This window comes from Arachis stenosperma, chromosome 2 (assembly GCF_014773155.1).
Source record: "Arachis stenosperma cultivar V10309 chromosome 2, arast.V10309.gnm1.PFL2, whole genome shotgun sequence".
Classification (NCBI taxonomy): Eukaryota; Viridiplantae; Streptophyta; class Magnoliopsida; order Fabales; family Fabaceae; genus Arachis; species Arachis stenosperma.
Genome location: NC_080378.1, coordinates 47,221,481 through 47,293,569, shown reverse-complemented (window position 1 = coordinate 47,293,569; position 72,089 = coordinate 47,221,481). Strand labels below are relative to the sequence as shown.

Below are 72,089 nucleotides of genomic sequence, written 5' to 3'. Positions count from 1 at the left end.
ACTTTCCCAAGTCTCATTACCAAATAACTTGGCATTCAGCTTCATGATAGCTCCTAAATATTGAGCAACTTACTCTCCAGTCACATCTTCATCCTCTTCAGAGGAAGAATAGTCTTCAGAGCTCATGAATGGCAGAAGGAGATTTAATGGAATCTCTATGGTCTCTATATAAGCCTCAGATTCCTTTGGATCCTTAATAGGAAACTCCTTCTTGCTCGAGGGACGTCCCAGAAGGTCTTTCTCACTAGGATTTTCGTCCTCCTCCTCCCTTGTGCATTCGGCCATATTGATTATATCAATGGCCTTGCACTCTCCTTTTGGATTCTCTTCTGTATTGCTTGGGAGAATACTGGGAGGAGTTTCAATGACTTTCTTACTCAGCTGGCCCACTTGTGCCTCCAGATTTCTGATGGAGGATCTTGTTTCACTCATGAAACTGAAAGTGGCCTTTGACAGTTCAGAGACTAGATTGGCTAAATTAGAGGTGTTTTATTCAGAATTCTCTGTCTGTTGCTGAGAAGATGATGGAAAAGGCTTGCCATTGCTCAGCCTATTGCGTCCACTCTTGTTAAAGCCTTGTTGAGGCTTTTGTTGATCCTTCCATGAGAAATTTGGATGATTTCTCCATGATGAGTTATAGGTGTTTCCATAAGGGTCACCCATGTAATTAACCTCTGCCATGGCAGGGTTCTCAGGATCATAATCTTCTTCAGAAGCTGCCTCTTTAGTACTGTTGGATGCATGTTGCCATCCATTCAGATTTTGAGAAATCATGTTGACCTGTTGAGTCAACACTTTGTTTTGAGCCAATATGGCATTCAGAGCATCAATTTCAAGAACTCCTTTCTTCTGAGGTATCCCATTATTCACGGAATTTCTCTCAGAAGTGTACATGAATTGGTTGTTTGCAACCATATCAATGAGTTCTTGAGCCTCTTCAGGCGTTTTCTTTAGGTGAATAGATCCACCTGCAGAATGGTCCACTGACATTTTCGAAAATTCAGAGAGACCATAATAGAATATATCTAATATGGTCCATTCTGAAAACATGTCAGATGGACATCTTTTGGTCAGCTGCTTGTATCTTTCCCAAGCTTCATAGAGGGATTCACCATCTTTTTGTTTGAAGGTTTGAACATCCACTCTCAGCTTGCTCAGCTTTTGAGGAGGAAAGAATTTATCCAAGAAGGCTGTGACCAGCTTATCCCAGGAGTCCAGGCTATCCTTAGGTTGTGAATCCAACCATATTCTAGCTCTGTCTCTTACAGCAAAAGGGAAAAGCATGAGTCTGTAGACTTCAGGATCAACTCCATTCGTCTTTACAGTCTCACAGATCTGCAAGAACTCAGTTAAAAACTGATAAGGATCTTCAGATGGAAGTCCATAAAACTTGCAGTTTTGTTGCATTAAAGCAACTAGTTGAGGCTTAAGCTCAAAATTATTGGCTCCAATGGCAGGAATGGAGATGCTTCTTCCATCAAATTTGGACGTTGGCTTTGTGAAGTCACCAAGCATTCTCCTTGCATTATTATTATTTTTGGCTGCCATCTCCTTCTCTTGTTCAAAAATTTCTGAAAGGTTGTTTCTGGATTGTTGTAATTTAGTTTTTCTTAGTTTCCTTTTCAGAGTCCTTTCAGGTTCAGGATCAATTTCAACAAGAGTGCCTTTTTTCCTGTTCCTGCTCATATGAAAGAGAAGAAAACAAGAAAAGAAGAGGAATCCTCTATGTCACAGTATAGAGATTCCTTTATGTTAGTAGAAAAAGAAAGGGGATAAGAATGCAGAATAGTGGGTTCGGATATTTAGATGGAGAGAGGTGAAGAGAAGTGTTAGTAATTAAATAATTAAATAGAATAAGAAAAGAGAGGGGAAATTTCGAAAATAATTTTGAAAAAAAGGGATTAGTATTTTCGAAAGTTAGAGATAAAATGTAATTAAAATTAAAACATGAAACAATTAGTTAATTAAAAAGGATTTTTGAAAAAGGGGTGAGATATTTTCGAAAATTAGAGAGAAAAGAGTAGTTAGGTGGTTTTGAAAAAGATAAGAAACAAACAAAAAGTTAATTAGTTAGTTGAAAAAGATTTTAAAATTAAATTTTAAAAAGATAAGAAGATAAGAAGTTAGATAAGATATAAAAGATAAGATAAAAATTTTAAGAAAAAGATATTTTGAAAAAGATTTAATTTTTTAAAATGACTTAACTAACAAGATAAGATTCTAGAATTTAAAGATTGAACCTTTCTTAACAAGAAAGTAACAAACTTCAAATTTTTGAATCAATCACATTAATTGTTAGCATATTTTCGAAAATATGATATAAAAGATAAGAAAAATATTTTGAAAAATAATTTTTAAAATTTTCGAAAATAAGAAAAAAAATGGAAAAGATATGATTTTTGAAAAAGATTTTGAAAATATAAGATTTTTAAAATTGAAATTTTGACTTGACTTGTAAGAAACAACTAATTTTGAAAATTTTTGACTAAGTCAACCCAAAATTTCGAAAATTTGGAGAGAAATAAGGAAAAGATATGTTTTTGATTTTTGAATTTTTCAATTATGAGAGAGAAAAACACAAACATGACCCAAAACATAAAAATTTTGGATCAAACACAATGCATGCAAGAACACTATGAATGTTAAGATGAACACCAAGAACACTTTGAAGATCATGATGAACATCAAGAACATAATTTTGAAAAATTTTTTGATGCAAAGAAAACATGCAAGACACCAAACTTAGAAATCTTTAATGCATGGACTCTAACAAACGAAAAATGCATATGAAAAACAACAAACAACACAAAACAAGAAAACATCAAGATCAGACAAGAGGACTTATCAAGAACAACTTGAAGATCATGAAGAACACTATAAATGCATGGAATTTTAGAAAAATGCAAGAAAAATTTTTAAAGCATGCAATTGACACCAAACTTAAAAATTGATTCAAGACTCAAACAAGAAACACAAAATATTTTTGGTTTTTATGATTTTATTAATTTTTTTTTCGAAAATATTTTTGGAAAAACGAAAAAGAAAAGAAAAATTTTGAAAAAGTTTTTGAAAAGAAAATTACCTAATCTGAGCAACAAGATGAACCGTTAGTTGTCCATACTTGAACAATCCCCAGCAACGGCGCCAAAAACTTGGTGGACGAAATTGTGATCACATCAATGTAGTATTCTTTGTTGTTGTATGGAATCATTATTATGGCACTTATGTGTGGACACAACTCCGTTCAACTAACCAGCAAGTGTACTGGGTCGTCCAAGTAATACCTTACGTGAGTAAGGGTCGATCCCACAGAGATTGTTGGTATGAAGCAAGCTATGGTCATCTTGTAAATCCCAGTCAGGAGGATAAAATTATGGAATTTAGAAAATCAAATATGATTAATAAAAATAAAAAGGGATAGAAATACTTATGTAAATCAATAGTGGAAATTTCAGATAGGCGTGTGGAGATGCTAGAATCCTTTCGAATCTCTACTTTCTTATTGCTTTCATCCAATCCTTCTTACTCCTTTCCATGGCAAGCTGTATGTAGGGCATCACCATCATCAATGGCTACTTTTAATCCTCTCGGGAAAATGGTCCTATGCGTTGTCACTGCACAGCTAATCGTCTGGAGGCATCACCCTTGTTGATAGCTACATCCCATCCTCTCAGTGAAAATGGTCCAAACGCTCTGTCACAGCACGGCTAATCATCTGTCGGTTCTCAATCAGGTTGGAATAGAATCCCTTGATTCTTTTGCGTTTGTCATCACGCCCAGCCTTCAAGAGTTTAAAGCTCGTCACAGTCATTCAATACCGGAATCCTACTCGGAATACCACAGACAAGGTTAGACTTTCCAGATCCCCATGAATGCCGCCATCTATCTAGCTTATACCACGAAGATTCTATTGGGGAATCTAAGAGATATGCACCCAGCCTAAGGTAGAACGGAAGTGGTTGTCAGTCACGCACGTTCATAGGTGAGAATGATGATGAGTGTCACGGATCATCACATTCATCAAAGTGTTGTGCAACGTATATCTTGGAATAAGAATAAAAGAGAATTGAATAGAAAGTAATAGTAATTGTATTGAAACTTGAGGTACAGCAGAGCTCCACACCCTTAATCTATGGTGTGCAGAAACTCCACCATTGAAAATACATAAGTGAAAGGTTCAGGCATGGCCGAATGGCCAGCCCCCTGAATGATCAAAAGAACGAATGATCAAAGACTAAACAGTCAAAAGATTAAACTATCAAAGGATTAAACTGTCAAAAGATGTCTAATACAATAGTAAATTATCCTATTTATACTAGACTAGCTACTAGGGTTTACATGAGTAAGTAATTGATGCATAAATCCACTTCTGGGGCCGACTTGGTGTATGCTTGGGCTGAGCTTGATCTATCCACGAGCTGAGGCTTCTCTTGGAGTTGAACTCCAAGTTATAACATGTTTTGGGCGTTCAACTCCGGATCATGACGTGTTTCTGGCGTTTAACTCCAGACAGCAGCATGTACTTGGCGTTCAACGCCAAGTTACGTCGTCAATTTCCGAATAAAGTATGGACTATTATATATTGATGGAAAGCTCTGGATGTCTACTTTCCAACGCCGTTGAGAGCGCGCTATTTGGAGTTCTGTAGCTCCAGAAAATTCATTTCGAGTGCAGGGAGGTCAGATTCCAACAACATCAGCAGTCCTTTTGTAAGCCTTTTTCAGAGTTTTGCTCAAGTCCCTCAATTTCAGCCAGAAATTATCTGAAATCACAGAAAAACACACAAACTCATAGTAAAGTCCAGAAATGTGAATTTAACATAAAAACTAATGAAAACATCCCTAAAAGTAGCTTGAACTTACTAAAAACTACCTAAAAACAATGCCAAAAAGCGTATAAATTATCCGCTCATCAATTATGAATCTCAAATTTTCTATCTCTAACTCCACTCTAACCATTGAACTTCATAAAACACTAATTCTACAAATCCGACTTTGGTTCCTTGAGTTACTCAAGGCTTAGCACTTCCTCAATTTCCAAATTGACACTCTAGGTCGATATTGACTTCCAGACTATAGGATTAATGAGACTCTTCTCCAAAATTTAATATTCCTTCAACTTCATGCAACATTATTCAATCATGGATTTCACTTTCTAAATCTCCAATATGACCAACCATTCGTATCATTATTCTCTTTGACCTCTTTTGTACATCAATAACCTCCGATCTTATTACTTAAGTAAAATTTTTTGTACTCTACCATTCTCAAGTAACTAGTTGTCATTGTCCATTTTTTTAGATCTAATATTAACCTCATCAGTAATCACAAAGGTTCTTACCCAACTTGACTTTATCCAAACCAAAATCATCAAGCAAACTAGCTATTTCGGGAAAAAAATCACACACAATCAAGCCATTCAATCGTTACAATCAATCATTCCAACCAACACAATAGCAATTTATCAATCAATTCCTAATCACATCCAAGTAACTTATCATTTACGTAGGTATAGTTTTCTAATTCTAACTTCCTTTTATCTCTAATGTCCTCAACATATCTTCACTAGCTTCTTAATATTTCTAAGTTGTCTTCGACAATATATTAGCGTCCACATATACGCAATTCAGTAATATTAAGTTTGCCAAACTTAATACCATGAATTATGCAAAGATAAACCAATAGCATTAATCAGAAGACGGTTATGCGCATAAAGCTCTAATTCCTACCTCTTTGATAAGACCAAATGCATGACAGGCTTACAGAGTATGTAATGAAGTATAGTCAATCCACTCTTCAGAGTCTACCCTAAAAAATGCCAGATACCATAATGTAATACCTTACTATCAAAATATCATGCGTAAGCCATGATATTGCTAATGGTAAAAGTATTACGTGAATTTTTTGTAGTATCTATTTACATATCTAAGAGCTTTCAGCAAAGCTGAAAACAAAGGCATATATATATATATATATATATATATATATATATATATATATATATATATTGAAAATACTTTATTTCCCAATATACGCACCGCTAGAAATGGTTATCGAAATGCGCATTGCCAATTCTGGGGTGGCACCCACAAATTGGATTTACACTCCAAATCAAGGGGGAGGCCACGAAATGGCACTGGCAGTAGCAAGTAAAAAAGCTGTACTCCCATTGTGCGACTGACATACGCGAAATGGAGCACATCACCTCTGACGCCCATGAGTTGGGAGAAATTAGAGCTTGCGGCAGTGAATTGGAGCCAATATGTGTTTTTCTCAAAGTGTGTTTTCCCCAAAGTGTGTTTTCCTCGTAGGTGCAACTTGCTAGAACTTTTGATTTTACTTCTAATTCATTCAAGTTTACTTCTATACAATTGTCTCTCTCACTCTTTAATAAGTCATTCTTGTATCCAACACTAAACTTCATTCCACATAAAGCATCCCTCCTATGAAAGCAGCATGTTCCAATGTACAAAGAGCCATCATAACCATCCGCACCATGTATCTCCACCTTCACATAATAATAGAAATAATAATCAATACAAGAAAAAAATGAATCATTTGAATGTTTTTCAATTTATTTATATTGGTGACGATGGAGTGACACGCATCAATTAGTGTTAATAGAATGCTGATGTATATGTCATGTTTAAGAATGTTGTCAAAAATCTGAGAAACTGCACAAAAGCAATTTTATGGCCTTTCTCTTCATCCATCAAAAAGCAAAGAGCATCCCTCGCTGATTCTGAACTGTTTGAGTACATGTCACAATCTACATTTAGAACGATCTTTGCATTGCTTATCATTGATAACACCCTTAGCTACAATTAATTAATTAGGTACAATAAAGAAGAATTAATATAATGTTTCATTAATGAAGTTGGTATCATTTGTACTAATGTAGCATATATATAGTTATGGATTAATAAAATTAGCACTTAATTTTTATGCAGATAGATAACTAATCATGTATTACTACATCAATAAAAATAACTAATTTTTAAAATTACTATTTAAAAATTTATCTAAACACATGAATTTTATTAGATGACTGTGAAATTATTATAAAAAATCTATACCAAGGAGTTCATGGCTCCAGCTTTGAAATTGTGATAGTGTTGGAGTCTCTTCTCACGAGCCAAATACATAAGATTTGGCAAATAATTCCCAGCTTCATCTTTAGAATTATGTGGCTCCTTTTTATACAGTATTATCTGTTAGCATAACAAGATCAAATCAATTAATTCATATAAATGATCACTTAATTAATTGATAGAAAAAGTTGTATCATAAATGTTACTATATTATTATACTTGAAGAATTGTGTCATGGTCACGTCGAGAAGAATATGAATCCCACTAGAAAAATCCTCTATGCTTCGAGCATTCTTCACTCGCTACTCTTCCCAACTTAGTTGCATCTTCAATTCTTTCTTTCAATTCTCCTCCTGCGCATTGGCTTCAATTCGCTACCGTCGGCCTTGATTTCTCCCAACTCGTGGGCGCCTGAGGTGATGTGCTCCATTTTGCGTATGTCAGTCGCGCAATAGAAGTGCAACTTTTTAAACTGCTGCTGCGCCATTTCGTGGCCTCCCTTCTTCATTTGAAGTGTAAACCCAATTCGTGGACGCCACCTCAAAATTGGCAATACGTATTTCAATAACCATTTCTAGCGGTACGTATATTGGAAAATAAAGTATTTTCAATATATATATATATATATATATATATATATATATATATATATATATATAAACATGCATACATCTTCCATATACCTCAATAAAAATCAATAATTACTACCATTCAATAGCTACATCGATTATCATGAATAAAATACATCAAATACACTTTTAAATATATATTAGTATACATATAACAAATAATTCCTATCTCTCTATACAAAATTTGTAATAATAATAATAAAGGCGAGAGGAAATTAATAACTAAATACAAATTTATTAATAAGACACAGTAATTCACGTTCGATGCTTAGTAGACTCTCTGCAGACTTTGTCATCTGATTCCCTAAAAATATTGGATGTAGGGGGTGAGAACCAAAATACACGGTCTCAGCAGATGGGTTTTAGAATTGCCATAGAAAGATATATAGAATAAGGTTTGTTTTAAGGTAGTGCTCAGTACTTGTCTTATGAATCCTTCCCTTGAAGATCTCTTATTCTCCAAACTTTTATAATTCACTGTTACTCTTTCATAACTCATCTCTCAATATTGCTTTCTTCTCTAAAATATTCTTTTATCATAATTAACCGATTTAATTCCACTATTGTTTATTTTTCTTATATCTAACCACAAGATATTTATTCAGTTTTTATTCTTTTTCAAATTTACCATTCAATCAATCTCTTTCTTCAAAGACCAATATCACTCACTATAATTCCAAACCAATAATTAAATCACAAGTAATCAAACAGTCAAATAAACAATCATACATAGAAAACAATTATGGCAAGTAGCATAAACAAACAAATAGACAAACAAATAAACAGACAAATAATTTCAAGCAATGTAAACACAAATGCAATATGATGCATGTTTGCCCTATATGCCATGAGCTCACATGTTGATTATACTACCAGACCCGACACAAATTCGGTTGGCAACTTCCAGATTGGTCTCTCGGTGCATATCTCCAGGAGGAATTAAATTATGGTACCATTATCTCAACAGAGAGTGCTGTCTCACCATCTCCTGGAGGTATAAACCGTGCCAAAAATAACGGAGAGTGCGTCTCACCTTGCAACCCCAGAGAATGTAGGTAAGACAAAACCACCATCCCCACATCATACTGCAATCACGAGCAAACAGGACAAAATCACCATCATTGCCTAGTGCAAGTGCCATATCAATACGCAAGCAAGATGTAATCCACGTCCTTGCCAATTCAGTGATCATATCTTAATCACAAACACGCAAGCCGGACAAAACCTCCATCCTTACCAAGATCAATCATAATCAAAATTAATCATAACCAAGATTATAATCAAAACCACAATTATATATAGTCATATTTCAATCAAACCTCATCATAATCATAATACATTATGTTCACATTTATCAGAAGGATAATTATCCTCAAATCATGAGCAGGACAAAACTACCATCCCTACAAAATAACAACGCACTGAGCAAGCGGGATGATACCACCGTCCTTGCAAGGCAAGTAATCAATATCACATAATTTCTTTAATCATATTTTGGTGTCTTTTCTTTTCAAAATCATAATCATTACTCATTTTATCTTTAAATTCACAAACGGGTTCATATACTCTTCAGAAAACTTGTAACACCCTACCATAAGAACAGAGAGTCAAGAGTACAAAATAACAAGCCCCTAACTTAGCCTGCGAAGCTAAGGCTGGCCGGCGAATATTTTCATACATATATACTTAACCTAAGACCCAAAATACATATATAATAAAGCCTGGTTCTCCGTAAACCTCTAGAAGATGCAAAATAACACAAGTTATCAGGAGAGTTCTATACATAGGATCGTATATAAACTAAACATCAAAATAAAGCCCCAAAATTCACTTCGCTGCAGAACTCCAAACGCCTAGCGAGGTGCCTCTCGACCTGCATCTGGAAAATAACAATATCGTATAGGATGAGAACCAGAAGTTTTTAGTATGGTAAAGGTTCCTACATATATAAGATATAAGGTCTTGGAAATGTCAGAGGCAATCCTAGAATGCCGACACTCTAATTATAAAACTTAAAGAACTAAAACAGAAATCATGAATCAGGGTATTTCTCTAAGGCTTTATAAACTTAACCAATTCCTTAAATCTAACTAAAACTTAACTAGAATCCTAAACCTTTTCGCCTTTCCTCCGTTCTCCCATCTCCGGTGAAATTACAAAGACAAACAAGCTGACAATGGCAAACACAGGTAGAATACAAGTAATACAGATAGCAAATATAACAAATAGCATATTATAATCACTTAGGCAATCCCAATTAATGCACAAGCAAGCAATTCAAACAATATGCATATGATGCATGCCTGTCCTATGGCTGATGAGTCTTATCTATCGATTATCAAGCCAACCTGACAAGTCCGGCTACTAAACCCTTGATTGTCCCCCGACGCGCATCCCCAAGAGTCTATGCATAACTTTTTCTCCTATATATAAAATTGCTCAATGGGGGTTAACCTTCCCGGGAATTTATATGTACCCGGTCACCCTTACGTCGTAGGGTCAACAGAGTATCGAGTCTCAACCTAGAACACGTGGTGGCAAGCCACGGTACTTTACCCAGGAAAACTCGCATCTCAGATAATCATTTCATATTCATTCATTATAGCCATAACATCACTTATACATCATATAATTGTACTTTTTTACACAACTCATCATAACCCGGAGCAAGTGGGGGCGAAACCACAACCCTTGTGTTTATCCGGGGAGCCTCTATACTAACCAACTTGGAGCAAGTGGGGGCAAAACCACAACCCTTGCGTCTACCCAGGGGGTACGTTCTCATATGCCCACGAAGAACAATGGAGGGGATCCTAACCTCCCACTCTCTCGCTGGGGGCGTTTTACAATACCAAGAGGAACAAAGAAGGGGTTCTTCACCTTCCACCATTTCCTACAATTGCACTTTCAAGAAAGAGTACTCAGATGTTACATTTATTCCTTTTTTTAGCTAGTTTCATAATTTAAGTGGTGTATATGTGTGTGTGTGTATATATATATATACACACACACACATACATATGCACCCTACTTCCTCATGCCTAAAATCATCACTTCTCAAACTTTCTTCTTCCCCAAATTACTAGCGTTTCCTAGCTTCTTCTCATTACTAGGCCTATTACTAAGATCTAGGGTTAAAAGAGTGAAAACAGAGGTTTAGAGGTTTAAAATCATGTTTAAAACAATAAAATTCCATTTGCTGAAAACAGGAGTTACGCATACGCGTGGATCATGCGTACGCATGGGCGTGCGCGAGATACCCAACCTGGGAAGGTTGGTCGCGTCACATACAGTGGTCGCATACGCAAGGTGTGCAGAACAGCAAAAATGCTGAATGCTGCAGAATTTTCAGTTTTGCACTCTAAACTTCCGATGCGCATAACTTTTTTGTTTCAAAACATTTTTCATCCGTTCTTCAGACGACATAAACTTCACGGACCCAATTTCCATATAAAATAAGTTTGAAACAATTTGGAGATCTGAAAGCCAATTTATGGCTCGCCAAAGTTCGGCCAAAAACTAAATTTTCACAAAATCTTCCAAACCTCTATTTTCACAAAACATAAGTCACTAGCCATATTCACTCAACAATACCGTGCACCAAATCATACCAAAATCATAACAACATAGCCCCCACACCCTACCATAACCAGTCATACCTCAATTGTACATAATTTTATACATAGATTCCCTCAATTAATCAACAAAATCATCATATATAACCACCTACTTATATATAGCCATATCAACATGTCAATCTTCATTAACTCATCACTTAGAATCCTGATTTCATCATAAACAATAATCACCCAACAATTACTCAATCCATATCAACAAATATCATCAAAGGTAGGTACTAAGCAATCAACACTCTCATACATTCACACCAATCCTAAGGTCATCTAACCTAAGTTTTCACAAGACATTATATATTAAATATGAAAAACCTAAGCCATACCTTGACCGATTTTCTCATATAACCCAAGGCAACATAAATAGGCAAGGTCTCAAACTTCACCACCAAATTCAGCAATCCAATGACCCAATCAAGTTTCCATCTGCCCAATGGTGCTCCAAAACACAATTACGCACTACCTATGCACATTACCACATCCATATACAAATTTTTAATACCTAACACACAATAATCCAAGAATCCACAAGGTTTAGAGAGTCCTTACCTTATCCGTGTCTCAAATAAGCAAAACTTGCTAATCTATCAAGTTTAATTTGAGCCTAGACATCAAGACATCAAGTTTAAACAACCAAATCCCGAAAAGTTCAAAAACCAAGGGAATTGAGAGGTTGAGATAAAAAATGGGGTTTCTTACCGAAATTGATTATTGGGCTTTTTAGAACTTGTTGCGCTGGATGCATGGCCGCAAACGGTATGGTGATCGGAGCTCGAAACGAGAAGATTTGGTGATTTGAATGGAAGGCAAGGGGTTTTGGAAACCTTCCTCCTCTCCCCTTGTGTGTTTCAGCGTGAAACAATAATGAGGGAGAAGGTAATGAGCTGAAGCTCATTTTATCCATAGGTTTGGTTGGGCTCTTGAGCCCATTTTGGGTTCGGTTCGATCGGTTCGGCCCAAATTCGGGCCAAATTATTTAAAATTAGTGTCAAAATTCTTATTTTAATTAGCTCTATTGATGAGCGGATAATTTATACGCTTTTTGGCATTGTTTTTAGGCAGTTTTTAGTAAGTTCAAGCTACTTTTAGGGATGTTTTCATTAGTTTTTATGTTAAATTCACATTTCTGGACTTTATTATGAGTTTGTGTGTTTTTCTGTGATTTTAGGTAAATTCTGACTGAAATTGAGGGATTTGAGCAAAACTCTGAAAAAGGCTGACAAAAGGACTGCTGATGCTGTTGGAATCTGACCTCCCTGCACTCGAAATAGATTTTCTGGAGCTACAGAACTCCCAATGGCGCGCTCTCAACGGCGTTGGAAAGTAGACATCCAGAGCTTTCCAGCAATATATAATAGTCCATACTTTATTCGGAATTTGATGACGTAACTTGGCGTTGAACGCCAAGTACATGCTGCTGTCTGGAGTTAAACGCCAGAAAAACGTCATGATCCGGAGTTGAACGCCCAAAACACGTCATAACTTGGAGTTAAACTCCAATAAAAGCCTCAGCTCGTGGATAGATCAAGCTCAGCCCAAACATACACCAAGTGGGCCCCGAAAGTGGATTTATGCATCAATTACTTACTCATGTAAACCCTAGGAGCTAGTTTATTATAAATAGAACTTTTTACTATCATAATTGCATCCTGGATTGTATTTTGAATCTTTGATCATTCGGTCTTGTGACCACATGGGGGCTGGCCATTCAGCCATGCCTGAACCTTTTACTTATGTATTTTCAACGGTGGAGTTTCTGCACACCATAGATTAAGGGTGTGGAGCTCTGCTGTACCTCAAGTATTAATGCAGTTCTATTTTCTTTTATTCAATTCTCTCTTATTCTTATTCCAAGATATTCATTCGCACCCAAGAACATGATGAATGTGATGATTAGATAACCCTCATTATTATTCTCACTTATGAACGCACGTGATTGACAACCACTTCCGTTCTACATGCAACAGAGCTTGAATGTGTATCTCTTAGATTCCCCAACAGAATCTTCGTGGTATAAGTTAGATAGATGGCGGCATTCATGAGAATCCGGAAAGTCTAAACCTTGTCTATGGTATTCCGAGTAGGATTCTAGGATTGAATGACGGTGACGAGCTTCAAACTCCTGAAGGCTGGGCGTGATGACAAGCGCAAAAGAATCAATGGATTCTATTCCAACCTGATTGAGAACCGACAGATGATTAGCCATGCGAGTGACAGCCGCAGAGGACCATTTTCACTGAGAGGATGGGATGTAGCCACTGACAACGGTGATGCCCTACATACAGCTTGCCATGGAAAGGAGTAAGAAGGATTGAGTTGAAGCAGTAGGAGAGCAGGCGTCCTTGAGCCATACAGTACCTCCATATGCTTATCTGAAATTTCCACCAATGAATCTGCATAAGTGTTCTATCCCTTTTATTATTTTATCTATTTTCTTCTTTATTAAATTTTTGAACCCATAAACAATTTAATCTGCCTAACTGAGATTTACAAGGTGACCATAGCTTGCTTCATACCAACAATCTCTGTGGGATCGACCCTTACTCACGTAAGGTTTATTACTTGGACGACCCAGTACACTTGCTGGTTAGTTGAACGGAGTTGTGAATTCAACTAGTGCCATAATAATGACTTCATACAAAATAGTTAGAACATTGATCACAATTTCGTCCACCAAGTTTTTGGCGTCGTTGCCGGGGATTGTTCGAGTATGGACAACTGACGGTTCATCTTGTTGCTCAGATTAGGTAATTTTCTTTTCAAAAATCTTTTTCAAAATTTTTCTTTTATTTTTCATTTTTCTAAACTTTATTTTCGAAAAAATTAATAAAAATTCAAAAAAAAAATTCATAAAATCATAAAAATAAAAAAATTATTTTGTGTTTCTTGTTTGAGTCTTGAGTCAATTTTTAAGTTTGGTGTCAATTGCATGCTTTAAAAATTTTTCTTGCATTTTTTTCGAAAATCCCATGCATTCATGGTGTTCTTCATGATCTTCAAGTTGTTCTTGACAAGTCTTCTTGTTTGATCTTGATGTTTTCTTACTTTGTGTTGTTTGTTGTTTTTCATATGCATTTTTCGTTTGTTAGAATCCATGCATTAAAGATTTCTAAGTTTGGTGTCTTGCATGTTTTCTTTGCATCAAAAATTTTTCAAAATTATGTTCTTGATGTTCATCATGATCTTCAAAGTGTTCTTGGTGTTCATCTTGACATTCATAGCATTCTTGCATGCATTCATTGTTTTGATCTAAAAATTTCATGCATTAAGTTTTTTTTAGTTGTTTTTCTCTCTCATAATTAAAAATTCAAAAAAAAAATATCTTTTCCTTATTTCCCTCCAAATTTTCGAAATTTTGGGTTGACTTGGTCAAAAATTTTCAAAATTTGTTGTTTCTTACAAGTCAAGTCAAAATTTCAATTTTAAATATCTTATCTTTTCAAAATCTTTTTCAAAAATCACATCTTTTTCAATTTTTTTTATAATTTTCGAAAATTTCAAAAATCTTTTTCAAAATATTTTCAAAATCTTTTTCTTATCTTTATATCATAGTTTCGAAAATTCACTAATAATTAATGTGATTGGTTCAAAAATTTGAAGTTTGTTACTTTCTTGTTAAGAAAGGTTCAATCTTTAAGTTCTAGAATCTTATCTTGTAGTTTCTTGTTAGTGAAGTAAACAATTTCAAAATTTTTGAATTAAATCTTTTTTTTTATCTTTTATTTTATCTTTTTCAAAAATTTTATCTTTTTCAAAATTTGATTTTAAAATATCTTATCTAACTTACTATCTTATCTTTTTCAATTTTGATTTCAAATCTTTTTCAATCAACTAACTAACTTCTTGTTTGTTTCTTATCTTTTTCAAAACCACCTAACTACTTCTCCCTCTTCTATTTTCGAAAATATCTCTCTCTTTTTCAAAAATTATTTTTAATTAACTAATTGTTTCATGTTTTAATTTTAATTACAACTTATCTCTAATTTTCGAAAATCACTAACCCTTTTTTTTAAAATTATTTTCGAAATTCTCCCTCTCTTTTCTTCTTCTATTTAATTATTTAATTACTAACACTTCTCTTCACCTCTCTTCATCCAAAAATCCGAACCTCCTTCTTTATTCTTCTACCCTCTTCTTTTTTCTACTAACATAGAGGAATCTCTATACTGTGACATAGAGGATTCCCCTTTCTTTTCTTGTTTTCTTCTCTTTCATATGAGCAGGAATAGGGATAAAGGCACTCTTGTTGAAATTGATCCAGAACCTGAAAGGACTCTGAAGAGAAAATTAAGAGAAGCTAAATTACAACAATCCAGAAGTAACCTTTTAGAAATTTTCGAACAAGAGAAGGAGATGGCAGCCGAAAATAATAATAATGCAAGGAGAATGCTTGGTGACTTCACAAAACCAACGTCCAAGTTTGATGGAAGAAGCATCTCCATTCCTGCCATTGGAGCCAATAACTTTGAGCTGAAACCTCAGCTAGTTGCATTAATGCAACAAAACTGCAAGTTTTATGGACTTCCATCTGAAGATCCTTATCAATTTTTAACTGAGTTCTTGCAGATCTGTGAGACTGTAAAGACGAATGGAGTTGATCCTGAAGTCTACAGACTCATGCTTTTCCCTTTTGCTGTAAGAGACAGAGCCAGAATATGGCTGAATTCACAACCTAAGGATAGCCTGGACTCATGGGATAAGCTGGTCATTGCCTTCTTGGATAAATTTTTTCCTCCTCAAAAGCTGAGCAAGCTGAGAGTGGATGTTCAAACCTTCAAACAAAAAGATGGTGAATCCCTCTATGAAGCTTGGGAAAGATACAAGCAGCTGACCAAAAGATGTCCATCTGACATGTTTTCAGAATGGACTATATTGGATATATTCTATTATGGCCTCTTTGAATTTTCGAAAATGTCATTGGACCATTCTGCAGGTGGATCTATTCACCTGAAGAAAACGCCTGAAGAGGCTCAAGAACTCATTGACATGGTTGCAAACAACCAATTCATGTACACTTCTGAGAGGAATTCCGTGAACAATGGGATACCTCAGAAGAAAGGAGTTCTTGAAATTGATACTCTGAATGCCATAATGGCTCAGAACAAAGTGTTGACTCAACAGGTCAACATGATCTCTCAAAATCTGAATGGATTGCAACATGCATCCAACAGTACTAGAGAGGCAGCTTCTGAAGAAGCTTATGATCCTGAGAACCCTGCCATGGCAGAAGTTAATTACATGGGTGAACCTTATGGAAACACCTATAACTCATCATGGAGAAATCATCCAAATTTCTCATGGAAGGATCAACAAAAACCTCAACAAGGTTTTAACAATGGTGGACGCAACAGGCTGAACAATAGTAAGCCATATCCATCATCTTCTCAGCAACAGACAGAGAATTCTGAACAAAACACTTCTAATTTAGCCAATGTAGTCTCTGATCTGTCAAAGGCCACTTTCAGTTTCATGAATGAAACAAGATCCTCCATTAGAAATCTGGAGGCACAAGTGGGCCAGCTGAGTAAGAAAGTCATTGAAACTCCTCCCAGTATTCTCCCAAGTAATACAGAAGAGAATCCAAAAGGAGAGTGCAAGGCCATTGATGTGATCAATGTGGCCGAATGCACAAGGGAGAAAGAGGACGAAAATCCTAGTGAGGAAGACTTCCTGGGACGTCCCTCAAGCAAGAAGGAATTTCCTATTAAGGATCCAAAGGAATCTGAGGCTCATATAGAGACCATAGAGATTCCATTAAACCTCCTTCTGCCATTCATGAGCTCTGAAGACTATTCATCCTCTGAAGAGGATGAAGATGTAACTGGAGAGCAAGTTGCTCAATATTTAGGAGCTATCATGAAGCTGAATGTCAAGTTGTTTGGTAATGAGACTTGGGAAAGTAAACCTCCCTTGCTCATTAATGAACTGGATACTTGGATTCAGAAAATTCTACCTCAAAAGAAACAGGATCCTGGCAAATTCTTAATACCCTGTACCATAGGCACCATGATCTTTGAAAAAGCTCTGTGTGATCTAGGGTCAGGGATAAATCTAATGCCACTCTCTGTAATGGAGAAGCTGGGGATCATTGAGGTACAACCTGCCTTGTTCTCATTACAACTGGCTGACAAGTCATTGAGACAAGCCTATGGAATAGTAGAGGACGTGCTAGTAAAGGTTGAAGGCCTTTACATCCCTGCTGATTTCATAATCTTAGACACTAGGAAGGAAGAGGATGATTGCATCATCCTTGGAAGACCTTTCCTAGCCACAGCAGGAGCTGTGATAGATGTCAACAGAGGTGAGTTAGTCCTTCAATTGAATAGGGACTACCTTGTGTTTAAGGCACATGGCCATCCCTCTGTGACAAAAGAGAGTAAGCATGAAGAGCTTCTCTCAGTTCAGAGTCAAGAAGAGCCCACACAGTCAAACTCTAAGTTTGGTGTTGTGAGGCCACAACCAAACTCTAAGTTTGGTGTTAAGATCCCATATCCAAACTCTAAGTTTGGTGTGGACAACTATACAACATTGACCTGATCACCTTGTGCTCCATGAGAGCCACTGTCAAGCTATTGACATTAAAGAAGCGCTTGTTGGGAGGCAACCCAATTTTATCTAATTCTTATTTTATTCTATTTTATTGTTATTTTGTGCTTTATTAGGTACATGATCATGAGTAGTCACGAAAAAATTAAAAAAAAAATTAAAAACAGAGTCAAAAACAGAAGAAAAAATTTTTTTCACCCTGGAGGACGCACGGACTGGCGTTCAACGCCAGTAAGAAGCATCTGGCTGGCGTTCAACGCCAGAACAGAGCACCATTCTGGCGCTGAACGCCAGAAACAAGCAACATCCTGGCGCTGAACGCCAGGAATGTGCCCAGAGAGGAAAAACTGGCGCTGAACGCCAGTAACAAGCATGAAACTGGCGTTCAACGCCAGAAACATGCTTTACATGGGCGTTGAACGCCCAGAATGTGCACCAATGGGCGTTTAAACGCCAGAATGCTGCACGAAGGCATTTTACATGCCTATTTTGGTGCAGGGATGGAATTCCTTGACACCTCAGGATCTGTGGACCCCACAGGATCCCCACCTAACATATTCCCACCTTAACTTTTAATCCTAATCACACTCTCCTAATCTAAAATCACTCTTCCCCATGTCACACTTCCCAACACCTTTCACCAATCACCTCAACTCCTCTTCCCAATTACCCCATTCACCACTCACATCCACCCACTCTTCCCCATAAACCCCACCTACCTTCAAAAATTCAAACCAATTTCCCTCCCATTCCCACCCAAATGGCCGAACCTACCTCCCCCCCTTTCCCTATAAATACCCTTCCATTCTACTTCATTTTCACACAACACAACCCCTCCTTCTTCACCTAAAGCCGAAACTACCTCTCTCCCTCTCTACCACATTTTCTTCTTCTTCTTCTTCTCTTCTTTCTTTTATTGCTCGAGGGCGAGCAATACTTTAAGTTTGGTGTGGTAAAAGCATAAGCTTTTTTTTTTGTTTTTCCATTACCAATGGCACCTAAGGCCGGAGTATCCTCTAGAAAAGGAAAAGGGAAGACAAAAGCTTCCACCTCCGAGTCATGGGAGATGGAAAGATTCATCTCCAAGAGCCATCAAGACCACTTCTATGATGTTGTGGCAAAGAAGAAGGTGATCCCTGAGGTCCCTTTCAAGCTCAAGAAGAATGAGTATCCGGAGATCCGACATGAAGTTCAAAGAAGAGGTTGGGAAGTCTTAACCAACCCCATGCAACAAGTCAGAATCTTAATGGTTCAAGAGTTCTATGCCAATGCATGGATCACTAGGAACCATGACCAAGGTATGAACCCAAGTCCAAAGAATTATCTCACAATGGTTAGGGGGAAATACTTGGATTTCAGTCTGGAAAATGTAAGGTTGGCATTCCACTTGCCTATGATGCAAGGTGATGAACGCCCCTACACTAGAAGGGTCAACTTTGATCAAAGGTTGGACCAAGTCCTTATGGACATTTGTGTGGAAGGAGCTCAGTGGAAAAGAGACTCCAAAGGCAAGCCAGTCCAACTAAGAAGACTGGACCTCAAGCCTATAGCTAGAGGATGGTTGGAGTTCATTCAACGCTCCATCATTCCTACTAGTAACTGATCTGAAGTTACTGTAGATCGGGCCATCATGATTCATAGCATCATAATTGGAGAGGAAGTAGAAGTTCATGAGGTCATCTCCAATGAAATCTACAAAATAGCCGACAAGCCCTCACCTATGGCACGGCTAGCTTTTCCTCACCTTATTTGCCATCTATGTTACTCAGTTGGAGTTATCATAGAAGGAGATATCTCCATTGAAGAAGACAAGCCCATCACCAAGAAAAGGATGGAGCAAGCAAGAGAAGCTCCTCACGGTCCTCAAGAGGTACATGAGGAAGTTCATCATCAAGAAATCCCTGAGATACCTCAAGGGATGCACTTTCCTCCAAACAACTATTGGGAACAACTCAACACTTCTTTAGAAGGATTGAGTCACAATGTGGAACAATTAAGGGTGGAACATCATGAGCACTCCATCATTCTCCAAGAAATAAGAGAAGATCAAAGAGCAATGAGGGAGGAGCAACAAAGGCAAGGAAGGGAAATAGAAGAGCTAAAGAACATCATCGGTCCTTCAAGAAGAAGACGCCACTAGAGGTGGATTCATTCCTTGTTCTTTATTTCTTTCTGTTTTCGTTTTTTTAGTATTATGTTTATCTATGTTTTGTGTCTTTATTTCATGATCATTAGTATGTAACCATGCCTTAAAGCTATGAATAAATTCCATTAATCCTTCACTTCTCTTAAAAGAAAAATGTTTTAATTCAAAAGAACAAGAAGTACATAAATTTCGAAAATAGCTCTTGAATTTAGTTTAATTATATTGATGTGGTGACAATACTTTTTGTTTTCTGAATGAATGCTTGAACAGTGCATATGTCTTTTGATCTTGTTGTTTATGAATGTTAAAATTGTTGGCTCTTGAAAGAATGATGAACAAAGAGAAATGTTATTGAGGATCTAAAAAATCATGAAATTGATTCTTGAAGCAAGAAAAAGCAGTGAAAAAGAAGAAGCATTCGGAAAAAAAAAAAGAGTATATAGAAAAAGAAGGAGTAGTAGAAAAAGCCAATAGCCCTTAAAACCAAAAGGCAAGGGTAAAAAGGATCCAAGGCTTTGAGCATCAATGGATAGGAGGGCCCAAGGAAATAAAATCCAGGCCTAAGCGGCTAAAGCAAGCTGTCCCTAACCATGTGCTTGTGTCATGAAGGTCCAAGCAAAAAGCTTGAGACTAAGTGGTTAAAGTCGTGATCCAAGGCAAAAGAGTGTGCTTAAGAGCTCTGGACACCACTAACTGGGGACTTTAGCAAAGCTAAGTCACAATCTGAAAAGGTTCACCCAGTTATGTGTCTGTGGCATTTATGTATCCGGTGGTAATACTGGAAAACAAAGTGCTTAGGGCCACAGCCAAGACTCATAAGTAGCTGTGTTCAAGAATCAACATGCTTAACTAGGAAAGTCAATAACACTATCCGAAATTCTAAGTTCCTAGAGAAGCCAATCATTCTGAACTTCAAAGGAAAAAGTGAGATGCCAAAACTATTCAGAGGCAAAAAGCTACAAGTCCCGCTCATTTAATTATAATTGATATTCATTGATATTTCTGAATTTATAGTATATTCTCTTCTTTTTATCCTGTTTGATTTTCAGTTGCTTGGGGACAAGCAACAATTTAAGTTTGGTGTTGTGATGAGCGGATAATTTATACGCTTTTTGGCATTGTTTTTAGGCAGTTTTTAGTAAGTTCAAGCTACTTTTAGGGATGTTTTCATTAGTTTTTATGTTAAATTCACATTTCTGGACTTTACTATGAGTTTGTGTGTTTTTCTATGATTTCAGGTAAATTCTGACTGAAATTGAGGGATTTGAGCAAAACTCTGAAAAAGGCTGACAAAAGGACTGCTGATGCTGTTGGAATCTGACCTCCCTGCACTCGAAATGGATTTTCTGAAGCTACAAAACTCCAAATGGCGCGCTCTCAACGGCGTTGGAAAGTAGACATCCAGAGCTTTCCAGCAATATATAATAGTCCATACTTTATTCGGAATTTGACGACGTAACTTGGCGTTGAACGCCAAGTACATGCTGCTGTCTGGAGTTAAACGCCAGAAAAACGTCATGATCCGGAGTTGAACGCCCAAAACACGTCATAACTTGGAGTTCAACTCCAATAAAAGCCTCAGCTCGTGGATAGATCAAGCTCAGCCCAAACATATACCAAGTGGGCCCCGGAAGTGGATTTATGCATCAATTACTTACTCATGTAAACCCTAGGAGCTAGTTTATTATAAATAGAACTTTTTACTATCATAATTGCATCCTGGATTGTATTTTGAATCTTTGATCATTCGGTCTTGTGACCACATGGGGGCTGGCCATTCAGCCATGCCTGAACCTTTTACTTATGTATTTTCAACGGTGGAGTTTCTGCACACCATAGATTAAGGGTGTGGAGCTCTGCTGTACCTCAAGTATTAATGCAGTTCTATTTTCTTTTATTCAATTCTCTCTTATTCTTATTCCAAGATATTCATTCGCACCCAAGAACATGATGAATGTGATGATTAGATAACCCTCATTATTATTCTCACTTATGAACGCACGTGATTGACAACCACTTCCGTTCTACATGCAACAGAGCTTGAATGTGTATCTCTTAGATTCTCCAACAGAATCTTCGTGGTATAAGTTAGATAGATGGCGGCATTCATGAGAATCCGGAAAGTCTAAACCTTGTCTATGGTATTCCGAGTAGGATTCTAGGATTGAATGACGGTGACGAGCTTCAAACTTCTGAAGGCTGGGCGTGATGACAAGCGCAAAAGAATCAATGGATTCTATTCCAACCTGATTGAGAACCGACAGATGATTAGCCATGCGAGTGACAGCCGCAGAGGACCATTTTCACTGAGAGGATGGGATGTAGCCACTGACAACGGTGATGCCCTACATACAGCTTGCCATGGAAAGGAGTAAGAAGGATTGAGTTGAAGCAGTAGGAGAGCAGGCGTCCTTGAGCCATACAGTACCTCCATATGCTTATCTGAAATTTCCACCAATGAATCTGCATAAGTGTTCTATCCCTTTTATTATTTTATCTATTTTCTTCTTTATTAAATTTTCGAACCCATAAAAAATTTAATCTGCCTAACTGAGATTTACAAGGTGACCATAGCTTGCTTCATACCAACAATCTCTGTGGGATCGACCCTTACTCACGTAAGGTTTATTACTTGGACGACCCAGTACACTTGCTGGTTAGTTGAACGGAGTTGTGAATTCAACCAGTTCCATAATAATGACTTCATACAAAATAGTTAGAACATTGATCACAATTTCGTCCACCATCGATCCAATTAAACTATAAAATTTTTATTTCTAATTTCTTTTATTAAAAATTTATTTATTAATTAATTATTCACTAATTTTACGGAGTTTACATCTCAACTTAATGTTATACTCTATTGTCAAATAACTAAACACATTATTTCTCCTCTAAACTTACTCAGATTAACCCAACTGCTCAGGTTCATCCTAAGACTTAAATCAAACTTTAGGACCTTAGTACATTTCTAATTTTAAATCAAAATCTCATTCTTCGAAATTTATCCAAATCTTGCCAATCATAAACCTCAAGGGCCTTAATGCCTTAACTAACCCAATGAAAATTCACAGTTATTAGTCACATCAATCAATCACACATAATCGATCGTGACTTTGTATTTCAATTTTTAATATCAACGGAAATTTTTATTTATCAATTCTCATTAAAATTCTCAATCTCAATAATTTTATTATAATGAGGACCTCAATCAGAGGTACAACCCTCAACAATAATCAAAGTATCCACTTAGGTTCTTCATCCTCGAGAACAAACTATAAACTCGACATAATAAGCAACCAATAAATTCCATTTATCATAACCAAAATCAAATGCCAATCAATATCAAACCCAACCAAATTCAAACTTAAGACATGCTCACTTATTTTTTTCTATTTCTACCTATCTCTTAACTCAATGATTTACCAAATATCAATTGTTATCTCAATCACTATATAATTTATAATTAAATCCAAAATCAAATGTGGATATCATCATCAAAATTTTATTCTCAACCAGTTTAGGCTATAATCACCATAAATCTCGTTCTCAATAAACTAGGCAATGACACAAATCAATATTTTACCATAGTATAATATAGTCAAACATTCAAGGCCTCTAGCCATTACCACTCAATTTATCATCCGAACAAGGCACTTTACCCAACAATCATCATCAACAACAACAAATCAACAATTGACCACACTCTTTTACTTTTAACTAAGTTCCCAAACTAGTTTCAATCCCATTTTAAGTTTAAAACCCGCCCAATAAGACTAAAAAATCCTTCCATCTACCAATCATAATCTTAATTAGAACATCATAATCGTTTACTTTTAAAAATAACCACTTTCATTACTTTAAATTCGCTAAAGCACCTGAAAACATAATTCCTTGATCAAAAGTAATTAATTAACCTTCAGGACAAAAAGTCTTAGACTTTTATCAAGACAAACGACTTTTCATCATGTTTATTATTCAATTTCATCCAAAATTTTTATAAAAATTTTGGTAAAACTTTTCCTAAATATTGAATCTTTTCACCCTTCAAGGTTCTATCCAAATCAAATCACTTTAAACCCTTCTCAACTTTTCAAGTGCCAAACAAATTATCTTTAATTATCTTTAAGTTATTAAGTTTTCAAATATTAGGGGAGCAAACAAGTTGTTCAGATCTTAATCCACCCATCAAGAGACTTCAAGCATTGTTACTAATTAATTTTGTTATTAAAGCATTTAATTTCTTTTTAATCCTTTTATCAATTTCATTCCGTTTCTCCAAAATAGTCCAATCCGATCCATAAGAATCACACGTTCACAAAAATATGCATTTTGCATCGATATCAATTTATGACAATTCCGTGAAATAAAATAAGTTTAAGTAAAATTCTCCTAACTCAATTAACCAAAACTCAGTAATTAAATGCGACAAACTCCCTTTTTATTCTTATTTCGCAGCAGTAGCCTCAATTTCAACCATTCTCACAGTGGTAACATCATCGAACACGATTTATGGTTGTAGTTTCAACAATTCCGAGAACTCTCCACAGCAGCGACAACCACAAACGCAGCATGCAACCTCAGTAATCCAACCCTAAGACATTAACATCGCGAAATTTTCAGTAATTTAAAACAAAACAACGAATATAAGGGTTCAGAATAAGACTTGCTGTAATTAAGGATAAATGAAGGAATGGAACAGCAGAACTCTAGTGATGATTTCCGGTGATAATAGCGTAGTTTCTAGTGACAGAGAGCTCCGACAACCTTGCAAAAACCAGAGGCAGAGGTTCCAGCAACTAATTCTTGCGATATCAACACTGCTCCCAGCGACCAAAGGCGCAGTGGTGCAGCCGACAGTGACGGTGGAGGTGTACTAGCTCCTCCCACCTTGCAGGACTCTTTCTCTTTCTCTAGCCATCACGTTTTTCTGTCCTCTGCGAGCTCCTTTCTACGGCGGACTAGGCTCAGCGTCAACCACGGTAGTAGCTCGATGGTAACACTGGGCAGAAGTGGTGACGACCGAGGCTCCAACAACAAGCCCAGCAACGACGATGGCGACAAGCTTCCTCTCTTCTTCCTTTTCTCCTTACTTTTCACTTGCTGCGTGTGTGGGTGACGGCGTGAGTGAGTGGAGGGTGAGTGGGGTGAGTGTGTTGTGTTAGGGTTAGGGCTAGGACTAGTGTATGTAAATTAAGCTTTGTCTTAGGGATTTTAGGGTTAATTTAGGTATTTTGGTAAAATTGGAGGGTAGAGTAGTAATTTAAAACTTAATTTAACCGAATAAAATTACTTTAAAAATACAATTTATTTAACAATTTGCTAATTAGTTTTCAATCAACTACTATAATTTAAAATTAGAGATAATTTATTTAATTTTCTTTTATTTCATAAATCTAGACTCAAAATCTCAAAATTCAAATTGAATCATATAAACTTCACACTTCAGTTATTAAAACTATAGATTTTAAATTATGAAAAATACCCAATTATTATAAAATTTGATAAAAAGCCTAATTTAATTCAAAGCTTAATTTATCAAATTTTGATTTAATTACCTTTATCAAAATAATTTCTGAAATTAAAGTCTTTAACGAATAAATAAATTGAGACTGGCTCATAATAAAATTTTCAAGAATTTTGGGTCTTATAATGTGGAGAACTTTTCTGGCGTGGTGGCAGCTTGGACGACGTGGTGGCGGCGGTAACCGACCAACAAAGCTTCATTTAGAGTTCATTTAATTAAATTGCAAAAAAATAATAGAATAATAGGGAGAGAGAGAGAAGGACAACTTACCTGGAGGAGTAAACAGCGGTGACAACAGCACTGGCAATGATGTAAATGGTAGTGACACAACGATTCATACAACGCAAGGAGTTTCACCAAGTGCATGCAGTCCTTGGAGGCTGATGGTGGTGGTCAGCGCTGGCGGAGGTGAATGCCAGAGGTGGTTTGGGGGAGAGACAGAGCAGAAGGTTAGAGAGAGTGTGTTTCGAAATAAGTGAAGAGGGTACGCATTTTAAATTTAGGGCAAGCTTACTATCATATTTACTCGTGGATAAATCTGATGATAACGAATTGCGCGTTATCAAAATACAGAATTTCACTTTATCCACTGGTAGGGCTGGATGTGAGTCTAGCCAGCTCATAAGTTAGCTCGAATTCGACTCATTAATAGCTCAATAAGCTAAACTCGTGAGCTGGTGAGCCAAATTTGAGCCTGGAATTGAGCTCATAAATTAATTGAGCCGAGTTTGAGCTTGGATAAGTTCAGCTCATTAGCTCATGAGCTGACTCGATTATATATATATATATATATATATATATATATATATATATATATATGCATTTAATCTATATTTTTAATATCATATATATACATATGAAATAGTAATATATGATTATATATAATATTAATGATCTTAATTATTTAAAATTTTATATTTATTTTTTATATATAATTTTGATATAGGACATAAATAAAAAATTTATAATTTATTGATAGATAAACAATATATAAAATTGATCTTTTTAAATATTTTTTAAAATATATATGTTATAATTTATTGATATAGAATTATAGATTATGTTCATATTATTTGAGCCATCTCGTGAGCTTTCGGTGAGTCGAGCTTGAGCTTAAGAAATATGCTCGATTGTTAACGAGCTGAACTGTGAACCAAGCTCAATTTTTGTGAACTGAATTTGAACTTGGTCTAGCTCGGTTCAACTCGACCCACTTCCAGTCTTATCTACCGGTAAATCCGCCAGTAAAATTTGTGCCTATTTTTTCCTTTTTCTCTCCAATTATTATCTACAAATTTACCGTCAAAAACATAAATCTGTCGATAATGATTTGACTTGACAAATTTATTGTCATATCCGCCGATAAAGCTATCACTATTGTATGATACTAAATTTAACGGTATTAAGCATTTTTTTGTAGCAGTGTATATAAAATTTGATAGTGATATAATACATTTTGATGATTCAAGTTTTTGAATTGATTTCATTTCATATATCTATTTAAAGGAAGAATTACTCATGGTTCATAAAGATATAATAAAAATTCTAAAAATATATTCAATTATTTTTTTCTTTATCCTTTTATAAAGAAAACAATTAACAAAAATAATATAGATAGATTCTTTTATAGCTTAATTTACATATTAAAAATAATAACATTAACGTTAAAAAGATATAATAACGTAAAAAAATAGATGTCCAAAAAATAAAATAAAAAGATGAAAAGAATTTTTAAGTCATAATACAAAGAAAAAAGTTAGGGTATGTCACCTTCTTTAAATAAAAAGTATGATGTTACACAATAAAAAATGTTAGGTATTTGCGAATGACAAAATACATATTAACAAATTGTAGTGAACTCCGTCGTTGAAAAATTTTAATATTACTATGTAGATTAAAGAATATTATGTCACCTAAGAGGAAAATTATGTGGCGAAATAAAATGTCAAATGCTTAAGAATAATTATGGAATTACGTTGGTTTGTTTAACTTTTTTTTCGGAAGTTGTCATCATTATGGGAGTAACTATTATTTCAAACCACAAATGTTTATAATATTGACAAATTTATATATATAAAAAATAAATAAACTAATGATATACTCATAAAAAATAAATTTTAGTTGATAAAATTATTAAAATTTTAAAAAATTACCAAAATTTTTGAAATTACACTTTAATCGAACCTAACTTATCCTAATCAAAACTTCAATCCTACCTCACTTTTCATCTTCAATCTTTCACCATCATTCTCTTTAATTTTTTAAATTAGTATATTGATTCAATTATGTTAAATATATATTAAAATAAATCACCAAAATAAGTAATTAGTATAAAATATATGTTAAAATATAAATATATATTAAAAATAATTTGAACAATATATATTTAGAAGTAAATATATTAAATATTAATTTTAATGTTTGATTTTAATCTACAAACAATATTTTAAATGTTGGTAAATAGATTCTCTCGTCAAGCTTGTCGTCTTAGCTACTCTGCATATGTCTACTCCTTTTAGAAGATATTAGGTGTATCTACTAGTGGAGGGAAAAAGAACTATTGTGTCTTCGAGTCATATATATGATTCAAGTATAAAATATTAAAATTTGATTATACCCTTTGGCTAAACTATTCAATTCCTTATTCTTTGTTTCAGGTTAACGAAGGTGGTTATGATAGAAAAAACCAATGTCGTCATTCATAAGACATGGGATATATAATGGAAGGGGTCATGGCTATATGGCTTCAGAGAGGGTAGAAGAGTACACCAGAAATAGCTCAAATGGGATGAACAATCATTTGCAACAAAATGAGAATGACAGAAATAGATACAATCAGGATTTCAATCAATAGAATCAGGGATGGATTTCTTCTACCATAACAGAAAAATTTTCTTCCAAGCAATTAAAAAAAACCCCAAATCAAGTTCTTCGGATGATTGGGACAATAAAGATTGTAGGAATGGAAAACCAGTTAATGTTTCAAAAACTCAGCTTGAGATGCAAAGAATTTTAGGAGAGGGCAACCAGAGAATTTTAATTTTAGTAGTTTTCTAAAGTTTGTTCGTTTTTGTCAATCGAAACCTATTTTGATGGGTGATTTCCTTTTTCTGTGAATATATTTGTTAGTCTATTGAACGTTCATAGTTAAAAATGATAATTTATTCTTCAATCACTTTAAAAAAATAAAAATAAATTAAAAAGAATCATAATATCACTATATAGATTAAAGAATATTATCCCATATAATAAAAAATCTGTATGGCAAAATAAAATAATATCAAATGTCTAAAAATAATTGTATAATTATTGACATGTTAATTTTTTCGATAATCATCATTATTAGACCACCTTAAAAAGAGTGAAGAAATGAAAAAGAATCTTAGTATTAAAATATAGATTAAAGAATATTATGCCATCTAACATAAAAATTCTCTATTTATAAAATAGAACTGTATTAAATGTTTAAAAATAATTGTGAATCAACATTAATTTCTCTTTTAATATGTTATAAACAGAAATTCAAAAAATACGAGATTGACAAATCCTAATTTTTAAAATTTAATTTCTAAATTTTAAATTTTAAATTTCAATAATATAAATATAAAGTTTCTACCCAAAGAATTGCCTAATATTAATAAAAAATCATAGTTTCTAACAAATCAATTATCACAAAATTGTCCATTTCAAATATAAGTTTTACTAGTCCTAACAAAAGGCCATTAGTTAGGTATGAAAAGAGGATAAACCTAGAAAATTCAACAAACCAGTAGAAATTGACATTAAGATTTTTTCCAAAGAGATAAGAGTCATAAAAGCTACTTTTAAACTCAACTAGGGATGGCAATACTACTCGAACCCGCGAGTTTTCACTCCACCCCTATCCGTTCGGAGCGGATAATCACCCGCCCGTACCGAGGCAGGTTTTTAGCGGAGCAAGTTTTTGGAAGGGGCGGGACGGGATCGGATTTAGGTAATACCCGCCCCTACTCGTTCCGGTATATATATAATATATATAATTTTAATATATAATATGTATAATATATGTAAAATAATTAGTAAACGATTAATAATTTTGTATTATATTTAAATTTTTATTTTAATTTATGTTATGCATGTGATGATGGTTATATAAATTTTGAAATTTAATTTTATTTATTGTATTTTAATAATTATAGGGACAGGTAGGAGCGGGGCGGGAACCCGCAGGAGCGGATTAGGGTTCAACGTTTTACTACCTGCGGATAGAAATGGGGCGGGTTCTATGCGAGTTGTTATACGGCGGGGCGGAGTCGGGTAGAGCAAAAACCCGCCCTACCCACCCCGTTGCCACCCCTAAACTCAACAAAAGACTGTACAGTTCATTTGAATTGTTGTAAGACTCAAATAATGCACGAAAGCTGAAATTTCCAAGCCATGTGGCTCCTATTGCTTGGACACAGTACAATCCAAAAATCTAAACCAATGGCTCTATAACTTACACCCAAATATCCCCTCTTTCACAAACCCAATACTAGGTAGTATTAGTCAAAAAATATTTTTGACTAAGGAAGGTTAATTCGAAGTAGTGAATAGGTCGATTGAGGTGATTAGCGGTTGTCGAAAAGATGCGCGAGTGGACATTAGAGGAAAGTATTTGACACGGATTCCATCAAGACATTTTATTAAATCGAGCAAGTCTAATCGAACAAGATATTCAAGATAGGTAATCGAATTAATTATTCGAGCAGCAGATCGAGCAGTTACGAAAGTAGAGAAGTTGAAGGCTTTGACCATGTGAAGAATTTATGAGTAAACATTTATTAGCCAAAGGACGGGAATGGTTACCAAGGAGTGTGCATTCAAGGCTGTGTTTTTGTAATTAATTGTCAGTTACAAAAGTAGATTATAAATACTAAAAAATTTTAGGGAATAAGGGTTGGAACTTTAACTCAGAAAACACTCAAGCACACTTACATCCCCTGCGAGTTCTTGAGTCTGCGATTGAGTTTATTTTTTGTAGGGTTGCTTCCATGTTTTATCTTTTCAATTTATCTTTCTATGAACTTTACTTTTCAAGCATTTCTTTAATTTTTCTTGTCCAATTTACATTTCAGCAATTTTAAATTCTATGTCAAAACCCTTTGACCCAGTCGAAGGTATTTTATTGCTTTCTTTAAACTTTAATGCAATTTTTTTGGTTTAAGTACATTTTCTTTTCGAAAACCTTATTTCTACATTTTTTTATTGTTTTAAAAATTGTAATTTCTCTTACATTTCGATACCCGTCTAATCGAAGACATTTTGATGCACTTTTAGAAAACTGGTACCTGCAAAGAGAAGTAGGTTTCGCTCCCAGACCACTAGATATCGAACCACCATCGATTTGCTAAAAATCGACAAAACAAATTGGCACACCTGGTGGGACAGTTTTAAAAATTGAAGTGTGTTAAATAAACATTTTTGTGTCGTTTGGTGTATGCGATTACGAAGTCGAAAAATCATTCACATGGCTGATGAAGTATCAAATGTGAATGATGACTCATCCACCAATGATAGCCTACCAGTAATTATGCAACAAGCAGACGTGACTTCATGTTCGGAAGGTGCAATTGGGAGTGAAAGTATAGCAGTTACAACTGTTCAAACTGGAAATGTTGGACCTAACACTCATCCACATGGTACTTTGCCACCATTCCAGCCTCCATTAACCACTGGTTGGCCTCCTTATGGTCTTCCTCCTGGTTATACCACGCTAGTAAGTGGTTTTGTTCCTCCCGTTCGATTTGGGAGTATAAATGGAGGAAATAATTCTCAAAACCCACAACAACATTCCGAGTATTTTCGTGATTACAATGTGGGTTCTACTTCGAATGCTGCTAATTCAATGGCAGTATGTCGACAACAAGTAGAGGAAAGTCATCATGACTTAGTCAATTTATTGACTTAACAAATGACCACAATTCTAAATCCTTTGATGGCTGATCACGAATCGAAATTCAAACGTCTTGCTAGACAAGTCCAACATATTGCTCGAATCGTAGATTATGAGGAAGGTGAAAGGCATAATGCCAGGGGAAATAATAAAGGATTTGAAAATATATTTCAAAATGAAAACAATATTTTTAATAGAGAAAATCCTCATATAGTTCCCCATGGTCAAAATGCTGATGAATTTCTAACCAGATTACGTGCTAATCATGGCGGTGAACATTATCAAGTCACCAGAATTATGGAAGAAGTACTTAATTGAGTCGGTCTGAATATTGGTTTTATGAATCGACCTCATTTTGTGTCTGCTTTCCCCCCAAGTTGTTCAAATGGCTGAAGTGCCAAGAGGGCTGAAAAATCCAAAGATAATCACAAAGTTTGCGGGGGAAGTTGGAGAATCAACCATTGAACATGTTGCTTGATATTTGGTTGAGATTGAAAATTTAGCCAATGATGAAAATTTAAAAATGAAGTTTTTTCCTTCTTCGTTAACGAAGAATTCATTTACTTGGTTTTTGAATCTTAGACCAAATTCGATAATAACATGGAATTAGTTGGAAACTGCTTTTCATGCTCAATTCTATCAAAGGGAAATGAATGTGGCAGTTACTGATCTAGTGGCTTTAAAACGTGAAGATGGTGAAACCAATGATGATTATATGATACGTTTCAACAACGCTAGAAGTAAATGCTATGTTTCATTACCTGAGAGCGAAGTGGTGAAAATAGCAACTATGGGATTAGGATTCTATATGTGCAGAAAGTAACTTAATGCACATATCCCTGATTTAGCCCATTTGGCTGAAAAGGTTCGTCAGACCGAACTCATGAAAAAAGAGAAGGAGAAACATAGGAGTGAGCAGCGATCAAAAAGTAAACCGTTCACTCAAAAAGAGAAAGTTGCTTATGTGACTATGGAGTCCTCAGAGGAGGAACTCGATTTCGAAATAGAGGTCGATTTAGCCGAACTTAAGAAAGGCCCTCCGTATGTTTGTTCTTTACTTAGAAAGCTTCCTAGTAATGAAAAGTCGAATTATTCAAAACTAAAAAGTGGAAAGAAGTACAGTTTTGATATTTCAAAATCTGATCAGATTTTTGATGTGTTTCTTAAAGATAAACAGTTAATTCTGTCTGAGGGTAGAACCTTACTTTCGGTGAAAGATTTAAAAGGGAAACCTTATTGCAAGTTTCAGCAAGCAACCAGTCATTCGACTAACAGTTGTGTTCATTTCAGGGACTTAATTCAGGAAGCAATAATGGAAGGACGGTTGAAATTCGATGATGGCAAGAAGGAAATGAAGGTTGATGTCGATCCCTTCGATGTTGATGCCAGCTTTGTTGAGCCATGTTTTGGAGTAAACATGGTTGGCATGTCCTATGACTTTGATGTGGCTCTTGATGATTTTGAGTCACAAGTTAGATCGGTGTATCCCCAAGAGGAGGATGATTTATTGGACTTTCTAGTTCAGCAAAAGATTAAAGATCGGGATGTATCTCTGTGTCCACGGTGTACTGCTATTTTTGATGCCGAAGCAGCGGCAATTTTCGAAAAGGAGAGAATGAAGAAAGAATTGGCTCATAGAGATGAGCAGGCACGCCAAAGACAACCGATTCGGCGTGTTGAGGGTCAAAATTCTAAGACTCCTCAACAAAATGTAGTTGCACCTTTGAGCCGTTCCCAGGCTATAGGTGTTCAATGGATTCAAAACTGTAAGGAGTTCTAGAAGTGGGATGCTCTTTATCGACGCAACCCACAATGGGGACATCGGGAACCTCGTCAAAATCAATATTCCTATTATCGTGGTCGAGCCAGAGGGTATCCGAGAGGCAGAGGAGGCAGGAGAAACTTCAGGGGCAAACGAATAGCCCAATCTTCAGGGGCTGACAAAGGCAAAGAAGTTGATGTCGATGAAGAATACTTTGAAGAAGGGGATGATGATATGATCGAAACGATTTCGATCATTCTGACTGAGTATCTGGGGGAATATGAAGGTGACCCAGAAGAAGATTATGATATGGAAGATGAGGAAGCTTTTTCCTTCATCCGAATTGAAGATGAGCCAGGGTATTTTCTTCGGCCTACTGAAAACAAATGTCTCATCTCCGCCCACTTCATATAACTACCACTTTGAGTGGGATCGAAGTAAACAAAGTCTTGATCGATGGTGGGGCGGCAATCAGTTTGTTTCCTCAGAGAATGCTAATGAAGGTTTGAAAGCGTCCTGATGATTTAGTCCCCACAAACATTCCTGCAACTAATTTTAGTGGGGCTTCAACTCCAACGAAAGGGCTAGTTACTTTGACTGTGAAGGTTGGTTCATCCGAACGAAACACTGTGTTCGTGGTGGTTCCATCAAAAGCAAGTTATAATGCTTTGTTGGGGTGATATTGGATCCACGGTGTAGGGGCTGTACCTTTTATTGTACATCAAAGCGTGCTTCTTTGGTCAAAGGATGGCAAGCCTGAAGTCATTAAGGCAGATTCAAACCTCTATATCGAACATCTGCACGTTGATTTCAGGATGTATAATCCTAAGTTGAAACCTCTGAATATTGACAGGACACTGAACTCTTATAATTGTTAAAGTTGTTACTTGTCCTCGGAAGGTTTATCCGTGAAGTTGCGCTACTCAGAGTTAAATTTCACTCCAACTGGCTGGGATTGTCTCTCTTGAAGATTGTCCTATGGACCAGGTTGAGGAAGTTTCCGATTACCTGGTAACTTTGTATAATTATTTAAATAATTGTCTTTCTGTAGGAAATTAAGATGATTCTTCTGATGAAGTAGAATCACATAGGATTAGAAATTCTTTTAATGGTAGTTGTATCGACTCGATATCTTTAGTCGAGTTTAATCATTGTTTACATGTTCTTTTTTTATGTAATGAAAGAAATGCTACAAGCCAAACTGCTCATTTAATAGCAGAAGCGTATTGTGTTGAAAATTGTAACACCATCGGTAAAGTAAATGATCCAGTTTGTTCTATTTCTAATGAAATTGTTGATTTAACATTCAACTGTATCTATGATTTAAAACCTTTGCTTTTCGAAAAATATTTTGTAAAAGATGAGGAGCATTTTAAGGGATTTGAATCTCAGGACCCCTTAGAAGAAATTAATTTGGGAACCCCTGATGATGTTCGACAAAATTACATTTGCAAGGGTCTTGTTGATCCTTTTTGAATTGAACTTTTCCATCTTTTGCATGAGTTTAAAGATTGCCTTGCTTGTGAATATCATGAGATGCCTGGTCTCGATCATTCACTTGTGGAACATCAATTAGCATTAAAATTAAATGCTAGACCTGTGAAGCAAACTCCACAACGTTTTGCTTCAGAAATCAATGAAAAAATTAAAGAAGAAATAGAATGCTTGATTAAAGCGAAATTTATTTGAACTGCACGCTATGTTGAGTGGGATTCAAATATTGTCCCTGTGATGAAGAAAAACGGGAAGTTAAGAGTATGCATTGATTTTCGATATTTGAATAATGCTACTCCAAAAGATGAATATACTTTATGCCAATTGCAGATATGTTGATTGATTCTGCAGCAGAAAACGAAATCTTAAGTTTTATGGACAGTTATTCAGGATATAACCAAATCTTCATTGCAGAAGATGATGTGTCCAAAACTATTTTTCATTGTCCTGGGGTATTAGGCACTTATGAATGGGTAGTTACGCCTTTTGGTTTAAAGAATGTAGGTGCAGCGTATCAGCGAGCAATGAATTCTATTTTTCATGAGTTTATTGGAAAATTTATGGAGGTGTATATCGATGACATTATGGTCAAATCGATTTTAGTGAGTCAACACATTGATCACTTAAGAAAAGCATTTGTCACCATGAGGAAGAAGGGATTAAAAATGAACCCTTTAAAATCTGCTTTTGAGGTATCAACTGGAAATTTCCTGGGTTTTGTTGTTCATAAAAAATGAATTACAATTGATAAAAATAAGGCAGATGCAATATTAGCATTGCCTGCACCTAAATCGAAAAAAGAGGTGTAATCCTTCTTAGCTAAGGTGAATTATCTCAGAAGGTTCATTTCAAATCTTTCTGATCGAACTCGAGTGTTCGCACCTTTAGTGAAATTAAAGAATGACTTGCACTTCGAATGGACAAGTGAGCATCAACTAGCATTCGATTCGATTAAGGCTTATTTATCTAAAGCTCCAATTATGGCGAATGTTCATCTACATGAGCCTTTGAAATTGTACGTTGCATCATCTATAAACACAATTGGCTGTATGTTAGCCCAGATGATGAAAATGGGCATGAACGGCAGTTTGCTACCTTAGTCGAATTTTAACTGATATTGAGAAAAGGTATTCCCCGATAGAGAAATTATGTTTGTCTTTATACTATGCCTGTATGAAATTAAAGTGTTATATGATGACTAAATCGGTAAAGGTTATAGTACAAACAGATCTCATCAAGTATATGTTAAGTTTCCTAATGTTATGAGGACGTTTAGGGAAATGGATGCTAGCTCTGACAGAGTTTGATTTACAGTATGTCCTGGCCAAAGCTGTGAAAGGTCAGGTCATTGCAGATTTTTTTATAGATAATTCGAACCATCTGAATGACCAGGGGGCAAATGTAATCGACGTTGAAGTCGGTTATTGGAAATTATATTTCGATGGATTGAAAAACAAAAATGGTGCAGGAGTTGGAGTTCTTATTATCTCACCAGAGGAAATTCTATCAGAATTCTTGTTTGAATTAAAATATCCCTGTTCGAATAATGTGGCAGAGTACGAAGCTTTGATTTTGGCTCTCGAAATATTAATTAGTAAAGGGGCTTTGAAAGTTCAAATATTAGGGGATTCTCAGTTAGTTTTAAAGCAATTATCGAAGAAGTTTAAATGCAATAATGAGAAGTTGCAAAAGTATTTAACAACTATTTGGGAGTTGTTAACTTCCTTTCAAAAAGTTTCTTTAGTTCACATCCCTAGAATTCATAATGAATTAGCTCAAATTGCTTTGAGATATAGAATTGGTCCAGAAACTCTTAAGAAATTGGCTAGTATCCATCAAATATTAGTGCCTACGAGTGAAAAAGAAGTTTTGTGCATAGATGAATGGGAAGATACTGATTGGAGAAAGCCTATTGCTCAGTATTTAAAGAATTCCAATATTCCAGTCAATAGAAAGATGAAATTGCAAGCAATAAATTTTGTCTTGGTGGCTGATGAGTTGTATAAGAAAGGGATCGATGGGAGTTTGTCGAGATGTTTAGGCCAAGATGATCAAAACATTGCTTTGGGCGAAGTTCATAATGGGATATGTGGTGCCCATCAGGCTGGAAAGAAGATAAAATGGGTGTTATATCGCAATCACGTGTATTGGCCATCTATGATAAAAGATTGTATCGATTATGCAAAGGCATGTCAAGAATACCAGAAACATGGTTCGATACAGCATATTCCAGCATCTGAGTTGCATTCGATAATAAAACCATGGCCATTTAGAGGTTGGGTTTTAGATTTGATTGGGTTGATCCACCCTCCTTCATCAAAACAACACAAGTTTATTTTGGTAGCAATTAATTACTTCACAAAGTGGGTTGAAGCAATTCCCCTTATAGAAGTTGCTCAAAGTGAAATAATAGACTTTATCGAGGAACATATTATCCATCAATTTGGAATTCCTCAAACTTTAAGTACTAGTCAAGGAACTATGTTTACGAGTCAGCGGATTAAAAATTTTGCAGCCTTGAGGAATATCAATATGGTTACCTCAACCCCTTATTATGCGCAGGCTAATGGGCAAGTAGAGCAGCGAATAAAATCCTGATAAGTTTGATAAAAAAACTATATCAGGAATAAACCTCGAACATGGCATGAGACTTTAAGCCAAGTATTATGGGCTTATCGAAATTCACCAAGAACGGGTACTTCACCCTATAAATTAGTTTATGGCCATGATGCGGTGCTACCATTAGAAATTAATTTGAATTCTTTGAGGATATCAAAGCAAAATAGTTTGCCAGTTGATGATTATTGGAATGAAATGTTTGATGAGTTGAATGAATTAGATTCGGAGCGAATATTGGCACTTAAAAATATGATTTAACAAAAAGAATGTATTGCTCGAAGTTATAATCGTCGAATAAGAGAGAAGTATTTTAATATAGGCGAGTTGGTTTTGAAAGTTATTTTGCCGATGGAAAAGAAATCAAAATTCCTTGGCAAATGGTCCCATACTTGGGAAGGCCCTTTTCAAGTAATAGGGTCATATTCTGGAAATGCATATCAGATCAAGGATATCGAGTCAGGAAAAATAATTAACTCGATTAATGGAAAGTACTTGAAGCAATATTATTGTTGGCTAAATTAAATTCAAACATGCATAAGTCCAGAAAAGATGAAAACCATTACAAAAAGTAAAGTTTGAAGTAATGAAATTCAAGGTGCCAGGAGTTTTGCTAAGTCCGAGCGTAGCTTTGCCCTTTTGTTGTCCAGAGCTGAAAGTGTTTCTGCCCGCTTGAACTTGTCAAATTGGACTTTCTCAAGTTGTTTCTCATATTCTTCTTGTTTAGTCTCGATTGAAACAATCTCTTGGATGAGATGTTGTTGTTCTTGTTGGGCAGTAGTAAGAGGTTTGGCTATATCAGCTCGTCTCTGGCGTATTTTGGCAAGTTTTTCATTGATTTAGGCTAATTCTGTTTCAAGTCTTGCTTCTTCCTTGTCATAAAAAGTATGAATAGAAATAGCATGAGAGATTCTTATATCGAATTCTTCACAGGAAGCTTTGATTAGTTGAAAGGTTGTAGTGCAACCTTCCACTTCAGTTTTAATCTTAGCTTCTTTGCTCTCGATCCCTTAGAGCTTGTTTTGGGAAGCTACGCTGTCATTGGCAAGTTGTTTGAATTGTTGGACTATGACAGAGTATGGAGTAGAAGCCAGTAGTTCAAAAGAATAATTTAGAAGATCAGATAGAAGCTGGTTGAGAATTACATCATTGATCCATGCAGTAGGTGGATGATCCAAGAGTTTAAGAAGTAAACGAAGTTGTTCTTGAGTATCAACACTCAACTCGAATGAATATCTAGATATAGAAGGTCTTGGAAGTGTTGGTACAGGTACGGGCACTTTGTCCTCTTGGATGACTTGATTTAAGACAGAGATCAGGTTGGCCAAAGTAGCACTTGTAGGTGTGGTAGAAGCACCCAAATCTCCAAACTTTTGCCCAGTGGGTGTTTGAAATTCAGCTTGTTGAGGGGGACTGGAGAACCCTTGAGGAGTTTCTAAGACCCTAGATCGAGGAGAATCCGAATTAGTCGAATCATGAGATGTGGAGTGTTCCTGATCATGATGTTGTTGTAGAAGTGGTTGATTAGACGCTAAAGGAGATGTGATTGAGTGAGCAGCAGTGGTAGGCTGATATTAAAAGGTACACAGTTATAAGTTAAGATCGATTCTAACTCAAATGAGATATATGTAAAAAATGATAATGTTAATAGAACAAGTCTTGGCTTTCAAATTAATCGAGCAACAGGATCCAAATCAGCCGTATCCTCTGATTGAGAGGAAGTAGCAAGTATGTTCCGGATAGTTTGCTCACTTCCATCAGAGATTTCACTTGACGGTGGTAACCGTAACTGATAAACATTCAAAACCGAGAGTTATTAGATAAATATGATTTTAAGAATACTTCGATTTAAAGTGCATGTATATGTATAGAAATAATTACCCTTCTGGAAGTCCTGGTGGGAGTCCTTCGACTCTTGAGTTGTGGTTGTCGTGAGAAAGTTGTAGTGTCAGCTTTTCTTTTGTGGGTTCTTTTAGGGGAACTTTCAGCAGCAGGGGTTGTTCGAATAGCAGACTGCTAAATTTCCTCTAAAGTACGAGTGTACTTAGAGTAGTAAGCGGTCCACCATTCGAAGCAGGATTTGGTGATATATGAGCTGCGGTCATAAACAAGGAAATTGAAACATTTTCTGTGTTGCTGGTTTTTTAAGAGGCAAGCGTCAAGTTCTTCTTGGGAAGTCAGAGTGAGGTGGTAGAATGAGTCACTGTTTTGAGGCAATGGAGTTGGGATGGCTTGAGAAAAGCTCAGTTGCCTGACTGTAAAGTGAGGGGCATATAGGGTCACTTTGAATCTTTGCTTTCTGTGCTGGGGGAGCCCTGTAGAAATTATTTGGACAGCTAGCAAGTTTGCCCAATTCCGATTTGCAAGTTCATTTTTCTCAGTGTCATTTGGGAAGAGTAAACGATCAAGGCATGCATGACCACAATTTCGACGCATAAAAGGAGCGAAATTGAGGTTGTCATTGTAGAAATCTTTACAAGAATGGAAGAGAGAAAAAACAGCTCAGAATCGGTCTTCATGTGATTGTGTATTTGGGAAATTGGGCTTGTAATCAGCTAATCAGAAGCCTTCAATGTGCTGTTTATCAGTAGCACCACCTCCAGGCTTTGTCATAAATTTTTTGAAAATGGCATTAAGCCATAACTGGAGGAGCCAGAGAGGGCCACCTCTACCAGTCATACCATTATCTCGGAGACAATGTACAAATTGACCAAACTCTTTGAAAAGATGCCCTAGAAGAAGTTTGGCCAAATTAAGAGTATTTCCTTCGTGAAGCAGAGCAGCCAGAGGAAGGAAAAACTTTGACATCTGAATGCTTTGAGAATAGAAAATGATTACATTCAGCCAATAAAACAGGAAGGCTACATGTTTGTCATCTGTAACGGCAGTGCCTTCTGCGCCCATGTTATGAGCAATGAAATCACTATAAGAAGTAGATAAGACAATATTGTATTGGCGCTCGGGCTGCATGTCAGAAGTACAGTCTGGAGGATTTATCGGAAGCCCTGTGATAGTGGCTACATCTAAAAGAGACATACCAATCATTCCACAAGGGAGGTGGAAGTTATTGGTTATCCTATTCCAAAAATAAGTTACAGCTCCAATCATCCAAGGGAGCGTTGAAGGTGAGAAGTGAGAAAGTCGTAGCAATTTCTGGATCCCCAGAGCCCACCAGTCAGCGCTCTTTGTAGGGGCAAGGCGCTAATACCAAGCCGTGAAGTCGGATCCTCGAGGATTAATCTTTGGATTATTCCTGAAAGGTTTCTGATTAACGAAGAAAGAGATATCGAGGGTTTGGTTAATCAACAAATCTTCCCCTTAAGCACTAGGGAAGAAAGGTAGTTTCTTGTTCGCCATCTCCAAGGATTCGACAGGCCCAAGAAAACAATGGGTATCTCTTTCTACTGTGAAAGGGATTAGGATTCTGGTATCATTAATTTGAAACTGTGGGTCGTCAATAACTTCATCATTGACTTGATTTAGTATATGAAAGGCAGGTGGAGCTGGAGGTGGTACAACGTGACCTTTTCCTTTGTCTTGGTCAGCAACATGAGAAGGAAGCGGTCATTGCAGAACAAAGAAAAAGGAAGTTTGAAGAGATAAAGGTTGTGTAGAAGATTGATGCAAGTGGAATTCAGAAAGCAAGGGTTCGGAAAAATTGAACAAGGATGAAAATGTTGAATTTAAAGGAAGAGTTACTGTAGCCGTTATTGCAGAAGGAATGCAAAAAGAGGTAACTTTGCGAAGAAGAAGAAGTGGTGGAAAGAGAAAGCGTAAGTCTCGGAATGTGTCGAGTGGATCAGTATTAATGGGAAAGTTAAATGGTAATTATTACTAATTTAAGAGATTAAAATTTGAATTTGGATTAAGTGTTTCATCTTCCAAATAATGCTATCGAAGACAAACATATTAATCCAAGGGGGCAATTTGTTAGTCGAAAAATATTTTCGACTAAGGAAGGTTAATTTGAAGTAGTGAAGAGGTCGATTGAGGTTATTAGCAGTTGTCAAAAAGATGCGCGAGCGGGCATTAGATGGAGGTATTCGACACAAATTCGATCAAGACAGTTTATTGAATCGAACAGGTCTAATCGAACAAGATATTCGAGATACGTAATCGAATGAATTATTCGAGTAGCAGATTGAGCAGTTACGAAAGTGGAGAAGTTGAAGGCTTTTACCACGTGAAGAATTTATAAGTAAACGTTTATTATCCAAAGGGCGGGAACGATTACGAAGCAGTGTGCATTCAAGGCTGCGTTTTTGTAATTAATTGTCAGTTACAAAAGTAGATTATAAATACTAGAAAGTTTTAGGGAATAAGGGTTGAAACTTTAACTCAGAAAACACTCAAGCACACTTACATCCCCTGCGAGGTCTTGAGTTTGCGATCGAGTTTATTTTCTATAGGGTTCCTTCCATGTTTTATCTTTTCAATTTATCTTTCTGTGAACTTTACTTTTCAAGCATTTCTTTAATTTTTCTTGTCCAATTTACATTTCAGCAATTTTAAATTCTATGCTAAAACCCTTTAACCCAGTCGAAGACATTTTATTACTTTCTTTAAACTTTAATGCAATCTTTTCGATTTAAGTACACTTTCTTTCCGAAAACCTTATTTCTTCATTTCTTTTATTGTTTTACAAATTGTAATTTCTCTTACATTTTGATACCCATCTAATCGAAGACACTTTGATGCACTTTTAAAAAACTGGTATTTGTAAAGAGGAGTAGATTTCGCTCTCAAACTAGATATCGAACCACCATCGATTTGCTAAAAATTGACAAAACAGGTAGTAATAATAATATTAATAATAAGACATTTCAGCATTCTCCGATTTCTCTCTATCTCAATTCTCAACCTCCAAGGTTCTGAAACAAATACCACCAACATTTTTTTTAATAGTCACATAAGAAGAATAAATACACATAAACACAAAGAGTATAATCAAATGGCAACTTCAGTTACTGCAACTGGGTGTGTTGGTTCGTCATTCTATGAAAATTAGGAAAGTTTGATGGCAGGTGAAGAATATGGTATGTGATAAACGTAATTTAGCATGCCAAATTAGAATTCAAAGGTGAATATGATCGTGAGTATAGTCTAATCGACACTTAAATCTCGTACCAAACAATCCTACAATCTATATCCGAGAGTACTAGTCTCCCGAGTCGTCCTCCCTTGGAATTGCCAAAGTGTGCATCTTATTGATTAGAAAGCCTTGTTAGGTTTCTTTGAAGGTTTTAGCAAGTAATGAGAAACAAACAATCAATCATTAAAGGACTTGGCTTAGGGTTGGCATTAGAAGTTCTATCCTTATAGCTCATTCAATGATGACAACAATTAGGCCTTGCTTCAATTAGTTATCCCCTAGGTATGGAGGAAAGTCAATTGAAAATAATCAACTTGAGTCACAAGTCCTAGCTTCACCTCATGGGAATCTAGCTTTAGTGCACTCCAAGTCAATTAGCAATCCCTAATTCCAAATCAACAATTGACACAACTATTCAACTTCTTCTAATGGCCAAACCCTATGCCAAGTGAGAAATTTCTACTCCATAACTAGTGTTGACATTTTATCAAACATTTGATGAGCAAGAAAGAAAGTCATAGTAAAATGAGAAGAAAAGTAGAATTAAAAGTATTGCAACACAAGGAACTAACAACAAGTATCAAAGAGCAACAATGAAAATCAAATTCTCAAAGTATTGATGAAATTCAAAACTACAAAGTTGAATTCTAGATCTATGAGAATTGATCAATTACAATTACTACTTGAAATTGGAGAAGAAAATCTGTAACATGAACAAAGTGAAGTGAGAATTGCAATGGATCTCACCAAAGAGTGATTGAAAATTCAGAAATTGGATGAAGATGAACCCTAGTGAAAGCTTGGAATCTCTCTCTCCTTCTCCAAGAGTGTAACTAACTATCCCTCAAAAATATCTAAAATCTAGAAAATGAACTAAGTGTCCTTAACCCTTGCTCCTTTGGTCTTCTTAAGCTTTTCCCGCCAAGGTTTTTCCCAAAATGGGATTCTCAACTACCTCCACACCTAAGTCACGTGACTTATAAAAAATCATATTCGAACATCGGCGCGCACGCGCAAGGTACGTGTAACAACCCTGATTTTCGAGTATGTGAGATATTTTCTGAAGGCACGGATTTTGCCAGAAGATTAGTAAAGGGAACACCTCTTCTATATCATCAAGCATCTCAATCCTCATTATCATTATGTCATCCTTAAGCTAGAACCTCCTCTGAGGCAATCTCGATAATGCAATCGCGAAGAACCTAGTTTTTGAACCGTATCGGTTGGCAGTTTTGATTCTGATTTTCGTAAATCGTCTCTGTTTGACGAACCGGACTTGATTCATGAGAGGAGAGAGATAATAGTATAATATTATCATTATATTAGTATTAGAAAATTCTTGATTGATATTATAAGGTTACCTGGTCTGTTTTTGTTAAAAACAGAAAATCGGTTTAACCGGGTTTACGGTTTACTGGTGCAGCTTAGCACCAGCACTCTCTGATGACTTTAGCAATGCTAAGGCCTCATTATACATGTTCTATTATCATAATAAATATGTTATTAGTGTCATTTATGCTAGTAGCTCAGAAAATAATTTTTAGAGATATTTTTACGAGTGTTCCGATACACCTAGTTTTAGTAGTTGTACACCAGAGATATTTTAATATTATTTTAATCCACCTTCAAGCCAACCAATCACAACTCTCCTTACACCCCCAAGACACTCCAAGGCTGGTCATTTACTCCCTTTGGCCGAAAATGTGAAGAGAGAAAAGAGAGAAACTTTCATGACCCTTTAATCTTCAAAGCTTGATTTCTTCTGAACTAAAACTCAAATCAAAACTCCGATTTCACCAAAATGATCCTCTCTTATTCCTCTACATAACCATGTGACTTATCAAGGCTGGAAATAAGGTGAGATGGCTGTCTCCCTCCCTCTTCAGTTCGGTTTTCAAGGAAAACCATGTAAACATGTGTTTTCTTGATGTTTTTCCTTAGGAATCATGCTTAACTTGACTTGAGGGCCAAGAAACGTGAATTTCCAGAAACTCTAAGGTGATATATCTCTTCCTAACATGCTGAGTGAGATTTTGTCAGTTGAGAGTTTTTGGATTTAAAGTTGTTCTTGATGTGATTTAGGAGGAAAAAGTGCTTAAGGACCACCTGAAAATCTAACTGAATTAGGAGCAGCAAAACCAGGTAGGGTTTGACGAATTTAATCTTGATTGATTGTGTTTGAGTTGTGTGATTATGATATGGTTTGGCTGTGCTTGAAATTGATTGTTTGTATGAGTAATTCTTGTTGAAATTTTGGTGAAAATTTGATGAAATTTTGATGAAATTCAAGCTATGAATGTGTGTTCTTATGGCTGCTGGAAAACGAAACCCTAGAGCTTAAATTGGGGTTCAATTTGTGTTGAAATCTTGTAGAAAAGATGGGGTTTTAGTGGCTGCAATTTTATTTTGAATTATGGTAAAAATCGGTTGCTGAAAAGACTGAAAAACGGGTAAAAACAGAGAAAGAATTTGAAGAATATACGAAGAACATGAAGAACACTTTGAGTGTGGTGAAGAACATTGAAGAACACCTTTTAGATCTTAAAAAGGGCAAGGAAGTAAATATTTTGGTGTTTGAGGGGTTATTTGGTAATTTCTGAAAGTTAGGGTGGTAAAAGTAGAAATATTAAAAGTTACGGGTGGTAAAAAGTGAATTTTAAAGGTTAAAAGTAAAAGTGAGTTAATTTTCGAAAATTTAATAATAAAATAATAAATAATAATAAAATATTAAATAATAATATTTAATTAAAAATAATATTTTAATAAAAATAATAAAATAATGCGGAAAAGGCAGTTTTCTGTAAAAGCTTTAGAAAGACAACTTTAAGCGCAGAATCTCATAATTACCTTCATAAAACACTTAGGGAGTGGTAAGAACACATTTAGTGAGGCAAAGATAAAAAGTTGAAGAAAAGATAAGACTCGAAGAAAAAGTCTGTAAAGTTTTAATGACAGAAAAACAGACAGAGATTAGTGAAAGAACTAGAACAACATAGTTAGTCCTTGAGTTGCGACTAGGGTTAGGTATAATATGAAAAGTTAAACTGTTTCAGTATAGACTTAATGAACCTATACTTGGGGCAGAATAACTATTCATATCGAAATTTACATAAGCTTTAAATACATACGTTAAGCAGAGAAATCAGAGTAAAGTAAAGAGATAAAGAGAAAAAGAGTGATATGGATACAGAAGAAAGAGTAATCAGAGAAAAGTAAAGAGATATAGAGAACAGAGTAACTAGAACAGAGTAAAGAGATACAAAGAGAAAAGAGTAATATGATAAAGAGAAATGGTTTGAGCCAAGATATTGTAAAAGTGAAAGATGTAAAGTTTGTATAGTATGATTGAACAGAGAAAGAAAGAGACATTGCATAAGAATGTGAATGTGATGACGAATAATGAGAATGATAATGAATGATGATAATAAGAATGATTATGTGATGATCTGCTGCGTGAAGGCAGTCAGATAGATGGTGGTACGACCACTGAGAGTGCTTTCCTGGGATACTTAGCTATAATGCTATTCTGTAAGTCAGAGGACTCTTACAGAGGTATCGAGAAAACACAACTAGCATATACTCCTGTAAGTCAAAGGACTCTTACAGTGAGAGTGTGTGTGTGCTCCTGTAAGTCAAAGGACTCTTACAGTGAGTGTGTTGGGCAGATATAAGTTAACTAGCTCCGCCATGCAAGTCAAAGGACTCTTGCAGTGGGTTGCTAGTGCCGCCCTGCAAGTCAAAGGACTCTTGCAGTGGTTTGCCTCACAAGTCAAAGGACTCTTGCGAGGGACATTGCCAACAGGAAAGCCTTACCTGGTCAGAGGACTCCGGGTAACGTCGGGAGCGGGTATGTAACCGACAAATGAGCTCATTACCTGCACTAGGGCTAGACATGCATCATTCTTGTCTGCGCATCATTCTCTGTTGCATTCCTTTCTGTGTGTGATCTATTTCTTTGTGTTTGTCTGCTTATATGCTATTTCTATGTTTTATTTTCTTGTATTCTTTTGTTTGTGTTCTGCTTTCTATTGCCTCTACTTTCTCTTTCTATCTTTATCTTTTGGTTACTGCTTCGCTATATTCTACTATTCGTCTGCTAATCGACCCCAAATAAATGAATATAACTAATAACCCCGACCCTACTAAGGACTCCCCAGTTCTTACCCCTTCTCTCTCCCTTCCCCTCCAGATGGAAGCATGAGTACCCTACCGTAGTTCGCTGATAACCGTTCGCAAGAAGAGGATCCTGCTCTAGATAGTCTTCTGAGTCTAGGGTGAATATCGTTCTCTGATTATACATATATACTGTGAGACCAGCCAACGTCTGCACCCCGTTCGTATGCGCACTTTAACCTAAATCCTGTGTACGAGACTCCCGTTGTGTGGCTACTTGACGAGGTACCAGAGGGACGTCCTATGGCAATGTCTGATCGTGCAGAGAAATAGCAGATGATGTCCTACCTTTGGTGACGTTCACCTGACATGAGTTTTGAAGACCTAGAACGCACCTTCCCTCGCTTTAGTAGTTTAGAGGGACTAGGCGAGTATAGAGTCTAGGCTAGCCTGGGTGCCAGCTTAGGGACTTCTTGAACAGGTCAGGACCTGGGATGTTGTATGTATATATATATGTATATAGTTATTATTTAGCTATATCTAGGGGTGTTTTAACTAACGGTCTATGTTCTAATAAAGGCTGAATCACCGAATGTTGTCAACTACTTGTGATGTGTTTATGTGTGGTTGTTTGTAACTGTTTTATATATTATTAGTTGTTAATTGATTATGAATGATACTGTTTGTTAATCCAAATATTTTCAAAAAAAAAAAGTACCTCGCAAAATAACTACGCTTTTAACAACGAATCAGGCTCATATGATAAATAATAGATAATAATTAGGAAGACAAATTGGTAGCGCTCAGTTTCCGGTATGATCTAGACATATTGAAAATTGGGTCGTTACAGTACGCGCGCGCGCCACCGAAGCATCTTGTAATGTGCGCGGAGGCGTGATGCACGCGTGTGCGTCCATGAAGATCATGGCTTAGCCGCTACGCAAACCGGCTCGTGGCTTAGCTCTTGGCTTCGACTTCTAGCTGCTCCATCCACGCGGACGCGTCAAGTGCGCGCACGCGCCCATGCTGATATTTCCAAGGCTCAATTCTCATGCTCCCTTCCTTTGCACCCGTCCTCCTTCTCTGTTCCGGTCCATCCCTGCCCTATATTCTGAAACCACTTAACACACAGGTCATGGCATCGAATGGCATCAAGAGAAGATTAGAAATGTATCTATTTTAGTGCAAAATAAGCATGTTTTCATCCATGGGCCAAAACTAGGAAAGGAACACAAAATCTCCTATTTTCATATAAAAAGTGTGTGGAATCATTGATAAAACCTCTGAAATCAGTACAAGATAAACCCTCAAAATGGGGTTTATCAGTATGCTGGTAAAATTGTCACACGTTCGAATGGGAAAGAGAAAAGCACGTAGGATGCAACCAATGATGAAGAATGTGAATGAAGGGAAAGGAATCTTTGCTCCTATTGTGGTTGTTACACGCAACATCATTGGCAAGAAGCATTTCAAGCAACTTAGAGGCAAAGCCATTGCTTTACACTCTCAGGTCTAAATTCAACTTTCTTTACTTAATTGCAACTATGTTTGTTTTTATTAGAATTAGAAAATTTTCATATTGTATCATTATTCATTATGATAAAAAGTAACATTTAAAAAAATCAAGTAAAACTTAAATATATTATTCCTACAGAGTATTGGATATCGGATAAGAGTCGAGATATAAACTCCAAAAAAAAAAATGAAAGGAGACTAACTCTTAGATGCAAATACAAGTGTACAACCATAAAAGTTTATGTTTAGAAGAGAGGTTAGAATAAGAATCTTGGAGGCTTCTTAGGTGAGGAAAGAATATTTGGATCCTTAGTAGTCTAAAATTTTTTATAAATCTTATTCATTAAAATTTTAAATCAACAGATGAGATTAAAATATTTTTATTATATAAAAGATAATTCTATAAAACATATTTATATTAAAATATTAAAAAAATTACTTGAAAATATCTATTTTATCCTTTTTTTTGTTACTATTTTATTTTTTTTAACATTTATATGTGGCTAAATTTTTTTTATGAAAATAAAAAGATGATAAAACAGAAGAAGTGGGAGATAACTATTTGCTAATTATTAGGAGAAATTGATGGAAATAAATAAAACAGATGAAGAGTGGAGATAACCATTTGCTAATTGTTAGGAGTAGTTTGCCAATTGTTAGGAGAAATTGATATGGATAAATAAAACAGAGAAAGAGTGGGAGATAACCATTTTAATTCTCTTCTCATTTTTTCTGTTTTATTTATTATGCATTAACTTCATGCCATTTAATTGGTATGAGTTAGCATCTTATAAATAATTAAATATAATTTTTGAAAATAATAAAAAATATTAATAATTTAAATTAGACCAAATTCTTAAAAATGAAATGTTTCAAATAATAGGAAAGATGGACGATATTAAATAATAGGAAAGATAAACAGTCTATTTTAAATAATAGAAAAGTTGGATTATCCATTTTAAATCCTTTTAAATAATTTAAACGTGTTAACTTGTTTATTTTAAATGAACAGTACATCTTTCTTATTATTTAAAATAGATTATTTATTTTCTTATTATTTAAAATCGTCCATCTTCCCTATTATTTGAAACATTCCATTTTTAAGAGTTTGGTTCAATTTAAATTATCAATATTTTTTATTATTTTAAAAAATTATATTTAATTATTTATAAATACATATATAAATTATATTGTTTACAGTGTAAACGAGATAAGAGAAGAATATTTATTTTGATAAATATTTTTAAATTATTTATTTTAGTAATTATTATAATTATTTTATTTATTAAAATAAAAAAATTACTGGAAAAGATGAAAAAAATAGAAAAAAGTAAGTACAAAATAGTTATTTTACATTAGATTTTATATATTTTTTAAAGACCACCAAGATCCTGATTTTAGGTTCCACCTAAGTCAATTCCAAGAATCTTTTATGTTTAGAAGAGGGAGCTTTCTTGATCTTGAAGGACCAGGTTATAAATTTAAATAATAAAAAATATATGGGTTAGTTCACAGATAAAGCAGAATAACGGTTGAGAGGAATTTGAAAAAAGTTTAGAATTTCTTATTACAAGAAAGCACCAACGGCGCGTCATGGTGGAGGAGATCTGCAATGTGTCATCGCTGCGTCGTCTTCTCCGGCAAGTTCTGCCGCTTGTTCTGCTTTTACTCCGGCGGATGTGAAGCACTCGGAGCACAGTTTGGGCGTGGACTCAGTGCCGCTGGCTGAGGAGATCTTAGAGAAGAGCAAAATAGAGAGATTCAAAGAGGAGAGAGAGCTCGCCTCGCCGTCGCCACCGCAGTTCATCACCTCTCCAGATCTGGTCGCAACGCCCAAGCCTCTGAGGATGTTCCATTACGACCTCCTCGACGAGACGCAGAACAAACTCGATTACATCCTCTCTCTCTCTTTCACTGTCGAGAACTTCCTCGAGTGCTGCCTCCATATTCTCGTCTTCAAGTCCGGCATGGCCAAGTCCATCTATCAGTGCATATTAGGTCTTTTTACATCTTTTCACATTTTTCCTCAATTTAGGATTTTTAAATTCTTAATTTTTTTATCACTCATGTTTCTTTGTTTTTTTGTGCTTACTTTAAAGTTTAGAATCTAATTTTTTAAATATTCAAGTAGCTCAAAATCATAGTCTGATCTCTTTGTTGGTTTCTAGGCTTTTAATAAATTATTTAATTATGTATCTAGCTTGGTTCAAATGATTGTAGATGAAGGATGATTTCAAGAAGTGACACAAATTTTACTCTGAGCAGCATTTTCACAGGCCACAAAGGAGGTTCATTGAGCTGGAGGCTCTGGAGAAAATCATATGGAAAAGAATAGGTTTGTTATTTGCTTTAGACACCTAAATTAAAGCAATATAGTTTTACTAAAGATACTGAATTAGACATGCTTTGGACATCTCACATGTTTATTCAGATTGAGAATTGCTAGTGAAAATGAAATCAGTAAACCTTGTCCCTAACCTGATTTATTCAGATTAGAGCATTCATTCAAGTATTGTGTGTTGTGTTTTGATTCTTCCATATTCAATAACTTCTCTGATTTGAACTTGGTAATTGTGAAAAAGGGTGACAATGATTTATCAGGCCTGATAAACATTGAAAAGGGTTACGATTCTCGAACAGTGGGTTCAGGATGGCAGAACTCTTAGCTACGAACTCTTGATCTAGTTGTAAAATGCGATTCAAATGTTATAAGATAGTAAGACACTATGTTTTTCTGGATTGAGTTTTGGGATCTTTGTGAAAATGAACCGTGTTTGCAGGTATCATTTTGGATATCTGAGAAAGGATACTCTACCCATTATGCAACTTGAAGAGGTATTGCTTCTGTTGGTAGTGAAGTTTCGTTGTTGATTATCTGTGTTTTATTTGGATTGCACTGAGTTCTTGGACTTTCTTTCCTTATTAGATTAAAGCTGTTGTTTCTGCGCTATAGAACACACAAGGCTTGAACTGGCCTAGTTCTTTCGAGCAACAAAGACAGAAAACAGGAGACCTAGACTTGCTTGATTGGCTTAAAGCCATGTTTGGTTTCCAGGCATGTATTTTGATCGACACACAATGCTAGAGGAGAATGATTTATTATTCATTTCACTTTTTTTTTGTATAATCTGCTTAAATTTTTATTGCATATGGTAAATTTGTGTGCAGAGGGACAACGTCAGGAATCAGAGAGAGCATTTGATTATGCTTCTTGCTAATTCTCATATAAGGCTACACCCTAAACCTGAGCCTCTAAACATGGCATGTACCTGTCTTGCATTTGGCTTTGGCCTATAGTTTTTATTCTGCTGTTTCTTTCTATTAATTTATTTTTATTTTTATTTATATTTTATTTTATTTGAATGAATTGCAGCTTGATGATCGTGCTTTTGATGAAGTGATGAAAAAGCTTTTTAAGAATTATAAAAAATGGTGCAAATTCTTGGGACGAAAACATAGTTTACGATGAGGCATAACAGTATATGCATCAGTGAACACTTGTGCTTCTATTATTAGCTCAAAAAATTTAATGGTCACTTTTATAATGTTCTCTTATATAGACTTCCTCAAGGTCAGCAAGAGGTGCAACAGAAAAAGTTGCTTTACATATTTCACAACGTGAGTGTACAAATTAATCTGCGCATGGTTCATTTTGTTTGTGCTTGAATCTCATGTAAATGTGCTATATTCTTGCTTGGATATATTCCACAAAAAATTTTTTTCGATGGCTGTTCAATGTATGAAAGAGGCAGTTTCTATCTGTGAAGTGGGGTGTAAGTGGAGGCTACTACTGGAATCCTTAGCTGCCATTTTTTGTGTACTTAAAATTTAATGGAGATATGGAGGAGACAGAGGATTTGATAAGGTTACTCAGCAGCAAGAATATTGTCTCCCTGGATCAAATGTGCCTGCAATTGACGTGCTAGGAGGCGATTCACATAAACAAATTGGTGAAATTTCAGAGCCAGAGGAAGATGGGAACACAAACAACCCTGACTTCAAGCCCGAAGGTGTTGGGGTGTTCGAGGTCATCTCAATTGAGCTAGTCACAATATTGCAGGTCCGATGTCACGACGAAGCTTGGAGCTGATCAATCTTGCTATTTTTTTATTAATCAGACTAGTATTTTGTGGATTATGTTGGTATATAAATTTTTAGGAATTCCGTTACCTGATGTACTCATTCTGTTCAAACAAGACACTATGATTTTTGATGCACTATTACTATATTAAGGGTGAGTTTGGCAAACATGTTGAGATATTTGGCAACTTTACTTTTTTACTCTGAACGTAGACATAATTTTGTATCCTAAAAGCGCGTGCAAGAAACTGTAACTTTTGCGCACTTAACGTGTGTTTAGGTTTGTTGTTGATCATTATTGATTTTAATAATTTTTTTCCTAATTTTTTTATCATTTTTAATACTTTCTTTTATATTTTGATTTTTTATTAAATTTTTTATTATAATTTTGTTATAATATGAATTATTAATTTTATAAAAATGACAAAATAAATAAAAATTTGATTATATATAACAATAGAGTCATAAGTAATAAAATGTTATCGTCCAAAATAATACTAAATAAAAAAATACTGAGAATATTAAAATAATTATAGAATATTTTTTGTTTGATATTGTAAAATTTATCATTGTAATTTTTGTGTATGGTTTATTATTCTAATTTTTTTTTAAAATATGTATTGTTGTTCCTATTAAAAATGATAAATTAAATTACTTGGGATTTATTATAAACTCTTTTTCATTTGCTTCGTCAAGTTTTTCCAGAAAAAAAAAAATCACATTTCAATATGAAAGAAGAAATTGTACAGGAGAATATGTGTTTGATTAAAATATGTAGTGTTTGATCATTAAAATATGGGTAGTAATTAATATGGATTTGTATTACATTGTTTTAAGCCCATGTTACAAAAAAAAAATAGCTGATCCAAAAAAAATCAATTTTTTCAAAAAAAAAAAAAACCGATTTTTAAATAATTGGTCTAACCAAAGCATATTGAACCAGTTTACAAATTCATTAAATTTTGGGTCAAACATAGAATTTCTAACACTTATTGTACGGATGCAATTCTAGCCGTTGAATTAGCATCTTTTTACTTGGTCCATCAAAGTCTGGAAAATACTTTCCTCACCAAAGACAAAGCCTTAGAAGAGAGGTTAGAATAAGAATCTTTGAATGGTAAATGAGTTTAAAAAATAGCACAATGTTTGAAAATATTAAGATAACTAAAGTATGGAACAAAAAACGAATTTGGGAAAAGTTTTTCCTAATTTTTAGTTTACGCTCGTAACTAAACCATAGTTACATGAAAGACAGTATGTTTTGATATGAAAACGAGTAGGTAATACACCAATATGTAAAATATTTTATGTGAAATATTGGTATAAATGAATCAGTATTATGCAATATACCGCCTATTTGATGAATTTATTAAATATGAATTAAACTTTATTTGATGTTGTTCAACTAATATGATTATATGATATTGCTTAAAAATCAACGGGTTTGAAGTAACTTTAAAAAAATATTTGAAGTAACTTTAAGTAGTTTAAAGTTAACAGATCAAGTTGAATTTAAAATAATTGAATCTAATGCTGTTTTCTTACCCTTAACTCTAGTTGATATTTGTGCGGAAAATCTTCAAAATAGGCTTCAAGATTCTTTAATTTTAGAAGTATAAAAAATGTTGTTCGAGAAATTGTTCTTAAAATTTGGTACTCTTAAGCCATTTATTTGAAATAAAATTAATGTGAATATACATGACATAATTGAGTATCATTGTTTCTGAAATATTAGGTAATTACTGAATTCTGCAAATCAACAGGAGCTGATGCAAAACAGAGGCAAGGACTGATCAGGTTGGCCAAGAAAAATGGAGAATGGCTTGGATTTCTTGCGTGAAATATTTAACAAATGTTTCACATATTTTGTGATTACCATGTGAGAAGATAAATTTCAATGCCCAAACTTGATAGCTTTTAATTTTGACAGTACAATGTACACTAGGAACACATATCTTCTAGTTGTGATTTTTCATTCTTCAGTAATTGTTCTCTTATTTTTGTTCTTAGTATACATAAAAATAAAATATAAAATACTAAAAGGAGCTGGGTATCAATTGTGATAAAAGGAAGAGTTCAATTTTATTGATTCATGATATTCTTCACTTCTTTTTTTTTCCTCAAAAATGCTTCACAAAAATCCTTCTACGTGATTGTGAACCTGGTAATAATTTTTATTGTACTTCAACTTTGTGTGGCCAGGATTCTTCGGCAGCATTATCTCATCTTTTTCCAATATACAAAATATGATGCAGCAAGTAATATTTATTATAAAATGATTATTATTTTAGATATCATATTATGGAATATTATTATGCAAAATAAAGTATAGAATATGAATGCCCTATCAGAATAAAATATGAAATATTATCAATTAATAAGATATGGATTTTTATAATGCATTTTCACTAATTAGTAAGTAGGTTAAGTAAATAATATTCTACTATTATTTATTTTAAAATCTTTATCTATAAATAAATTTTCCAGAAAATATTTTATGACACATGAAGGTCAATACTAATTACTAACTTTTTCTTTTTTAATTCTAACATTCTTATTTTTTTTTTTGAATATTTAGAATTTAAATTTTATAACTTAGAATTTGGAATTAAAGATTATAATTTTAGATCTAAAATTTGGAATATATAAAATAATTTTATAAAAATTAGATAACGTTAGCTAAAAAAAAATTAGCTCCCTAGTATTATATACAGTAATATTAAGAAATTAAACTTTTTGATTAATATTAGTCATTTTTTAAATTATTTTGTTTCTCCTAAATTCTAAATCTCAAATTATAAATCTATCCTCAATCCTAAATCTTCGATCATGAATTTTAAACCCTAAAATTAGCTAGTGTTAGCCAATTAAAAGTTAGCTTTATTTCTATATAATTACATATTTAAAGTATTAAATACTAGAAGTTTAAAGCTAAAAAAACAATTTTAAGATTTTGACATTAATAGAATTGCTAGTGCAGTAGTATGTGCAGATTATGCAGAAGAGAAACGGAAAGCAATAACAAGAGAAAAGGAAAATGTATTGAATTATGATTTGATTGTTGCATGTACATTGGCTAGCTATGCTCATTTATATACGCATACAACAATACAAGCACTCATGCATACTATAGCTAGCACAAACAATATTAATTGATCCAACTGATTTAGTTAATGTCTATCTTCGTAATCTTGATTCTTGCTTATCTTGCACCTCAAGTAACTTTGGCAATTGCCTTATCTTCATTATATATATACACTTAAGTAATTTGTATTAGAAGAGTTTAATTCTAAGATAATCATCCAAAAATCATACATATCATTGGCTGATAAATCATGAAACTTGATCCAAATAGAATGTGGATTCTAAGGTTTAGTGATACAAGTTTGATATTTAGGATGGTTGAAAACATGACACGGATTCCCTCCAAATTGTGACGAAAATAAAATATTAGTGTTGGACGGTGGCTTGCCCTTTTGCCTTGGTTAACATGAACAACAAACATGGTTAGTCAAACACCGAAAGAAAAAAAAAAAAGTTGGTACCAAACAAGAAAACATTGGAATGTTGAATAGCTAATATTCTCGAAAGGATATAGAGTCTCAAGGCAGTTAGTTAGTTAAAGTCAGTTAAAAAGGTAGATAGAGTTGTTATGAAAGGATGATTTAGATAGCAAGTAACCAATCACACTAATGTATATTGTAAGCTGAAGGGAAGTGTAACAACATCACAATCACTCTCTTAATTCTAATCATCTAGCGCTCTCTTTATTCTCTCAAGCTTTTTATAATAACGGTAAAATATTAACTAATTAGTTATGTAATTAAAGTTTAGTTAAAAAGGATTTAAACCGTCCGGATTGGATTCAAAATTAAAATTTTATAATTTAAAATTTTATCAATTAAATTTTAGTTCAAAAACGTATTAGTATTATAATTAACTATATACGCTTAGGATTATCCAGTATTGCATAAGAGAAAAATAAAAATATAAAAATAATTAAAAAAATATTTAAAATACAAATCGAAACACTACTTATCTTTAAAAATTTGGTCCTAAGTAGAGCTAATGGGCAAAAGGATAAAAATATCCCTCACTTAACTAGCCCTGAAAGTGACTCCATCCCTAACTTCATATATATTTGGCAAAACAGAGATAGAGAGCCCGAGAGAAGAGAGGAAGAGCCCTAACCCCGAACAAACACTATTTACTTCCACCTTCAAATCTACTTTTTTCACAAACTGGAGCTTCGATCGACGACCTGTTTGCAGCTACACATCGCTCTCAACTTCTTCGATGTTTTTATATTACTTTTGTGGTGAGTAATCATGAGAACCATATCCTATTTCTCTATTTTCCTCTGTTTTCGTGTTTTGCGTATGTAGGTGTTAAAGTTTGTGATTTTGATACTTTAGGAGAAGCTCAAACTCAATTTCTAGAGGGTTTTGACCCATGTTCAGATGGAATAAGGTAAAAAAATTTTTCTCCTTCACTTTTTTTAGTTTGTGTGAAAATCCTAGCATGAACAATGTGAAATTTGAATGAAAATTAGATTGAGTAGAGTTATTTGAATGCTTGGCTTGGTTGGTGTTGATTGAGGTTTGACTTGGTAGGAAAAAAAAGTTTAAGCGGTGGAACTGCTATCAATTAAGGTAAGGTTTTCGGTTTCAAGTAATCACTATGTAATATTATGTGAAATTGCAGACTAGTTTACCTTAAGATAATGTTGAATTGATGTGGTTGATGGTTTAGTATGAGTGTGTGATTTTGGTTTATTATTGATTGTTGAATGAATTTTGGGCCGCAGACCATGATTAGGTGAGTTACACCCCTTGGTAAGTTTAGTGAAAATTAAATTATATTGATGTGTTGTAGTATATTTGTTGAGGTTGAAATCCTTGTAGATAGTTTGTGAAATTGGATTTTTGATGATTAATTGTTGATTTTGGGAGAAATTGTGTAAGTTTGGTTGGTAAAAGTTAAATGATTATTTGCGTAAAAATGTGGTGTTTAATGAGTCGTAGAGTAAAATTAATGGACATGGTTTAAGATTGAGTGAGAATTTGGGGTGCTGATTTCAAAAGAGAAGGTTGTTGAGAATTGTCAATTTTTGAATATTGTAGAAAATGTGTAATTTAAAAATTTTGACCAACTTCGACGGGTCATAATTAACTTGGCACTTGAAACTTGAAAATTTATGACCGTTGATTTGAATTAAAATTGGGAATGTCAATTTTAAGACCATCGAAAAATGGAAAGAAAACGATTTTTGTACTAAAAGTTATGAATGACCACTACTGAAATTTTTGCCGAATTGCAAAATTTGTACAGTATGCGTGAACACAGGGTCGTGTCCACACACAAAGTATAGACAAATTTCAGGCCTGTGCGTGCGTACAGAGTTGTGTGTGTCTACTTAGCTAATTTTTTAAAAATGCTACTTTTGAACTGTTAAGTCTTTCTAGCAAGCTCGTAATCCCCTGTAACCTCTATATGAATTCTGAAAACCATAACTTTGACCTTGATAATTTGGAGATGGAATTAATAACTTTTAAATTAGGATACGCTCTCATAAAACTTGTAAAATAAAATATTTTAAATATTTTTGAGATGGTAGATAGTCCGACTCACGAATTAAGGAGGCTGATTACTTTCATAAATGAATGCAGTTACGATGAATTACATAACTTCCCGAATTTTTAAAAAAATTAAACAATAATTTATTATTTTATTTAAAGAAAATTATTCTCCTAAAAATAATTAAATTAAATTTTATGATATTGAGTTTAAAATCTATTAAAATTTTTAAATTATTTTTATTATATATATATATATATATATAATTACACATGTTTCCTTTCCACTTAATAACCATGACACCTAACCCTTTCTTATAACATTAATCATCATCATCTAGCTTCTTGGGATTTCATTTTCTTGTACGGTGAGAAGATAGTGACCCAGAGTGAGAGAGAAAACCGTGGAACCCTTATACCTTTTTACTTCAATTTTTTTAAATTCGTAACTTCAATAAAAAAATCTAATCCAGTAAAAGTGTTCGTATCCTCCTCCTCTATACGTTGACGTCATTTTTATTTGGTGAAAGCTGATGGTGACATAGTTCCTGTTTCCCTTAAATTCGGCCAACTGGAGTTCTAGAGGACACAGACGATTTCGGACGTTTTCTTCTTCGACAGCTCGGTTAAAAAACTTCTCCAAAATTTCGAATATTTTGATTTCGTACGGAAATAGTGGATAAAGCTGTGGTTACGGCTGCTGCTGGGTGCGAGCCGAGAGAAAAGGGTTCTTTAAGGCGTTTAATTTATGGATTTGACAATCGAGGTAGAGGATTTATTTTTAAAGTTAACCATTTTTATTTAGAATACCTACAAAGTTAATTGGATAATTGCAAATATATATATATATATATATATATATATATATATATATATATATATATTAATAATAGTAATGTTATTGAGTATGAATTATTGCTGAGAATGTGACTGGTTTGGTTGTTATGAGAGATTATTAATAATAGTAATGTTATTGTAGAATATGGATAATGTTACGGTTGCTGAGAGAGAAAAGGGTTTAATTAATTTATGGATTAAATGAGGTGAAATTTTTAAGCATTTTATTTGATAACAAGTTATTGTTGAAAATTATATATATATATATTATATATTATATATATATAATAATGTATGTTATGAGTATGAAATTGCTGAGAATGTGACTGGTTTGGTTGTTATGAGAGATTATTAATAATAGTAATGTTATTGAGTATGAATTATTGCTGAGAATGTGACTGGTTTGGTTGTTATGAGAGATTAAATAGTGAAATTAAGCTTGGATTGAGGTGGTGAAAATGTGATTGTTGTGGAATTGAGATTTACTTAATGATGGTGGATATTGTTGCAAGCTTGTTTGAGAAATTATACATTACTGGATATGTTAATTTGATTGGATGATATTGTGTTGAGCGTTGAATTGATTTAGGCTTGTGCTCGGTATGGATTTATTGTGATGATGGTTTATTTGTGACTGTTTTCTGATTATTAAGAATTTCGCTGACTTGAGAATTGTTGAGAAAAAGGCTGGTGAATTGTTGAGGAATAGGGAACCCGTAAGGGTGGTTTAGTCCGAATTTTAGAGGAAATGCTGTCGAAATTTTATAAAATCTGAGGTTTTATTTGAAAAATTATTTTAAAAGATTTGGTTTTGGAAAATTAAATTATTTAAGATTTATTTAGTTGAAAAAAGGTGTACTCTATTTTAAGCTCGATTTATTAAGAAAAATATAATGTTTTAAATCCAATTTTGTAATGAGAGGTTTTGTTTTAAGTATTGTTTTGAGCTCGTTTTTTAAAAAAAGTAATCTCTGTCACAGGAGAGTAAAGAAAAAGGATTTAAAGAATATATTAACTTAAAGAGATTGTCTGCCACAGGAGAGCAGATGTGACATTGTTTGGGCCTTAGTGCCAAATGTAAAGTGGGGTCGCTCACACACTGAGAACTATTTTCCAGATGTACGCTTATTGATTTGGAAAGTCACACTGTATGCGGCCTAGCCGTACGACTTAAAGTCACACTGTATGCAGCCTAGCCGTATGACTTATAAGCACACTGTATGCATCTGGAAAACCATATATGGGACTCGTGCCGGGTAATGTCGGGAGCGGGTAGGCAACCGACACATGAGCTCATGGCCTGCATTAGGGATAGACATGCATCATATTATTTGCACATTTGCATTTGATTGTGCTTGCTTGTCTTATTACTTTGTGATTGTGCTGTTTGCCTTGTTGCGACTTGCTTGCACATTGAATTGAATCTCTTGCTTGTACTATTTGTTTGTGAATGTATTAAAGTGATTACGAATTGGCATTTGACTGAAGATTAACTATGTGGTTGAGAGACGGGTAATGTGACTAATTTTATATTTAAAATTTGTTTTGAGTTTAGAGATGTTAAAAATAGGTAATTAGTTCGCTAAAGTAAAACCAAGAGTATTTTCAAAGGATCCGATAGAAATAAAGTTTTATCGGGTAACGCTAATTATTTTCACGTTATTTCATTACTTTTACGGCATTCTTATTCCCTACTGAGAACGTGTGGTTTGTTATCACCCCAAATCTTCCACCCTTTCAGTAACAGGTTCAGAGATTCAATAAGAAGCTGCAGACGATTAGTAGATTTACTTGTGATTCCTGTTATTTTTATAGAGCTTCCTCGCCCTTGCTGCTTCAGGATTTTTATTTTATTTTGAGAGATAGGTATTGTATTTGAGTTTTACATTGAATTTAATTGTATAGCATCTATTATTATTAATAATTATGTGATTATTATTATTTGAAGATCTTTTGTTATGTGATTTTAATTACTAAAATCTATTTTCTGAAATTTTCTTGAAAACTGAAACGCGATACCAATGTAAAGGCTCAATATTAAATAGATAATAAAGGAAAATGGGCTAGTAACGCCTTACTTTTGGTACGATCATGACGTGCTAAAAGTTAGGGTGTTACATTATGGTATCAGAGCGGTTCATCCTGATTAGAGTCTTGAGAATAGACTGACTATGCTTCGTTGCATACTCTGAGTGTCTGTCATGTAGTAGGTCTTGTTCGAATAACAAGAATTAGAGCTTTAAGTGCATGACTGCCTATTGATTAACGTTGTTAGCTTACCGTTGCATATCTGTTAATGTTAAGTTTGGCCAACTTAATATTGATGATTTATGTATACGGAAAGTTAACGGGTTATTATAGGCAAAATAGAAGTAATAGGTAATGTGAATCGTGGGTTTTGGAAATGTTAGGAGTTAATTTCTCGATGTTACTTGGTTACGTATCTGTTCTTTTATGGTTTGCCTTGAGGTTCTAGTTCGAGATTTCTTTCCTAAAGAGAGTTAACTGATTATTCTCCAACCATGTTTCCTTGTTCATATGCTTTGTCATTTGATCCTGACTGTATATGTCTTCTTAAATTTCTTGGATATTCGCCTTGTGTTGTTTAAACTCCTCTTCTTGACTCGTATATTCTTTGATGTAATTTTGGACTTGTTTAATGCATCAAAGTGAATCATTGAAATTTTTGTGAACCTTGTCCAAGTTGCTTGTCCTTTCTCTGAGGTATTGTATCTTTTTGAGTGACTTGAGATTTGTTTTGATGTCATGTGCGATCGTTATATATAGCAAGTGGTGCGTTAGTTCTTTATGATGCGTTTCGTGAACACGAAAGATAGATCCCATGAGGATTGATGGACTGAGCAATAGTAATTTAGTGATTAGCTTAGTTAGACAAGCAGAAATGATGTTTTGAGATTTCAATTGCATTAAACAGTAAATTCAGAAAATTAGAAAGCAAACAGTATATTGGGGTGAAGAATATATGAGAAAATAGTTAATATTTTAGAGTTGTTTATTTTCCAGATTTTTATTTCTTACCAACTATTTTAATCATGCAACATTTAATTCATGGCAAACTATAATTAACTAAACCCTAATTCCTTAGTAATTTAGTCTCATATAACCTAGTTAACCGCCAATTTCTTGGTCACTTAATTTCAATTAGAGGTTTAAGTCCAATTCTAGTTTATTAGCCACAGAATAAACTATTTGGTGAATATGTGAAGTTGTTTGGTGAATTAACTTATTTGATTTGATTAACAACGACGAGAATAAATGAATAATTATAGTTAACTTGAAAAATGTTTAACTAAATAAAGTTTTAAAAGCTAATTAATTATCAACACAAGGGTTGGAAGTTCCTATCTTCGGATAGCTTCCTACAGACTTCTTACCTTATTTATGGAAGTTCCTGGATTATGTGAAATAAGAATAGAGGGATCTAGTGAGCGGAGCAGTCTTAAGAGCTAATCCGCGTTGGTAATAAGTTTAGAATTTCCTTCTGGCTGAAGGTAGAGTTGCATTTGAGTTGAGTTTCAAAGAATGATGAGGTAAGTATCAAGCACCTTTAGCTATAGTATAAATTGAACATGTGGATCACGAGAGTTTGGATTGTTAACCCATAAAGTGAATAGTTGAGCAATTATTGGATGAGATTGAATGAGAAAAATATGACGTGTTTCAGTTACTTTGAGGTTGGTTATAAATAATTATGTTATATTTGAGTTAGTTTGCAACCTTGACATCGAGTTTAGGGTATGGTATTAGACGCTTTATACCCATAAGCTGTATGTAATGGCCTAAATGTAACACCCTACCACACAAAGTCTTATGCTTAAATCATAAAACAGAGGTGGCGAGGTATTGCGACCTCTAAAAATAAAATTTAGTATGTATAGTAGTGTGAAAAATGTTTATAACTAGGAGCCTTTGGAGGAAAAGGGGTAAAATAAAATCGTTAAATTGAAAAGCGCAATACTCCGATCCATAACGTAACGAAGCAGATAAGGGATAAGCTAACGCGAGTATATATACAAGAGAGTGCCAAAAAGTAGGAGCAAAAAAGATAATCAGTCCGAGCATAGAAGTATACATACATATATAAAGTAGGAGAACCCAAAAGACAAGTTATAGAACCTGTTTCTCCGAAATAACCTCTAAGAGGAGTCAATATGAATACGATGGAGATAGTAAGTATCGAAGCAAGTACATAAAAACCAAAATAAAGTCCCGAGAGCTAAGGATCTTCGCTAAAATAGAAGTCTCCAGTGCGCCTTAGCAAGGAGCCTCACGTCCTACATCTGAAAACCACAAAATCCACATGAGTGAGAACCGGAGGTTCTCAGCATGGTAACAGTGCCCAAATATCTAACGTATAATGTTTTGCTAAAGCCGAAGGCAATCCTAGAACTCCCAACATATAATCAAAGCGTATAAACATAACTAAACCATGAGAAATGAAAATAGGCAACTAACTAAGGATCTTCAGTCTAACTAAAACTCCCATTTCCAAATCCTTCAAACCTCTCAATCGCCGCCAGTAATTTAATACCGCAAACACAATTATATCAAACAAAAAAAATTCACAAGTAGGAAGTAGATATGGCAGTTAGAAAATTAGCAAGTAATTATATAGTCAATTAGGCATTCCAAACAAATCACATATAATGCATATGTTGTATGCCTGTCCTAGTGGCTGATGAGTCTCATCTGTTGGTTATAAAGCCAACCCGACATGTCCTAGTAGCTAACCATTGGACTGTCCCTCTGTCGCGCATCCCCAACTCGAGTTATTCATAAACATAATCCTAATTCACATACAACACCCTCACTGGAGTTTATGCACGGGGGCGAGCTCATCCAGAACTTTCACAATGTCTGGCCACACTAACGACATAGGGTCAACAGAGTATCGAGTCTCAACCTGAAGCACGTGGTGGCTAGCCACTGTTTTCACCCAGGGAAACTCATATCTCAGATAGGTGGAGTGCAACAATCACAATATCAATTAATCAGCATATCTATGCATTCATTCTCAGCCATAATTCAATATCTATCTCAGCCATCCGGCTTAAAATCATAATTCATAACCAGCCATAAACCATCATGACTTACAACCATCCGGCTCATATCATACCCAGCTTTCCACCATCCTCCTCAACAACTCATAAAATCATCATTAGTCATAATTCCTCAATATTTCCCTTTTCTTCATCCACAAGTTACCCTCTTCCCTAGCTTCTTCTCAATTACTAGGCATTTTATATTGAAATTATACTTGCTGGAAACAAGGTCACGAAAGATTACAAGCTTGCTAGGAAGGTAAAAAATTTAAAAACAAGGTTTTTATAAGAAAATAGGGCACCCTGTGCGTGCGCACGCCCAGAAGAATTTTCAAGATGTGTGCGTATGCACAGGAGTAAAATTTTCCAATTATGTTTGCTTGCACAAGGCGTGCGAACGCCCTCAACAGAATACATCTCCCAATGTGTCCGTGAGCATAAGGTTGTTCTTGCGCACATCATGCAAAACTTTGTTGGTTGTGTGTGCGCATAGAGCGTGCTAGCGCTCCCAGCAGTAGCCATATCCCCGTGTGTGCGTGCGCACACAAACCAGAAATCACAAATTCTGCAACATTCACAGAATTCAGATTTTAGACACCAACTTTCAACGATCATATCTCTTTTTTTAGAATTCAGAATTCCACAAAATTTAAACCATTTTAATGCTTGTTAAATTATCTTTCATTTGATATAAAATGCATTAAATTTTAAAAACGGTAGCTTAAGATATGATCCGTTGAAGTTCATCAAAAATTCATTTTTACAAAAGTTCACCAAATTCTCAACTTACCAAAATTTCAATCAAAACCAAACTTAAACCACACCAAGTTCCAATATACTTCATAACATATCTTTTGTGCCATAAATCACCCTTTTGCACAAATTTTCACTCACATTATACCTTCCTCCACCTCAATTATCAAATATTTCACATTAACACATTTTTCAACCAACACAATCACCCATCATCATTATATTGCCAATAATCATCATGATCAATCTCAATCTCAATCTTCAACTCCATATTATCAACATCAACATCACAATTCATCAAAACAACCCAAATCATCAAATCATTATACATTATCATACAACAATTCTAACAACCAAATTTAATTCAATCCTATCCTACGAGTCACTAGCCTAAGTTTTCACAATTACATTTTAGATACAGAAAACCGAAACCAATCCTTGGCCGATTCCCCAATCAACCCAGAACACTTCCAATATCTCTATTTCACAAGCTCTCAAGGCTCCAACACCCTTCAACTAGATTTTTCAGCACAAAAAGCCCCTTTTCAAGCTTTCCAAGACCTCAATCAAGCTCCAACACACATATATACACTACCTAAACCATAATATCACATTCAAACATAGCCACTTATCACCCAAACACCCTGAACCAATAAATTCTACTAGGATTGAGAACCTTACCTTACTCAAGGATCAAGGAGGCAAGACTAAGCCTTTCCTTCAAATTAATTGGATCTTATAACACAAAAGAGCTCACAATTTTAACATTTTTACTCAAGATTTTTGAAATCAAGGCTGGTAAGACAAGCAAGAAAACGTGGCTTACGTCTTTCACAACCTTATGGGTTTTGTAGGGCTCGACACCGTGGTCGGGTGGCCACAAACGGTGCGACAATCGGAACTCCGGATCAAAAGTTGTGATCAAATGAAGTTGCATGTGGATAAGGGCAAGGGTTTCAAGCTTTCTCTCTCTTCCTTGATGTGCTTCAGCATGGAATGAGTGCCAAAAGGGGGAGAAGAGTGCTTTTTTGTTTAATTGGGCTGAGTTGGGTTGGACCTTGGGCCCATTTTGGGTCTAGTTCACCCGCTTCGGCCCAATCTTGGGCCGATTTTTTTAAAATTGGTGTCAAAATTCTCGTTTTAATTTTCTCTATCATATTAATCTATAAAAATTTCATTTCTAATTTTCTAGAACAAATTTTAACTTATGGATTAATTAGTCATTAATTAACCGAGTTTTACACTAAACCTAATCCGATGAATATTAAAGCATGCGTAGTAGAAAGTGGAATTGTATTGATAGTTATGATAAGAATTATATTTGTTATGAGATTGATTATGAGAAATGAGATTTGATGTGAAGCTTGCGATAAAGTGAAAGCGATATGAGACTTATGATAAGAACTGTGGTTAAGTTGAGATATATGAAGTAGCTTATGATTTATTATGATGATTACATTATTGATGATATGATTGTAATGATTATGATTATGATTATGATTATGATTATGGTTTTGGTTAATGATGATTATGGTAGATGATGGTGTTGGCTGGATTTGTCCCGCTTGCATGATTATGATTGAAATATAACTATCGATTGGTAAAGACATGAATTTTGTTCCACTTGTGTCACTGATGAGACAGCTGGACCTGGCAAGGATTGTGATTTTGTCCCACCCACATTCTTTCTGATCGTAAGGGTGGTCGAACACTCTCCCGAATAGTGCTGACTCCAGTGAGAAGGTGAAAATGCACTCTCTCTCATTACGTGGAATGACACTCTCCCTCATTTGTGTGGAAGGGCACTCTCCCTCGATTATGTTTTCTCCTGAGGATGCACGATAGAAAGACTATATTCAGTTTAGCTACCAGCTGTGTCAAGTCTGGTAATATAACTAACATATGAGCTCACGACCAATAGGACAAGTATGCATCATATTTATTTGTTTGAATTATTTGGGTGTGCATTTCATTGTTGTGTTGTGCTTATGTGTCTTATCTGATTATGTGTTATGTGTTATGTACTTTATATGTGCTTGTGTCTATATTTTAATTGCTTGATTTTATTATGTTTATTGGTGCATGGAGGTCATAGATGTTGAAGCGGATTGACTTCATGATTGTTCTTAGACTAGTTTATGTGTTGAAGGTATAAGAAAGAGAGATGATAGTTTATTGGGTAGAAAATCCTTAGATGTGTCTTTAACCCCTAAAAAAGATTTAAAGACTTGTTGCGTTTTTTCGAATCACATATGACTAAGGAATATTTAAATATGAAAGTGTATATAAATGAAAAATGATTTGAAAATAAAGAAATAAAGAGTGCAAGCTTTTATAAAGATAAGCTTTCCGGAGACAGGCGTTGACCAGTTGTACCTTTTTTTTATTACTTTTGTAGCATTTTCTTCTCCTACGGAGGATCGTCTGCTCCAATATTTTTCCAAAAAACAGATGATGAAGCCTTTAAAGAGTTTATGGAATATTGGGTGTGCTTTATTTGTTTTCTTGGATCTTCCCTCGCCTATGTTATTATTATATTTTTTTTTGTAGAGAGGGATAGAAATTATGTGTGTGTGTGTGTGTGTGTGTGTGTGTATCATTAATGCACCACTATTTTGCGGTACATCTTGTGCTTAATCGAGCGAATTTTATCAACTAATCTCACATTTATTCATAGAAATCGCATGTTTTACATTTTCCTTCCTGATTTTGTGCTATGATTAGAAACATGCTTCTTTGGTCTTAATTTTTTTATGTTTAATCCTCTCTTATTGCATTGAAAAGGTAACATCCGGGGCTTTGCAACGATATATAATTTGCCATAGCTACTTGGCTGTTGGGCAATGCGCACGCATGGATCACGCGTACGCGTGACCTGGTGAAAGTTCAATCCACGCGTATGCGTGGACAACGCGTACGTGTGACATGCGCACGTACTGGACGTATCAGAAATCGCTGGGGGCAATTTTTGGGTTGTTTTTGACCCAATTTTTGGCTCAGAAAACACAGATTAGAGGCTACAGAGTGGGGGAATTCATTCATTCATCATACAACTTCTTATTCACTTTTCATAATTTAGATGTAGTTTTTAGAGAGAGAGAGAGGCTCTCTCCTCTCATCTCTCTAGGTTTTAGGATTTAGGATTTCTCTTCTACTCTTATTGATTACTCATTGTTATTACTTTAGTTTGTGAACTTTTGATGTTAGATTCAATTTCTATATTAATGCAATTGATTGTTTGGATTTTATTATCTCTTATTGTTTGGTGACACTTGAGTTATCAAACTCCTTTGTTGATTGATAATTGGAAGTTGCTGATTGATTTGGATTCCACTAAAGCTAGTCTTTCCTTAGGAGTTGACTAGGACTTGAGGAATCAAATTGATTAGTCCACTTGACTTTCCTTCATTTGTTGAGGGTTAACTAAGTGGGAGCAATGAACAATTCTCATCACAATTGATAAGGATAACTAGGATAGAATTTCCAATTCTCATACCTTGCCAAGAGCTTTTCTAGTCATTTGATTTTCATTACCATTTACTATTCTTGCTTCTTATCTTAAAAAAACCCCAAAACACACTTTTCCATAACCAATTATAAGCATACTTTCCTGCAATTCCTTAAGAAATGACCCAAGGTTTAAATACTTCGGTTATCAATTCTATTAGGGGTTTGTTATTTGTGACAACCAAGTTTTTGTACGAAAGGATTTTTTTTTTGGTTTAGAAACTATACTTACAACGTAATTACTTTTGTGAATTCTTTACTAGCAAAAGCCCGTTTGTCAAAATAGCACCGTTGCCGGGAAATTGCAAACGTCTGCCTTATTATTGGTTATTGTAAATATTTACTTTTTGCTTATTTGTTTGTTTTTTGTTTTTAAATTTTTATTAGCTACTATGAATTCTCACCCCTGTCGCTATGAGTTTGGTTCCAATGTTGTTGTAAGGAATGGAAGCTATAATGAGAACAGGCATCAAGGTTGGAATAATCATAGATGGGAGGAGCCTCCAGGATTTAATCAACCCTCTTGGCAACAACCCCCTCCAATGCGCTATCACCCACAACCATTCTGTGATGCATACCAAGACAATATTTATGGTGGACCTGACGAACGGATTAATTGATGGTAAAGAATTTCACAAATATATAATCGCGTTGTAAGTATAGCTTCTAAACAAACAGAAAATCCTTTCGTACAAACGTTTGGTTGTCACAAGTAACAAAACCCAATAAAATTTATAAACCGAAGTATTCAAACCTCGGGTCGTCTTCTCAAGGAATTGCAGGGAAGTATAATTTATTATTGGTTATGGAAAAAGATATATTTAATTTTGGATTTTTGAAATAAGGAACAAGAAATTTAAATGACAAGAAAAATAAATTAATAATTAAGAAAACTCTTGGCAAGGTATGAAAATTAGAAGTCCTATCCTAGTTATCCTTATCAATTGTGATGAGAATTGCTCGCTGCTCCCACTTAGTCAACCTCTAACTATGAAGGTAAGTCAAGTGGATAAAAAAATATGAATCCTCAAGTCCTAGTCAATTCCCAAAGAAAGACTAGAGTTAGTGGAATTCAAGTCAATTAGCAACTTTCAATTATCAATCAACAAAAGAGTTTGATAACTCAAGAGTCTCCAATTAATCAATTAAAGCCAAGAATATAAAAAGCTAAATAAAAATCATAGATCTGAAATACCTCAGATTGCATTAATAAAAGAAAATCAATCCAAACATAAAGAGTTCATAAACCAAATTGAGAAAATAAGTAAAAGGAACATTGAACCTGTGATCGAAGAAGATGGAATCCTAATCCTAATAGAAATCCTAATCCTAATCCTAAGAGAGAGGAGAGAGCCTCTCTCTCTAGAAACTACATCTAATCCTAAAATTATGAATTATCCGCCTATGCTCAGTATGGATGCATTTCCCCACTTTATAGCCTCTAATCTGTGTTTTCTGAGCTGAAAACTGGGTCAAAAACAGCCCAGAAATCGTTAATTGCGAAATCTATCACGTACAGGTCGCTGCAAAGTCACGTGGAAGCATCGTCCATGCGTTCGCGCGGATTGGGTTTTTGCCAGGTCACGCGTCCGCGTGATCCACGCATTCGCGTCACCTGGCTTTGAGGCAGCTATGGCAAATTATATATCATTGCAAAGCCCCGAACGTTAGCTTTCCAACGCAACTGAAATCGCGTTATTTGGACCTCCGTAGCTCATGTTATCGTCGATTTAGTACCAGGAGGTCAGGCTGGACAGCTTTAGCAGTTCCTTCAGTTTCCTGTATTCCTTCCACTTTTGCATGCTTCCTTTCCATCCTCTAAGCCATTCCTACCCTATAATCCCTGAAATCACTTAACACACATATCAAGGTATCGAATGGTAATAAGAGAGGATTAAACATAGCAAATTTAAAGCCCAAAGAAGCATGTTTTCAATCATAGCACAAATTATGGGAAGAAATTGTAAAACCATACAAATAGTATGAATAAGTGGGTAAATAGTTGATAAAAACCACTCAATTAAGCACAAGATAAACCATGAAATAGTGGTTTATCAACCTCTCCACACTTAAACATTAGCATGTCCTCATGCTAAGCTCAAGAGAACTAAAAGAGTGAAGGAGAATGGTAGAATATATGAAATGCAACCTATCTATATGAATACAACTACATGCAAAAATGAATCTACCTACTTGGTGAAAAGTAAATAAATCTTTCAAGAACAAATATGAACTGGATTTCACTAATTCAAATCACAAAATAAAGTACAAATAAACTTGCAGAAGAAAATAGCTCATGAAAGCTGGGAACAAAGAATCGAGCATCGAACCCTCACTAGAAGTGTATGCACTCTATTCGCTCAGGTGTTTAAGGTTCGATCTCTCAATTCTCTACTAATCTTGCTTTCTAAGACTTGCTCTTCTTCTACCAATCAACAAAAATTTAATACACAGATACACATATCAAGAGGTCTTTTAAGGGTTGTAATGGGGTTAGGGTCAAGGTAGGATTGTATTTGGCCAAGTGGACTAAAATCTGAATCCTTAATTAACTTAAACTTTTTCCACGTATCTTTAAGACAGTCCATGTAATTACAATGCAAAATTTAACTGCCCATTAACTATGTTTTGCCACATATTCATGCATCCCAAATTTATGTACAACTCATATGCATTGATATTATTACTTAACTTGGGGGCATTTTGTCTCCTTTTTATTTATTTGCTCTTTTTCTTTTCTTTTTCTGTTTTTATTTTTTTATTTTTCTATTTTTTTCTTTTTCAATGCATATGATTAAGGTATTGAATGCATAAACATGTTCTCAACATTTTTCGCATTTTCATGCAAAGTCTAACATACTCAATTCCCAAACTAAACGTTTCCAAACCCACTTTCTCCACACTTAATTCATGAGCACTTTCACTAGTCTAAACTAATTAAAGATTCAAATTAAGGACATTATTATTTTCTGCTTAGAGTTAATGATGTGCTAAAATAAAGAACAAAGGGGTAAAATAGGCTCAACTTTGGTTTGCAAAGGATCATGAAAAGGTAAGGCCATATGGGTATGTAAGCTAAGTGAAACAAGGGCTCAATCATGTAAGTGTATGCATACATCAAATAGTGGACATATAGAATTAAGCAAGACAAAGATCACAATTTTAGAGAGAAAAACACACCAAAAACAAAATATTGGTTAATAAAATGCAACCAATCAAATAGGCTCAAAAATCTCACAGGTTTTGTGTGTTCGAGCTCTAAACAATGTTCCAAAATAATATTTCTTCAAACAAGTTTTTCAAAAAGTTTAATTCAAATTAATGAAATGCTATAGAGAGTTTTCTTGAAAAAGAAATTATTACTTCAATCAAGTGGTAAAATATGCATAAAATTAAACAAACATGCAAATGCAACAACTAATTTAACAAAGAAAATTAAACATTGGTGGTGAGATAGGAAGGTACTAACCCACGGAGATCGGTATCGACCTCCCCACACTTAAAGATTGCACCGTCCTCGGTGCATGTAGAGACGTACAAGTGGACGGGTAGCTCCAACTGATGCTTTTTCTTCAAAGATTCTGCGGCAGACTTGTTTGTTTCTCCAATCAGAAGCTTTCCCTTTCCCTTCCTCGGTGGCCATCCTGAAAGAAGAGGAAAGAAGGAAAGTAACCCAGAAATAAAGATAAGAATATAAATAAAATATAGGTGTTAATGCCAAATAATAAAGGTCTCAATTACATGGTAGCTACAACATGCAAGTGAGAAAATAGTGGAAGCAAATGGCATATCAATCGTGCAAAAGTTGAAACAATAGGGAAGAGGGTGTGGGTAATGCAAGATAGTGTAAGTGCGTATCAATGCAAAAGGAATATCAGTATTATAAAAATTAGCATTGACTTATGAATAATAATACCCAATCAGAATCAAACAAGTCATGAAGTACCAGAATAATTCAAGAAAAGATGCAATAGTTGAAGAAGAGAATTTTAACACCAATGGAAAAAGAAAAAGAAAGTAAGAAAGGAGGAAGAAAGAAATAAGAAGGGAAAGAAAAGATAAGATATTTGGCTGATCTTGGATAAGCTATGCGCCGCTTGTGACGCGGACGCGTGGAGCGCGCGTTCGCGTGGTTAGCGCATTTTTGAAGTGACGCGGACGTGTAGGGCACGCGTTCGCGTGACGTGATTTGTGCTG

General features: G+C 34.8%; 1 protein-coding gene and 1 pseudogene across 5 annotated transcripts; both read left to right on the top strand.

Annotated features, from left to right (window-relative positions):
- Window positions 1-42,307: 42,307 nt before the first annotated feature.
- Window positions 42,308-53,996, top strand: LOC130960511 (protein PROTON GRADIENT REGULATION 5, chloroplastic-like; annotated as a pseudogene).
- Window positions 49,519-52,324, top strand: LOC130960510 (callose synthase 5-like). Of its 5 annotated transcripts, none has more exons than XM_057885928.1 (6): window positions 49,519-50,074; window positions 50,342-50,411; window positions 50,857-50,911; window positions 51,030-51,131; window positions 51,245-51,337; window positions 51,450-52,324. In XM_057885928.1, the coding sequence occupies exons 2-6, from the start codon at window positions 50,398-50,400 to the stop codon at window positions 51,543-51,545; spliced, it is 360 nt and encodes a 119-aa protein (XP_057741911.1). In that variant the 5' UTR covers window positions 49,519-50,074; window positions 50,342-50,397; the 3' UTR covers window positions 51,546-52,324. The 5 variants fall into 5 exon arrangements, with proteins under 5 accessions (XP_057741911.1, XP_057741909.1, XP_057741907.1 ...); XM_057885927.1 differs by having other exon boundaries at window positions 49,520-50,074; window positions 50,297-50,411; XM_057885926.1 differs by having other exon boundaries at window positions 50,342-50,911.
- Window positions 53,997-72,089: the final 18,093 nt, after the last annotated feature.

Coding starts and splice junctions, on each gene's coding strand:
- LOC130960510 (XM_057885926.1), top strand. CDS start 50,840: ATGAACCGTGTTTGCAGGTATCATTTTGGATATCTGAGAAAGGATACT. Junction 51,132..51,244: donor AAGCCATGTTTGGTTTCCAG/GCATGTATTTTG, acceptor ATTTGTGTGCAG/AGGGACAACGTCAGGAATCA. Junction 51,338..51,449: donor AACCTGAGCCTCTAAACATG/GCATGTACCTGT, acceptor AATGAATTGCAG/CTTGATGATCGTGCTTTTGA.